Below are 71,199 nucleotides of genomic sequence, written 5' to 3' on the forward strand. Positions count from 1 at the left end.
ATAGACTGTAGCCTACCATAGACTGCAGCCTACAGGCTTCTCCATCCATGGGATTTTCCAGGCAAGAGTACCGGAGTGGGTTGCCATTTCCTTCTCCAGGGGATCTTCCCAACCCAGGGATTGAACCCGGGTCTCCCGCATTGTAGGCAGATGCTTTACCCTCAATATCCTGTGACAAACCATAATGGAAAAGAATATGAAAAAAAGAATGTCTAAATGTGTATAACTGAGTCACTTTGCTGTACTACAGAGACCGGCACAACATTGCAAATCAACTATGTGTTAGTTGCTCATTCGTGTCCATCTCTTTGTGACCCCATAGACTGTAGCCTACTAGGCTCCTCTGTCCATAGAATTCTGCAGGCAAGAATACTGGAGTAGGTAGCCATTCCCTTCTCAGGGGGTCCTCCTGACCCAGGGATCAAAATGGGGTCTTCCACATTGCAGGCAGATTCTTTACTGTCTGAGCCACCAGAGAAGCCCCACAACTATACTTTAATGAAAAAAAAAGCCAAACAGTGTTCAAAGTATCACAAACAAGGCCATGATCCCAACACCACCATCCCTCACAAACCCATCCATAGGTAACTGCTGCTAATAGGCAACTCAACTCTCCTGGAGCTTGTTTATTCTGGAATTTACCTCCAGATTTCCAGAGAATTATCGGAATTCCACTCTCTCTCAAATCATCCATTTTGATCATTTCCTACTGATTTCCTATGATGATAAAAAGATTTCAGCTCTTTTTACACCCCTCTCTTCATCTCCATTCTCCCACTATAGTTATCACACTAGTTTTGGTTAAATCCATATTTGGGTTTTTTATTATGATGATCACGTAAATATTGTTCACTGCTGAGTTGATAACAATTGTTTCATTTCTTATTTGAATTTATAGCTAAATCTTCCCTCCCCCACAAACCACTATAAAACAATTCTCAATACAATTTTCCACACAGTCAACTCTGTCAGAATGATCAGTCCTTTTCTTCTTCTCCAGCTCCTCACAGCCACCCACCCCTATCACCACCACCAACACACCTCTTATCTGAGGCCTCCCGTTTCCTGCTCTAATCTGGGCTGGCAACAGTGTGGCTCTCCAGCTTTTGCTTCCTGGTTCTTGAGCTGAGATCTTCTTTTTTCACCATCCCAGGAATTTCTTCAGCCTCCCTCCCACTGAGGATACCTGATTTCTCTATTCCACGTCTTCTGTCCTGGTTTACCCACTTGTCTTAGTGGGGCACACAGCTTCCTGACAAAGGTTCAAGGAGGCAAAGTTTTTGAGGCTCTGCATATCTGAAGACACCTTCATTCTACCTTCACGGGTGAGAGTCTATAGTTTTCGAATTTCCATTAAAAGTCATTTCCACGTGAGAATGGGCATGTGGACACGGGGGAGAAGGGGAGGGTGGGATGCATTGAGAGAGCACATTGACATAAATACGCCGTATGTGTAAAATAGCTAGTTGGAAGCTGCTGTATAACACAGGGAGCTCAGCTTGGTGCCCTGTGATGACCCAGAGGGCTGGGGTTTGGTGGGGTGAGTAGGAGGGAGGCTTAAGGGGAGGGGATAAACGTACACACATAGCTGATTGATTCACTTTGTTATACAACAGAAACTACACAACATGGTGAAGAAATTCTACTCCAATGTTTTCAAAAGTGTAAAATTCAGTGACCAAAAAAAAAGAAAATCAAAGTGGTGACAGCTTTGTCCCAGGCTCTTCTAGGTTCCAGTGTTACTGCTGAGAAATATGAGGCCATTCTCATTTATGAACATTTGTATGTGAGTGGGATTTTCTGAAAAGCTTAGGATCTTGTCTTTATCCTTGATACGCTGAAATTTCACAATGATGTGGCTTAATGTAGATCTTTTTCATTCATTTCGCTGAGCACAAGTCTGGACCATTCAATCTGGGGAATTTTCTTTTGAATTTCTATTGGTACTTCCCTCCCCTCTCTTCACATTCGTCTGCTTAGAACTCCTGTTAGCCAGGTACTTGGTTTCCTGGACTGGGCTTCTCATTTTCTTACCTTTTATCTCCTATAATCCATCACTGTATGTTTTAAAAATTCTCCTTTCCGGAAGATCTCTTTGATGCTAGCTTCCAACCCTTTTCACTGAAAAAATTAAATCAGCTATCACTGTTTTAATTTCAGCAGCACTTTCTTGTTCCGATTTTTAAAAATAATCATACGGCATATTGTCTTATTTTTAAAATATACTGTCTTCTCTTATCTCCCTGCAAATGCTATGCTTTTTCTTTTTAGTTCTTTTTACATTTTTTGGTGAGTGTTGGCTTGTCCTGACCAGGGACTGAACCTGGGCCATGGCAGTGAAATCTCAGAATTCTAGCCACTAGGCAACCAGGGAACTCCCTTACCTTTGTCTTTCTTGGTGGAGATTATTCGTTTCTATTAAACATTAAGACTTTAAAGGTGATTGGAAGCTCTTTGTGAAAGAGCATAATCACGGGGTAATTTTCATTGGTACCTCCAAGTGCCTGTGCGGCATTTAAGTTTCTTCAGAGAACTCTCCAAATCCCTGCCTCTTGGGCAAAGTCCAGCTGCTGGCTTTGGTTGTGGCTATGTATTTCATCTAATGCCCATTTTCTATCTGCACCCTCATCTCCACAATCCTTATGTATGCTCTGTATGTTTCTCCAGAAAAGTGCCTCCTGTCTCCTATAGAACTGTCTGTGGCCCCTCGCTTTGTGGGACCAGGGCAGGAGATACCTCTTATTATATATCAACCCCTTGCTTTCATCTCTATTCAGGCTCAACAGGGGGAAATGGTTTGCTTCTTGTTGATTGGCAGGCATTTCAACTTGATCTTTCGCTCCTCTGCTAAGGAATTCACCATTACTCTACCCTACTTCTGTCTTTGTACATAGCACATAAAATTGCTGGCTTCTCTTAGTTTCATTGACAATGGAGTTGGTATAAATGTTCTTAGTCTCCTTGTTATTACTGTTATTTAGTAGCTAAGTGGTGTCTGGAAAAGAAATTGACTTCCAGGGACCCAGGAAGAAAGGTCAGCTGTGTCACACTGTGAAGGCAAGAGAAATGCTCTTGTGAATCCTGGACTTAAGCCCATCCTGAGACACGTTGACTTGAATATCCCTAGCCTCTCACTGCAATTGGCACCGGGCTCCTAACGTGCCCCAGACCTGGCCCTCACTGACCTCAGCCAAGGTGAGGCCAAGCTCTCAGGTGAGTATTAGGACTGGTAATAGGGCAACTTAGAACTGACAGTGTTGGTCCATCTGCATGTACATGGATCAATTTTTGAACCCAAGAGGTGGAGGTCCTTACATTAACCCTCTGTTTAATTTCATCTTATGATGGTTTGCCAAAAGATAGTTCATTTCATAGACCATCCCTGATTAGTGATGGCTGCCTGGACCACCACAGGGAGAATGGTCCTGTGGCTTTGTCCAGGCTCAGAGGAACAGCCTAATGGTACCTGCCAAGGGTATTGTATAGGAGAGTTAAAATATATGCATGTCACTGACTCGGGCCCCCTCCTCTTCTCAGATTTGTGCCTTCTATCCATGTGATAAAGACGCTCTCAGTGTCCCTATCCAAGTCGCTGATAACAGCTGATTGAGAATGATCCAGGGACATTGCCATGAGGGGCAATTCTGAGACTGACCTCTAGTTCGGCACTGATCTACAATCATCAGATATCATCTTGTCTATCACGATATTCAGGATTCCTCTTAGAACTGATTTTTAGGACACACTTTCCCATCTCGTGTCTAAGACAGCCTTTTCTGTAAGTGGTCACCTGGATGGGACACAGCAGGATGCCCTTCTTCTTCATCCATTCCTGAGATGCTTAAACTGGGCTGCTGAGAAGTGAGTGGATCACACACGAAAGAAGAGGTAAGCCCTCAAGTGTACGATCCCTGGGGTCCCTCATTTACAGAGAAGCACTTGGAGGATGGTAGCCCATGGCCTCTCTTCACGTCCTCAGTAAACTTTGACTCTCCTGGGGTGGGCAGCGGGGGAAGGAGCAGTGATGATTACACAGAGCATTACAGAAAATAAACAGGCACACTCCATTTCAAGCAGCTCATACTTTTATCGGAAAATACAAACTTCCTAAAATTAAGTGTCTTACTTCTATTTTACCAACAACAACAAAAACAAAAATCACTCATGTTAGCTAAATACAGATGCATATGTGGATGAGCAAGTGCGTATGAATCCAAGGGGGGAGTGTGTGGTCTGCACTTTGCGAGAGGGCGGACTGTGTGCGTGTATGAGCGTTGGTCCATAGATGCGTCTGGCCTTGCTGTTTTCTGTCTGTGACCTGGTCGGAACCTTGGCTTTCCAAACTTCATACCAAGCTGCTACAGAATCCAGAATTCCAGAGCCCTTAGCCCTGCTCCAGGGGCTAAGGTGGGAGGAGGAAGGTAAGAAGGAGATCTAAAAATTTATGCCATTCCCACTGGAGGAAAAGTAGGGGCTGTTCATCAGGGGCCCACCGGATGTTGAGCCAAACCTGGAGGAGGAAGAAAAGGACATGGTGATGGGACTCCCCTGGTGGTCCAGTGGTTAAGACACCACCCTCCCAGTGAAGGGTCCCGGGTTCAATCCCTGGCCAAGGAACTAGATCCCACGTGCTACAACTCAGAGGTCGCATGCTGCAACAAAAGAGCCTACATGTGGCAATGAAGATTCTGCCTGCGTGTCACAACTAAGACCCGGTGCAGCCAAATACATTTTTAAAAAATTAAAAGAGAAAAAAGGCATTGTGATGGAATTCCTGATGTTGGTGGTGATATTAGGGAAAGTAATATGTTAATTTGGGGGCTGTCAAAGACTGGGAAGATCATGACAGGCTTAGAAACTGAAAGCTTTAGCAATAATACAAAAAGCTTTGGCTCTGAGAAAATAACATTAAAATGATATTATTGGAAGACAATAAAGAGTTTCTTCTGCCACTCCTTTAGGTCACAAAGGCCCTGGCAGCCTGTAGGGACTTTGTCCAGCCTATGCTCTCTCCATATCCAGGACCACAGACGAGGAAGCCTCTCTGGATTGGAGCACCTTACCTGTGGGCCTATAGCCCCTGTACCTGCCTTAGAGGATCATGTGTGTCCCTCAAGAGATTTCACAACATCAGAGAGCTCAGAGTCACATCCCAGAGTGAGATTTCAGAGTCCGGACCACCCCAGGGCTCCTGATCCCCTTCTCAGCACCAGGCTCAATCAGGCCCTGAATTTCAACCCCAATCTGGCAAGAAAGCACAGAGGCACCCCTGACTGCCCGCAGCTTTGCTAGACCCCCAGGGAAGGAAGAGCCGAGAAGTCCTGAGCCTCGACCTCCAAGAACAGAAATACATATTCTTCTGCCTTTTCTCCCCAGCACACTGTTAGCCATACTTCGAAAGAGTTCAAAAACCGTCTTCTCTGTGAAGACTTTGCTGACCTCTCCAGATGGAATCATTTACTCACACTTCTGGTATCCTATTGCAATTTCTTTCCCCATCTGCTAGGATACTTTGAATGAATGGAACAGAACTCAAGACAAATCACAGCAGAGCAAATGGCTAGATTTAGTCTAATCCAGGGATTCTCAGTCGCTTTTCAGCTGGGCAGATGCATATTACAGAGGATGCTCACGTTCATGGTGTCCTCCCATGAATTGATGAAACAAAAAAGGAGCAGGGGGCAGAGGAGGGGAGAAGCAATGGGGACAAACCAGCGCATTAATTTGTAATGCCTCAGCTGGTATCAGTATCCATCGCTCACATGAGCAGCCGCGGACAACCGAGGATTTGGGTTGTCTGCATCCCTACTCACTAAAATAAATTTTCTGAGAAGAGGGACAATGTCTGGACTGTTCACCATTCTACACTCAGCACCCAGTCCAGGACCTGGCACAAGGTAGGGTGCTGGATAAGCAATTAATGTCAGTGGTAACATTTCTTTTTCTCTTTTTCAAAAATCACATTGGAAAAGAAATTATTGGAAGTGATGCTACTTTAACAATACTCTGAATTCCACTCTGGTTTATAAAATAAAGGCCATAACCCATACTTGAGTATTTAATAATTACCAGCAATAAGTTGGGTGTAACACACCTCGTATCTGTTGTCACACCCCACACATCTGAGCCCTTTCGGTTGAAAAGTTCTGATGGGGTCAGCTGCCAAGGGCATGGTCTGGACAGGACCTACCCTAGAGATCCAGGAAGAGGGCTAATCCACGCAGACTACAGTTCCCCAGGAGTGCTTCCTGGAGGAAGAGGAGGAGCTTGAACTGCCTCTCGAGCACCGTTGAAAGGTCTTGGTTTGCCTGAGACAGTTTCCCCACTGGCATTCCCACTGCAATTATTATTTGCAGTCTTTTGACTCTTAAGCTTATTGCTGCTTGAAAGATACATTGTATGGTGATCCTGGACTTAGCAGAGGTCAGGGAGGGCTCCCCTCCTCCTTCCCTGAGAACACCGAGGCCACCTGCTCCTTCCTCTCCCACCGCATATAGTTTGGTCTCTTGGTTCTCTTCTTTGCTCCTGACCCAGAGGAAACACTGACCCTCCTTGCCTCCCAAACTAAACTCTCTTCGCCTAGGCCCTGGTAACCCTCCCTGCCCAGGACAGCATCTTCCAGACCTTATTCCATCTAGCACTAGTAACCCCCAGCACCACCCCTGAGCCCAGGGCTCCCTCCGCCCCACCCTGCGGTGCCCAGGTTTTCTTGCCACACTGTCATCCCACCCTCTCTTCCTTTGGCTCCCTGCACTCCACACTCTCCTGTTCTTCTCCCATCTCCTTAGATCCTTTGCTTGTGCCTCTCCATCTCCACAACCCCTCTACGTGTTGTGAACCCTGGGCCTCTCTTCCTCTCTCTGGACATGTGCTCCCAGGCGACCTTGTCCCACCCCATGCTTCTAAACATCATCTATATGATTTCAGTTCAGTTCAGTCACTCTGTCGTGTCTGGCTCTTTGCGACCCCATGAATCGCAGCACACCAGGCCTCCCTGTCCATCACCAACTCCTGGAGTTTACTCAAACTCATGTCCATCGAGTCGGTGATGCCATCCAACCATCTCATCCTCTGTTGTCCCCTTCTCCTCCTGCCCCCAATCCCTCCCAGCATCAGGGTCTTTTCCAGTGAGTCAGCTCTTCACATGAGGTGGCCAAAGTACTGGAGTTTCAGCTTCAGCATCAGTCCTTCCAATGAACACCCAGGACTGATCTCCTTTAGGATGGACTGGTTGGATCTCCTTGCAGTCCAAGGGACTCTCAAGAGTCTTCTCCAACACCACAGTTCAAAAGCATCAATTCTTTGGCACTCAGCTTTCTTTATAGTCCAACTCTCACATCCATACATGACCACTGGAAAAACCATAGCTAATGATCTCCAAATTTATATTATCAGCCACCACTTCTCCCCTGAGCCTCAGACTCAGACACCCACCTGCCCATCGACAGCTCCACTCCTGTATCTAACGGGCATCTCAAATTTGGCATGAGCAGAGCTTGCCTGGTGGCTGAGTGGAGCCACTGGCTGTGAACTACTGAAGCCCATGCACCTATAGCCTGTTCTGTGCAACAAAAGAAGCCACCACAATGAGAAACTTGTGCGCCACAACTAGAGAAAAAGCCCATGCAGCAATGAAGCCCCAGCACAGCCAAAGGTAAATACATACAGAAATAAAATTATTTTTAAAAATTTCCTGATCAAGGGACCTGTGCTCTCCTCATCCGGACTTTGGTACTGCCACTTACCCAGACACTCAAGTCAAAAACGTACAAATCAATGCTATTTGCTCACTATCCTGTGTAAAAGAAATAGTGGGAAGTTGCTAAATAACAAAGGGAGCCCAGCCTGGAGCTCCGTGATGACCTAGAGGGGTGGGATGAGGGGAGGAGAGGAAAGAGAGGGAGGGGAAGGATGTAGATATATATATGTATATATAAAATATGACTGATTCGTGTTGTACAGCAGAAACCAACACAAAATTGTAAAGAAATTTTCCACCAATTAAAAATAAATAAAATAGCTCAGTTAAAAAAACAAACAAACTAGGAATCACATTTGACTCCTCTCTTTTCCTTCTTCCACATCCAACCATCAAGTCCCATCAATTCTACCAAGAAAATAAACGTTCCAGATTTTTCTCTCCTCCTTTCCAGGGTTGCTCCTAGTCTACACCACCAGCACATTTTTCTTGGGCAGCTGTAAAGGCGCCCAGCCTGGTCCCCTCCATCAGCTCTTTCTCCACAGCCCTCTCTTTGTACACTGGCCCATGTCATCTTCTTACACAGAGAATTAGAGCATGCGTGGCCTCCCACATCTCCTTCCTACCTCTCCTCGCAGACCCTCCCTAGTCCGGGCCTGCCACTACTCTAATTTGAAATCCGCCCCCTCTCTTCCCCACCAACTGTGCTCCGGCTACATTTCCCATCTCACGGCCACTGCACTTTCTATCCTTCCTGCCCAGAGGGCTCATCAATTATATATACACATGGTTCATCCTCTCATTTCATTCAGATCCCCCCCTTTTCCCTGCACCTGACATGTATGATGCTTGTTCATTTCTGCATTGTCTATTGATCCTCCTGGAATGACTGAAGGAAACACGCTTGTCTTGTTCACTCCAGTAACCCGTGCCTAGAGCCAGCCAGGCACACAGAGGAGGCCACAAATATTTTTTGAATAAATGAACCATCCCTTTGAGGGACGCAGGCCTGCACTCCTCGCCTCACCTTTCTGACCCCACTTTCCTGGTGTTTCCAGATAACCTCTCAGGCACCCCTCCAGCCTGCTGACCGCCGCGCCTCCCTTCGCTCTCCTTTGCCCACAATGTCCCCAGCTGGCCCCCGGCTCCTGCCCACTTCTAAGGCTGCTCCTTCCTCAGTCTCCTCCCTTTCCCGTCTCTCTGAAGACAGCTAGAGACCAGGGCTCTCCCTCTTTCTGCTCCCCACCAGTGCTTCCCAACAGCTGACCAACGAGAACGTGGGACCACGCTGCTTCTCAGCATGGCCGGTTCTGCAGTGAGTCTCCCTTCCCCCAAGCCCAGAGTTACAGCGTGGAAGGGGCGTCTGCCGGCCTACAGGTGGGCTGTCCGCCCTCTGCAATCTCATCCACTCTCACCTCTCTTACAGACCCTGCAGTCACCTCTCTTCCCCCGTCTCTCTCCCCTCTGGCCCATCAATTCATTCCAGCATTCACAGCTCTGCATCGGACCCCCAGGCCTACCAGCCAGAGCTTTTAATAACCCAAGTCCGGCCTCCCCTTTCCTTTCTCCATCTCATTCAAGGGGTAAATCTCATACCTCAACCAGGTGCCTTTATTCCCCAGGTCTCAAGTCTGCCATGCAACCTCCCACCGGAGGGCCTGATTCCCCAGGATGCTGACCCCTCCCCATCTTGTAGGCCTCACTGCCCACCCAGCAGGGACCTTCCCTCTGTCCCTGGGCCGCTGTGATGGCACTCTGTCATGGCACTAACATCATCGCGCCCCCTTCTGGTCCACTCCCATCTCTGAAGGAACGAACCACGCCCTATTCATCGACGGGGCCCCACAGGCTAAGTTTACCGTCACTACGTGCGTCAACTGACGCAGCGCTTTCCCGGGTGTGTGGGTGGAACACACTGAGATATGAGAAAAGGGGAGGAGAAAAAGGATGGGGAGAATGAAGGGAGGGGGAGAAGGGAGGAAGGAAGAGGGGAGGGAAGGGTGGACGGGAAAGAATAAGAGAAAAGAAATGAGAGGTCACGGTCACGGGTTTTATGTTCAATGGACACTACTGACCATCACCTTGTTGAATGTTCTCCATGCACCCTGGTAAATTAAGTGATCTGTGAATTCCAACAGTTGAGAAATCTTTTTATCTTTGTTTCTACCTTTCTCATCCCAAACAGATCTGACTATGGAAACCTCTTTCCTAGAGTTGAGGGGGAACACTGAAACACCCATTGACAGGACAGTGAGGGGCAGTGAGGGGGAGGAAGGGAATCCTTGTCAGGCTGGGGAGTCTGGCCCTAACCCTATAAAGGGAGGTTCTCACAGTGGGGCACACATTCTCCAGGGGGCACCCAGGACACTTGGATTCTCAGGACTGACCCGGCCCCACCTGCCTCACGGAAGTGAAGGTTCGGGTGGGCGGAAATGAGCAGCTGCGTGCTATTAAAGCAACAAACACACATTTCTTACTGACTGGTATGTAAAGTTTGTGTGGAATTGTCAGTGAAAAAGGTTGAGTTTGTGTTGGCTCTTAGCTGCTAAGCCCCTCTCCTCTGGTGTTTGGGGTAGGTTGGGGGGAAAGTGTGAGCAGTCCGATAAGCTGTGGGAGAAGCTTCAGCAGGGCCAGCTGCGAACTCACGGGGCTGTTGCAGAGATTGGCCTGGCAAGGAGCTCAGGACGCGGTGAGTGGGGGAGAGAGCTGTAAGGAGACCACCTAGCCGTAGCCCGCTGGACGCCAGGCAAACGGGGAAAGGCATATGCGTCCAGTTCCACCACCTGCTGCTGGCAGGTGTCCCTCCGCTGCTGACACACAGCGGCCTCTCCGCACCAGACTGAGGACTCCGGCCCCGCACCGGGCCCTGACCAGGCTCACCGCCACACCTGGTCCGTCCCGCACCCACAGCCTCTGCACACAGGCCCGGGGCTCCTCCCGGCCAGGGAACATACGTAACAAGGAAGCGCCGGAGGGGCCCAGAGCGCCCACCTGCCCTCACCAGCAGCTTCCGGGAGGACACGCGGGCTTCCGGCACGGGCCGGAGACTCACCCATATGCCGGGGGGAACAGGTACTGCGGCCCGTCTCCTGCCATGGGGGAAGGGTCTCGGGCATTGCTGGCCGGCTTCTGAGGTGTCCTCTGAGGATACGGGTAGTTGGGCTGGACGAAGGGGATGTAGCTCATCAGGGGGGTGTAGGAAGAGCGGAAAATCTGTTGTCCCATCTGCTGGGGGTTGTATGGCGTCACCTGCAGGGCAGAGAGGAGAGAGGCGCTGAGTCCAGCAGAGCCTGCTGCCTCTAAACATCACAGTCCCCCAGCCCTGACCCGAACCCTGGGTCCCACTCCTCAGCCCCTGTGGCCCCTCAGTCACAGGGTGGTACCCCACAGAAGACAATGTGTTGAACTGGAAAAAGCACAGGGCTCAGCTTCTTTATGGGAGACGGGCAAGGTATTTAATTTATCCGAGCCTCAGTTTCTTGATCCATAAAATGGGCAAACACTATGTCCATTAGTATGGGGATTGAGTCAGCTGATATAAGTAGAGAGACTGGCACATAACATATAACAAATGAATATTATTTCCATGATTGTTTCTCTTCCCTGTCCCCTAACTTTCCCTTGGTCAATAATATCTCAAAAGCCCATGGTTCACTGTCGTTTACAATCGCAGTCAAGGCTGTGGAGATGTGTCCATCCCTGGCTTCTAGCTCACGATCTCAACAGATGCCCAAGTCTGAGACAGCCCTGCCCAGTGGAAATTCTTATGATAGATGATGGAAATATTCTGGGTCTCCACCCAATGTGGTACCCACCAGACATAAATGTAGCTACTGAGCACTTGAAATGGGGCTTGTGTGACTGAATTTTAAATTTTACTTAGTTTTAGTTGGTTTCAACATAAATAGCCACACATGGCTGCTGGTTACATTACTGGAGAGTGTGAGTGCAGGAGAAAGGCCAAAGAGGGGAAATGGGATTCAGCTCAAACCCTAGAGAAAAGTAGGAACTCACTGGGTTTCTGAGACCACCCAAATCAGACTCATCAAGAAGCAGGGCTCCCACTGTCTTCTTGGCAAGGCAGGGGCCCCATCTGTCTTATTTACTGATTTGTCCTCAGCCCTAAGCAGGGCCTGTCACATAGCAGTTGCTCAATAAACATGTGTTAAGTGAATAAGTGAAAAAAGTAAAGAAAGAAAGAGGAGGTGGATGGAGGGAAGAAAAGACCAATGTCCACTTGAATACCTAAAATGATAGGGAGCTCTTTACATTGCGAGCACTGTATTCTACCACTGACAGCTCCAAATGTCTGACGTGGAGCTGATATCCATCTTTCTGTGTGTTTTGGTCAAAACTAGGGAAATTCTTGGATTTCCACTTTCACAGCAAGAGTGGGGTCCACGCTGTTTAGCTGCTCAGTATACTGACTGCCCGCTCTCACCCTGCACACCCTTATCTAATTTAAAAAGATGACAAAGGCTAGTGCTCATTAAGTGATAATAAGGGTGTGCCAGGCCCTTCATGTGGATTCTCTCATTTAAATTCTGAACAGCCCCCGTGAGGTAGGACCATTAGGATTCCCATTTTAGGTACAAGGAAACGGAAGCTCAGAGAAGTTAAGTAACTTGCTTAGTAAGTGTTTCAAGTGTCCGAGTTTTGTCAGAGTCCCCGATTCCCTGGACTGCACCACTGTGCTCGGTCCTTCTAGAAGTCTGGGCCCATCCCTCCTGGCCCTCCCCATCCTTCCCCCAGTGGACAGATGGGCTCCGATGATGCTGGATGTGGGTGCCAAACCCCCAAGAGGATGAGCTGAAGGTCATAAAGTGCCAAGAGCTCACAGAGAGAACCCAGGAAGGAACCTCCCAGGACAGACACCCAAGGGTCAGCATGGCAGAAAAAAAAAAAAAAACCTGGTTTTTCTAGTGTAGGGGGTGGGAGTCCCAGAGCTGAACCTGAGAGGAAACGGACATGAAAAAGAAGATGTAGGTCTTAGAGCTGACACAAGCTTCACTCAAAATTGTACCCTACTGGTGCACTGGGAAGACCCAGAGGGATGGGATGGGGAGGGAGGTGGGAGGGGGGGATCAGGATGGGGAACACATGTGAATCCATGGCTGATTCGTGTCAATGTATGGCAAAAACCACTACAATATTGTAAAGTAATTAGCCTCCAACTAATAAAAATAAATGGAAAAAAAAAAAACACAAACAAAAAAACTGTACCCTAGCTACATGTCACTGATAAAAACCATAAACCAGAGCTGTGTAGAGGGCTCTGGAATCATCTACAAGATACACTCTGCTGACAAAAGCAATGACCGAGCAGTGTGCCCAGAATGCCACATTCATATAAAAATGCTTGTATAAACAGGTATCACTGGAAGGGCACCTAAGAAACCAGTCACAGTGATTGCTTCTAAGGTGTTTAAAATCTTATACCAGGTTTTTAACGTTACTGTTTCAAATATATGCACATACATAACTTCGTCTAAAAGCATTTGCTGAGGAGCTAGGTGGATGGAATCACTGCTCATGAGGTGGACGGGTCGAGATTGGGATTCTGTGAGCTTGACTGCCTCCCCTCGCGACCTCATCTCAGGATGCAAATCTCCTACTGCTGAAAGAGCAGCCTTGGCCCAGGTGATAAAGTGACCTATACTTATAGTCCCTTCTCTATCTTCTAGAACATTCTAACATCCTTCAGGGCAGAGGTGCAGTTTGAAGAGAAAGGGTAGGGCTACCTGGAGGGAGAGGAGAGGCCAAGGAGTCTGTGACCTGGGTGTGTGCATTGCGGGGGGCAGTGTGCAAGGCCGGACTGAGAATGTAGCCTGTTCTCAGCTCTTCTCCTCACACCCTACCCCTGATCCAAGATACTCAGACTCTCTGAGTATCAAAAAGTGCTGTTTGTGTTGCCTGTGTGTGCTCAGGTCCATGCACATCCAGTCTGGTGGCATGTATATAAACACATCTTTATTTATGTCTGGGTACATGTTTGTATTTTCATCTCTGGTGCTTGATTTTTTTAAAAGATCTTTTTGATGTGGGCCATTTTTAAAGTCTTTATTGATTTTGCTACAATATTGTGTCTGTTTTGTGTTTTGTTTTGTTTTGTTGTGTTTTTTGGCTACAAGGCATGTGAAATCTTAGCTCCCGGACCAGGAATTGAACCCATATCCCCTGCATTGGAAGGTGAAGTCTTAACCACCGGACTGCCAGGGAAGTCCCTCTGCTGCTTTACTTTGATACTGCATATTTATGAATCTTGTTTATAAGAGGCAGTAAGCCAGAGTTACTGGGAACATGGGCCCTGAAGCCAGCCAGCTCAAGATCAAACCTGATCTGCCATTGTGTTACTGTCGAGCAGCTGTTGACCCCGGACCTACCCATGGGAACAGGGGGTGCAGATTTAGCTGACAAAAATAGGTAACACCCAGTTAAATTTGAATTTAAGATAACAGTAAAATTTTTTTAATAGAAGTATGGTCCATGCAGTATTTGGGATATAGCTCTACTAAAATTTTATTCACCATTTACCTGGATTTAAATTTAACTAGGTGTCTTGTATTTTAACTGAGGAAACTATGGGAGGGCTATGACTCCCAGCACAAGTGATGCTGGGCCAGGCCATGTGCTCTGCTCTGGCAGATCGTGGGCAAACATGACCACATCCCAGCTCTGAGCCCTCCCACACTCCCACCATCCAGCATGGCAGGTGCAAAAGCGATCTTCAGCCTGGGCCCAGAAGGGGGACACTTAAAAAAGACTTGACCCCAACCCCAGCGCAGCTCAGTCAACCTGTAGACCTTTGGGTAAAAATTAAACATTGCATTGCTTAAAGTCTCTGAGACAGTGAGGCTGTTGGTTGCCACAGCAAAAGCTAACTTAGGTGTTAACTTCATAACCTCAGGCAAATTATTGCATCTCTCTGCGTCTCCGTTTCCTCATCTTGACTCTACCTCATAGGGTGGTTCTGAAAATTAAACGAATGCAGGTAAGGCCCTTAGAGAGGGGCCTGGCATACAGTAAGGGCTCTGTAAGTGCCGGCCAGCGTTATCCCCTGGGGTCACTGCTTTGTGGCCGCATGCATTTTGGTGCTTGTGTCTGTACTCTGGGGTCAAAGCTGGGCCGGAAAGCGTGGCTGGTGACCAGCTGGACAAAGACAAGGCGACAGACATCCTTCTGACCTGAAGGCCTCCATGGGCTGGGACAGAGGTGAGGAGGTCATCGACTCACCTGTCTGGAGTAACACCCCAGCTGGGGGTGCAGGGTCTGCTGGTAGGGCATCCTGGCTGCCCGCTGGGGGTACAGGCCCTGGGGAGAGAACGGAGGGACTCAGTGCCATGGGGTGAGAGGCTCCCCGCCAAAGAATGGCAGCCACTCAGCTCAGCTTCCAGCTCCCTTGCCTGCATCTCCAGACACAGCAGAGTCCATCCCATCACACTGCTGGCCAGACGCCCCCTCCCCACCCCGCTCCCCAGCTGCTTAGTCCAGCTGGAATCAGGTTGAGCTGGCATGCCTCACACCACACAGGGAGCCCCTGGTTAGCAGGATTCACAGCCTTTTGATTGAATGTTTAAGACATGAGCTTCAGGGACCTGCTTGTCTTTTGAAATCCAGATCTGCTCCTTAGGCTATGTGACCTTGGGCAAATCACTTCACCTCTCTGAGCCTCTTTTCCCTTGTCTCTAAAATTATGTGTGTTTAAGCCTGCAATAAACTGTGGAGAATTCTGAAAAGAGATGGGAATACCAGACCACCTGACCTGCCTCTTGAGAAACCTATATGCAGGTCAGGAAGGAACAATTAGAACTGGATATGGAACAACAGACCGGTTCTAAATAGGAAAAGGAGTAGTCAAGGCTGTATATTGTCACCCTGCTTATTTAACTTATATGCAGAGTACATCATGAGAAACGCTGGACTGGAAGAAGCACAAGCTGGAATCAAGATTTCCAGGAGAAATATCAATAACCTCAGATATGCAGATGACACCACCCTTATGGCAGAAAGTGAAGAGCAACTAAAAAGCTTCTTGATGTAAGTGAAAGAGGAGAGTGAAAAAGTTGGCTTAAAGCTCAACATTCAGAAAACTAAGATCATGGCATCCATTCCCATCACTTCATGGGAAATAGATGGGGAAACAGTGGAAACAGTGTCAGACTTTATATTTTGGGGCTTCAAAATCACTGCAGATGGTGATTGCAGCCATGAAATTAAAAGACACTTACTCCTTGGAAGGAAAGTTATGACCAACCTAGATCGCATATTAAAAAGCAGAGACATTACTTTGCCAACAAAGATCCGTCTAGTCAAGGCTATGGTTTTTCCAGTGGTCATGTATGGATGTGAGAGTTGGATGGTAAAGAAAGCTGAGTGCCGAAAAATTGATGCTTTTGAACTGTGGTGTTGGAGAAGACTCTTGAGAGTCCCTTGGACTGCAAGGAGATCCAACCAGTCCATCCTAAAGGAGATCAGTCCTGGTTGTTCACTGGAAGGACTGACGCTGAAGCTGTAACTCCAATACTTTGGCCAGTTCATGCGAAGAGTTGACTCATTGGAAAAGACCCTGGATGCTGGGAGGGATTGGGGGCAGGAGGAGAAGGGGACGACAGAGGATGAGATGGTTGGATGGCATCACTGACTCGATGGACATGAGTTTGAGTAAACTCCAGGAGTTGGTGATGGACAGGGAGGCCTGGCGTGCTGCGATTCATGGGGTCGCAAAGAGTTGGACACGACTGAGCGACTGAACTGAACTGAACTGAAGCCTGCAAAGCCTGAGAAGGAAGCCAGATTATCTCTGTTGGTGTCTATGCCCCTTTTCTAAGTACCCTTCGCCAAACCCCATTCCTGCCCGAAGGCATGAGGTGCCTGAGGCTGTCTGTATCATGTGTGCTAGTTTGCCTCATGTTTATTTAAACACACTGGCCCTTGTGCTTCCATCTGTGTCTGCAGCCATGTGTTTCTGTGTACAAATGTGCGACTGTGAACCCAGGTGTGTTAGTCTGGGCCTCTGTTGCTGGGTGTCTACCTGCCCACGTGTATACCTGTGTCTGTACCTGATGATAAAGACGGTCATGAAGATAAATGAGCTAAGCCATCTAAAGGGCCCAGAATAGCACCCAGCATGTAGTAAGGATTCTGCTAGTGCTAGGTACTTTTACCGTCTCTCACTGTCTCCCCCCTATCCCCACTGCTCCTGCCACTTGAAGAGGCTGCCTGGCATCTCAGCCCAATGCTAAGTAGAAATTTTATTCACAACTCTGCCCAGAGTGGCCTTAGGTGTGCCTGTGCATACACACACACACACACAGAGCAGAACTGCTGCTGTGGGTGGGGTCGGCTCATGACTCATCCAGTCCCAGGCTGCCCCCATCCTCCAATCCAGAGTTAATCCATAAGATGCAGCTCAAAACCCAAAGCACCCCTCAGACCAGAATATGTCTTTCCAGAAGATTCCACACCAGAGATGCTGCCTCCATCACTCACTCAGCTGAGCCAGTCATCAAAGCGCTGATGGCTGAACTGCCCTTGATGACTTCCTCGGAGCCCCTGGACTGCTCATAAAAGGCTCCGAATCCCTGATGTGGGGTTCTGGGGAAGGCCCCCAGCTCTCCTAGGGTGCACATCCTCTCAGAGCCTTCCTTGCTGTCTGCTCCCAGGCACCCGCACTTGACCGTGGCCAGGCCTCCCCCACATCCACCAGCCCCTTCATCGCTTGAATCCAGTGCACAGGCTTGGCTTTTCTTCAAGCTCTAAGGCCCCAGGGCAGCCCCACCTACCTCCCCAACCAGCCTGTGACCCCAGGGCATGGTCTGAACTGGGGCAGGGAAGTCAGCCGATGGGGCTGCCCTGCCTGTGCCCAGGCCTCAGTGGGCTCCAAGGCCACGTTCTAAGTGCCCCTCTTCTGTTTCACCACCTCCCCACCGGCACTCAGCCCTGCTTTCCACTGCCAACTCCCCTGGGCCGCCGTCCTCCCCACGCCTGCCTGGGCGAGGCCACCTCTAGGATGTGTGAGCTGCCTGTCCCTGCTCTGTCGTGGGGTGGGTTTTCAGGAGATGATGCCGTCTTCATCAGTATGAGCCACCCTCAGTGACTTGAAGGGGATTTCTAGTTGTTCAGATTGCAATTCTGTGAAATCACAAGCAAGGGGAAATACACATCCATTCCTTTTTGCTTGAGGCCGTGATCTCTTCGCATGTGCCCGCCCTCCTTAATTGGGAGCAGAGTTCCTTTGTGCCAAGCAGCCCCGGATTCTCTGTGGAGCTTCTGGGTGCTGGGGACTTAGTCTTCCAGGGCTCTGCATCCGTCCACTGCAAAGCTCTGAGTAGACTGGATTTGGGACCTTATCTTTATTCCTAACGTCAAGCGGGAAAAAGAGACTGGGATAGACTGTTCCTTGTTTCTCCTCTGTGCCTCCTCAAGGTCTGCAGACCTCCCTGACCCCGTGTCCCAGGAAGATCAGGGCTGAATAACAATAAGAACCAACACCTGTATCAGGCTTGAGATTTTACAAAGCCCTTTCCCATCCATGGACTCAATTAACCTTACAACTGACTCAAGTATTTGCTGCCGCTGTAATGATTATGAGGCCATTTCACAGGTGAGGAGACCAGGGCTCAGAACATTTGGCTAACTTGCCCAAGGCCACACAGCTCGAAAGTAGCACTATTCCCTTAAATCCAGTTCTGATGATTCTAAAACCTGTGTTCTTTTTATCACATCAGACCCCTTGATCAGCTGTCTTGAAGCTGGTTGGTATCATGAAATCATGAGAAGCTGGGAAAAGGTAAGTCACACTGTCTGATGTTACCCCTTGGGAGGGTCGGCGGGCACAGGTGACTTCAGCTGGGCTCAGTGAGTGTCTAAACTGCTGCATAGGAACAAGGGGCCCTACCAGCTGGGGCCTTTCTGCCCAGAGGCCCGGGAAGCTCAGAGTCAGCCCTGTGATAAAACACCGGCATCTCTGAAGACAAAGGACCTTCATGCTAGAAGAATACTTCCAAATCTCACCCATGCCAAAAGTCAAGTCAGAAGAAGTTAGCATAGCAGAGAGAGACTGTCCCCTCTTTACAAAACAAACCATTGCAAATTAGCTTTACATGTTGAGCCCCTTGAGTGAGTGCATTTGAGCGTGAATCAATTTACACTAAATAAAATTATGCAGTTGTTTCTCTCTCAGAGCTGGGGGGCACACCGTGCTGCCCTTGGATTTGTCCCTGACTCGTCCTGGACTCCTAGCTTCCTAGTCACCTTGGAATCCCCTCACTTAAGTCAAGGCTCAGCCTGCAGTCAGTGTGAAGCAAGGAGGTTTGTTGTTTTTTTTTTTAATTATTTAAATGAGAAAATAAATAAATACAAATGAGTGCATCAGGGAGTAGGTGATAAATGACTCAATAATGAGTGTGCAAGGGTGGAGGAACTTCAGTGAAGGAGCTGGTGAACCGGTGAGGATGTGAACAGGGTATTTCTCCAGGAGAGCATATGGTAGATTCAGGATGGATGCACCTGGGGTCTTCCCATGGATCACGCTTCCTTACACTGTCCCACCTCAAAGGTCGGGCTTGAGAAAGAGGGTGGCCACTGGCTCTCTTTAGCAAACCAAAAGAAGACTTGCAGACAAAACTTTGGAGAGAAAGAGAGAGACCATGCTAACCCCCTTTACTTCAGTTCCTGTTTTAAGAATCAGGGGCTGAGTCCAGCGGACCAGCTCAGAGGGGCTTCACGTGGAGTGGAGAAGACCCACCTCTCGAGCAGGATGTTAAGCCATGAGACTGGCAGCTCTGCTGTCGAGGAGGAGGAAATACCACTGGGAGCCCAGGGGCAGTGGAAGGGGGAGGGGCACGGGGCAGGACAAGAGGATGTTCAGGTTGGATTTCCTTCTCTCTTTGCCCTCCCCGGGCGTGGCCAGGCCAGGCTGGGGCAGCAGGCTCCCGGGGGCCTGGCCCTTCTGTATACCTGCACGCCATTCTGGCCAGCAGCCAAGGAGGGGAGAGAAGGCTGAGAAATCTTAGGCACTGAGCACCTGTCCTGGAGGAACTGAGCACTACCTAAAGGGACTATTTAAGCTCTTGGTTCAGACTACGGTTTAAATCAGAATGGACATTTATTTGATTTTTTTTTCATCTCTCTACCCAGTGGGTGGCAGCTCTTACAGGAGATTAAGTTAAATAGACGAACTAAAGGAACCACATTTTCCCGGAATAAATAAGTTGTGTGAGTAAAACTGCCAACGTTGCAAGTGTTTCCCCCACCCCTTTGTGTCTGACGCCTCTTAGCTCTGGGTCCAAGACCAAGACTGTGTGCCAAGCCACCTGAGCTGGTAGAAGCTAAGATTGCTAGGCTGTAGTTGAAATAAAACGGCCACATAATTTGTCATCTGCAGTGGGACACTTGAGAGTGAAAGGGAGTACAGTGAATAATTATGCGGGGACCAAAGACCTAAACAGGGACTGTCCCAAGTAATCTAGGACACATGTCATCCGACTACAAAGGAAGTCACAGGAGGTGGTGGGAAGCAAGGACTGTGCCATCGGTCAGTCTTTCCTGGGAGCCCAAGCACTTCACAGACCAGGATTAGCCAAGTGGCTCTGAAAGACATGGCACAGAGTGAACTGGAATCCAGACAAAGGAGAATGAGAAATATACACACGTGTGTGTGTGTGTGTGTGTGTGTGTGTGTGTGTGTGTGTGCACACGCACGTGTACCTGGCCGTTGGTCTGATGGGGCCCCTATGGAGAAATGAACTAACGAGTCCACGGCTCTTTGTGGATGAGGCTGCCTGTAAGCCACAGGCTCCTCCCTGAATGGCCACCACCGGATAGACCGGCCGGGACCCGCTCACTCACCTGGTACTGAGGGAAGGTGGAGGGGTTTGTGAACACGGGCGGAGGTGCACAGTTCAGGTTGAGCCAGAGGGGCTGGTTCAGAGTTGCTGAGGTCAAAGCGGTGGCAAAGCGTGGGGTGAACACGTTCCCTGTGTACTTGAGGTTGTTCTTGTCGGCCCCTGTCACAGGTGGGTTAACTGTAAGTCACAGGAGAGGTAGAGTGTTTCGTGATTGAGGAAGGGAGAGGTCAGCCTGCCCCAGCTCCATGACTGCCCCCAGGGTTAATGTCCTCACAGGTAAGGTATTTTAAAAGCTCCCAGAGGGTTCTTCAAAGCTATAGGAAAACACTGTTAGTTCACACCTTGCCAACGTGGAAGGGGTGAGAGTCCCAGCATGGTCTGGCATGGAGCATCTCCTTCATGACTCACAAGTAAGGAGGCAGTTTAGCAAGAGATACAATCAACCAGCTTGTCTCACCTACGTGCAAAACTATATTCCTTCAAGTGCTTCGGAAAAACCCAGTTTGATACAAACAATTGCTACGCTGTGGGAAGTCACTCTTATCAAATTACTCAAGCACCCCGCTGAGGGCATGTGCTCGGCAACAGCAAGGACCTTGTGTAGGTGTTGCATCTATGTCAGAGTCATTTTTTTAAAATATTTTAAAATATTATATAATTCCCTTTGGTAAGACCTCAAATTAGTCTGAATGAATGAAATTTGATGGAGTTGTTTCAGGATATGAATCCTGGATTCTTTCCTTCTATAACATGACCTGTGGGCTTAAGAGTTAGAGATGGGGTGTCAGTGTCCCCTTATTAGCACCTTTTGTTGGGGGGAGAATGTTGTACTAAAACAGTTGTAGATGTACAAGGGAGAGAGAGCAGAGACGTGAATAACTGCAATGTAGAAATAATCTTAAAGCATGGGATTTTCGTCGGCTCAGGCAACTTGAGGGGACATAAGACATGCTGAGTCAGGACTATATTCAAATTGACCACCAATAATGCCCATGTGACCCCTGAAAGTCAACTAGATTTCTTGAGCTCTTCCCTGTAGGGGATGACACAGGAAGAAAGCCATTTCCCCCTTTTTACAGGACTAGGGAAAGACAGTGTCTTGCCCATGGATGAGACAGCCTTTTGATGGCAGAGTTACTCCAGGGGTCTATGAGGGTTTCTGAAATCCCTTCCTGCATAGACTCTCTCTGGGCAGGGTCAGCTTACGTTTCAGCTCCAGCCTGTCCACCTCCACTTTGCCACGGAGTTTCAGCTGCCCGCCTGGGTTCTTGGAGGCCCCAAGGAACTCATAGAGCAGGTTCTTCTCGGCCTGCCAGGCAGGCTTCTTGGCCGGCAGAGCCATGGACATGGAACCCATGGAGTCACTGCCACCATCCTCACCACAGGTGTCCTTCTGGCTTGGGGACCACTGGCTGAGAAAGAGGCTCTCTCGGCCCCTGGTCAGCTCCTTGGCACCTGGGTTCCGTTCTAGAGCAGGAGAGAAGTTGAGTCAGTGACTCTGGAAGACCACATGCTGGATGGGAGGAGCATGGTCTTGCGGACAAAGTTGTGGATCCTCCACAGCATACCTGAGACTCCCACCACTCTGGGCTCTGTCTCAACCAAGTTCGATCCAAGTCCAGTCCCTGAAGCCTTCACTGACCAGCGCCCATGATGGTCTCACACTCCCCTGCATGCATGCATGCATTCATCCCTTCTTGTCTTCTTCCGTCTATCCACCCATCCATCCATCCTTTTATCCACCCATGCATCTTTCCTTCCTTCCATCCACTCATCCATCCTCCCTTCCATAATCCCATTCTCTCCTCCTTCCAAACTTCCTCCCTTCTAGTCCCCTCCCTTCCTTCCCACTAATCGTCTACAGGTTGGATCACAAAGCCTCCGGATAGTTCCTGTCTTCAGTGAGCACACCTGGCTTAGAGGGGGGGACACACATTCCCACAGAACACGCAGCTCGTCCCTCATCATAGGCTCTCCTCTTGCTAAGTTGTCATGGCGATTCAGCACTCTCATCAGCGCCAGGCTCTGACCTGAGTCCTGGGGACACTTGGATGAGTCAGAGCCAGACTTGGCCCGGCAGGAACTCACAACAAGGAGGAAGAGAGAGACAGACCCAGAAATAGCTCTGGGACAAGGCAGATGGGGACCGTGAGGTGACAGAGGGACACAGTGGGAGAAGAGGGTGGCTGAGACAGCTTCTGTCTGAGAGGCCCAGAGGGATTCCAGAAGGAAGAGGGCCCTCAGCAAGGCCTTACGCCCAGGGCTGTGGGTGGCTGTGGGCAAAGGAAGAGGCACCAGTGAGTCACTGGGTGCTGTCGGTGCCAGGCTCAGCTCTCGCTCCAAATGGACCAAGTCTCCCTAGTGCAAGGACACTTCCTGGACCATCAGGGATCCCCCTACAATGGTGGTTTTTCACCCATATTTCCTTTTGAGCAATGGAACTCTTTCTTCCAACAAAATTAAGTATGGCAGGGGAATGCACCACACTGCACACATATAATATATGGTTCGTGCATGCTCAGTTATGTCCGCCTCTTGTGACCCTATGGACTGTAGCCCACCAGGCTCCTCTGTCCATGGGATTTTCCCAGCAAGAATATTGGAGTGGGTTGCCATGCCCTCCTTCAGGGGATCTTCCCAATCCAGGGACTGAACCCAAATCAACTGGGTCTCTGGTATTGCAGGCCAATTCTTTACCTCTGAGCCACCAGGGAAGCATATAATATATAGACATATGTAAATTTTTTAAGGCACTGCATGGCTGAAGCAGAGAAGAGGGCCTTGCTCTCAGCATCTTCACGTTTTTCCCAGCTTGGAGGTCCTGGTCTCCGTGCAGCTTGGCTGGGAAATGGCAATGGACACATGGCGGGCACAGTGGATCATGCTGGCAGCAACAGGATCAGAGGACTTGTGCCCAGCATTACCTGTTGGCAGTGGACATGATCCCACCAACTCTTAGTCCCACTAGCCCGTGGCCTTGGGGCTGAGTCTGGACAGGATGGGGCCTGCCCTCTTACTGCCATCCTAGCAAAGGAGAAAGCTGCTCTAGCCTGAGCCAGAAGAAAATGGCATTTTTAGCAAAACATGTCCCTGGTGTCTTTTCCTAGAGCTTCTCTGGTTGCAGAGTGCAGCCCCCAGCCAGCGCTAAGGTAACAGTACCCACTAATAATAGCCCTCTCCCCAGAGGCCCACACACCTGCCATCACACCCCACCCCAGTCATCTGAAACACACTTGCTACTCACTCATCTCCAAAGCTCCCTCTTCCAAAGGCTGTGTACACAGACACACACACACATCCCTTCCTGCCATTCCCTTGGCTCGCTCACACACATACACAACTACACACACAGAAGGGTTACACTCAGATGTGCCCACACTGCATTTCCTTACATGCTCACATCTGCAAAGTTCTTCTCAGCACAACTTTGCTCACACACCTGTACACACACACACACAAATGGTGGGAAGGTGTGTGGGACAGAACTGTCTCCAAACCAGCAGCCCCATCCGACAGAGAGACATCCACACCTCCCTCATGGAGAAGGAGGTGGGAGGCATGTCCCCTCCCCTGGGGATGCTCCATCATCTCACACACACAGCTCATCATCCCCAGAGTCCCCAGACCCCTGGAGGCCTGCCCAGGACCCAGAGTCCAGCATGTTGTCCACAGTTTGGAGTCCTTGGCTTCCTAAAATGCTCCTACGAAATGTTCTCTAGGGTGACTGCGTCTCTGTTTTCTTAGGAAGATGGATCTGGGCCCTCCCAATATAGGCATCTCTCCTTTACCCATCTCTCACAACCTGGGGGGAGTTTTTCTTCCAGTTTTCTCCCAGTGACCGCCGATGGCAGGCAAGTGTCACTGCCACCTGTCTTCCTTTTTGGAACCATCCAGTCTGAGTAGCCGGATCAGAACAGACACAAAATGCAGAATCCTGGAATTGGGGGAGGCTTGGGAAGTGGCTGGCAATCCCAGGGAGGATGTGGACTCATCGATTTAGGAGTGGGAATGCACTTTTCTAAAGCCCTGAAGTCCCTCGGAACAAACCCCAGGGCCAGCTGTCTGCCTGCACCTGGGGAGTTTACACATTCAGCCCTATCCCTGAGAGAGGGGACCAGGCCTCGTGGTCAGGACAGGTGCCTCCATCAGAAGCCAGTCAAATTTCCCTCCTATTCAGCTCAGAGCCCCCTGGCTGCACTTTCATCCTGGGCCCAGCAAGGATAAATGCTTCCTTCAATGTCCTCTGGGTGCCTATGGATTTAAAAACCCAATCAGTTACTAAACGGGCCTCTCCCTCTTCCTAAAGCGTGTTGGATTCAGGGCTACCATGTTTGGTTACCTGCGATGTGCCCTGTATATGAGCATCCAGCAGGGGAGGCCTGTGGGGGCTGAAAACGGCCTGCACCCTGGGACCACGCTCATCAGCAAGGCCACTTCGCCCTACTTTGCACAGCGATGCTGCGTGTGCCTGCTGCCGCCCACGTGGCTTTCCGCTAAGTTTCTCCGCCCAGCAAGCGCGCTTCCTAGCCCTGCTCCCAGCCCCACTCACCCATCAGTTGGTGCCCCTCCACGACGGGGTCAGCCTCGGGCTTGGAGCAGATCTTGGCAAACACTGGGAGCTGCTTCTTCGGAGCAGGGAGCTCAGGGAGTTTGTTGGGAGGCGTGGGCGGAGGCGGCGGAGGCAGCGGCAGGAACGGGCCCAGCCCCGCGGGCTCTCTGGGTCCGGGGCCATTGAACATGCTGCTCTGCAGGAAGTCCTTGATGACCCTGGTCTCCTCCAACACCATCTTGCTGTCGGGGGCCTTGAACATTTCTGCGGACGTCAGAGGGAACTGCGCCAGGAGCTTGCTGATCTCCGAGCTGGAGGCCCCCAGGCTGCGGCTCCTGTCCTCTGTCCCCTTGGCACTCTTGACCTTGGCAGCACACAGGATGCCCGTGACCGTAGATGTGGCAGAATCACAGTCTGGCCGGCTGCCGACGACCGACACAGCCACCTTCGGCTCCAGGAGCTTGTCACGGGCCATGACAGAGGCTCCTGGGTGCTCACTCCTGCTGGCCACCAGCGAAGGCATGAGAAGGCGGGGGGCTGACTGTCTGGACACCTCGTGGTTGCTTCTGGGTGCCTCCAGCTCCCCCGAGCTCTCGGTGACCAGGATGAGGTGCTCTTTGGTGAGGCTCAAGAACTCCTGCTCCACCAACAAGGAGATCTCGTCTTTGCCACTGGTGAGCTCCAGAGCCCTGCAAACAGGTCAGAAAGAGAGAGGGCTTTAGGGCCCCCTCCCTGAGGGTGGCTCTGCAGTGGGGCACAGGCCCCAGGAAAAGGGGCTAGAGAAAACATGTTTCCCGAGGTGAGAAACCTATTGCTCTTCACTAGAGAAAATGGGCCACACGTGCACCCCCAAGGGGTTTTTACACCATACCAACGGGCAGTGGTCCTAAGAGCTTGGTTCTGGGAATCGGGACCCCTGGGTCCTCTCCCAGTGCTCCGTCTGGCTGAGTGGGCCGAGTCTTAATTTCCGTCCATCACTCCCTCTTTGGTGGTGCTCAGGACCCAAAGCAATAAAAGACCTGCAGCAAAGGGGACAGGACTGAACCAACAGCTCTGGACGTGGCGTCCAGGGTGCCGGGGCCCCCATGCACTGCAGGATGGTCTGAGTGAGAGCAGGGACAGCAGGGTGACAGCTGGAGCTCACAGCCTGGCTTGGTCACTTCCCAGCTATGTGGTCCTGGGCCCCTTGCTCAGCATCATGGGACCGCTGTCCTCCTTCCTGGTGAAGCGGAGTATCACAGAGACACTTCAGACCGTGTCTGGCACAGTAAGGGCAGTACCAGGGACAGCCAGTCTGTATACACCTCTGGCAGCTGGGCTGAGCCTCTGGATCCTGAAATCTGCACAGTGGCTCCGTAGATACCCATGTCCACCTTGGCTGGTGTGGCCTTCTGACCAGATCACAGATTGGGCTGCCTGGGAGCACCAGCAATCGCTTGATCCCTGCACTGATTCACAAGAATCTTCCTTTATCTAAACACTGGCCTCTACCTGCACCTGAGACCTGGGGCCTCCAGCTGCACCCTTGGTGGCCACCACCATCCTAGTGTGGCCTAACGGTCCCATGGACTCTTAGCTCCTAGATGCTGGCTGCCTCCAAGTGTGGGAGAGGGTGGCAATCCTGCTGGCCTGGTTTGGGCCCACACTGGCCCACCAGCATCCTTGGTAAGGGGGACCTTCCTCCCTGGTACCCCCAGGAGGACTGTGGCAGCCCACCCTGCTCTCCCTCCTGGGTGGGTTCCCAGGAAGGGTGGATAAGCTGGCCTACATAGAGCATTCTAGAAACTGCTCAGAGTTCCACCACTGGTGAAAATGGTGAAAAAAGAGGCAGAGGGAAAAATTAAAGCATCCAGTGAATGGAGTTTTGGGAAGGCTCAGGGTATATTCCTGCGCTGACAGCCCATTCTGTGGATGCAGTGAGCCCCGAAAATAACGACTAGCAAATGCTCCCAGCAAGGATGTTCCTTCCTGGTAATGCTCTGTATATGAACACATGCACACGGACACACACACACACACAGGTGCAGTGCAGGCACAAAATGACTCACAGTTATCACACATAAAACCAGGGGATGGTCTCTGTATCTGACAACCAGTCAGAATGGGCACGGGCTACAGTCCCAGACGCTCCTACTGTGCCGGCATTAATCCCATAGTTGATGGTTACTGATGAGTCCCAAGGGGTCCTGGGGAAAGGTCATGGCTGGTCAGGGCACTTGGGAGGCCTAGGGAAGAGTTTAAAATGTGGGAGCTTGTCACTATTCTGAGGACGGAGACAGCGAACGCCTCCAGAACGCCAGCCCCGCATGTGGTCTCCCCAGGCCTGGAGGCTGGGAGCCATGCCAGGAGAAAGCAGACTCCAGTCAAACAGACTGAGATCAGAATCGGGCACTGCTGCCCACTTCCCGTCAGACCCCGGAACCTTGGGGACTCCCCTGTGACGAGGCACACACCTGTGGCACTACCAGCCCAGCCCCTGGGGGGAGGAGAACTTGGTGCGGGAACCCCTCTGCCGGCTTGGCACAGACACACACACACAGGAGCCCTGGGCACGCGGTGGCTGTGGATGGCAGCGAGAGCGGGCTGGTGCCGGACGCTGCCATTGACGCCATGCAAGGGGCAAGGCCATTCACTTGGTTCTCCCCCTCTTCCCGACTCTCCCTCCCACTCCCCTTTTTCCTCCTCCCCACATCTAGACTCGGTCTATCAATTGGACCCCTCTCCTGCTGTGTCCCTGGGAACATGCCTGCAATGCAGGAGACCCAAGCTCAATCCCTGGGTTGGGAAGATCCCCTGGAGAAAGGAATGGCTACCTACTCCAGTATTCTTGCCTGGAGAATTCCATGGACGGAGGAGCCTCATGGGCTACAGTCCATGGGGTTGCAAAGAGTCCAACACAACTGAGTGACTAACACTTTCATTTCATCTCACTTTCCTGCTATGTCCCTGGGAACACTTGGAATAAAGAGGCTGCCAATCCATGGTCCCAAATTATTGATCCCCCGTCTTCTTCATCATGACCCTCAAAGGGAACAGGGGAATCTCTAGTCACAGAAACCAGACATTAGAAGGACCTGTTTTTGCCTCTCTGCCCCCCTCGAATACTTGAAAAGCAAGCTGTATACAGACAGATCTTCTCAATCAGAAAGACATCACAATTATGTTAATTTTTAAGTCAGAATAATGGTATTATGATTATACTTAAACAATAAAAGCATCCTTATCTCTTAGAGATACATGCTAAAGTCTTTACAGATAACATTACATCTGGAGTTAGCTTTAAACTTAATCTAGCAGGGGGAGGGGAAAGACGGGGGTTTGGGAGTAGATAAAACAAGATTGGCCTTATGTTGACCAGGTCTAAGGCTTAGTGAGAGGTAAATGGGTTCACCAAGTACTATTAGCTCTATTTTTGTCTGTTTGGTTTCTCTTTTTTTTTTCCTAAAATAAAAATGTTCTACAATAGACGCACACACAAGTCTCGCCACGGTATCCTTCAAAGCACCAGCTCCAAGGAGAAGTCAAAGCAGCTTCTAAAAGACCCACGAGGCCTGAGGTCTCTGTACCAAATCCACCCTGCAGGCGGTCCATTCTCAGCACCTGAGAGGACACTGCTATCCCTCCTACAGCCCGGAGCCAGGTTGATGGAGAGAACCCAGCAGGAGCTGAGTGTAAACTCCTTCTCATATTCCTCGGCCATTCTTTTCTGGAACATCATGGGGGGTCCATGGGCCTCTTAAGAAGCTGGCATTCCCAGAAGAGTCTGTGCCAAGAACAGAGGGGCTCACCTGGGCTGCAGGTCCCCTGCATCCCTCTGAAAGACTGGCCCAGGGCACCCAACCCTATTGGGCACAAACTCCTATTTCCTTTGCATCTGCCATGAATCTGGAAGGCCAGACTGGAAGCCAGGAATCCACATATATGCTTCTGTTTAATCCTCTCCATGCCTCTGGGCAATTGACAAAATCATTCTCCCTTTGCAGATGAGAAAAGTGAATTTCTAAGAGGCTAAGGACTCTGTCACCAAGGAAGTGAAGAGGCTGTTGTGGGGATGCTCCTGGGTCCAGCTGACTTTCTGACCTCTTCCCGCCCCTCCCCAGCTTCCTTTCCAGGGAAAGTTCTCCAGTGAGGTCTCCCTGCTTCACGGCTGGGCTTCATTCCCCAGTCTGAATGCAATCAAGGATATTGCTGGGCTCATCCCATCACTCCAGCCTGTGGAGGATCATCGCGGTGAGTCCTGAGCCTGTCATCCGTTGCCTTAGCTGTCCCTGACAGCTCTGTGTCAGCTGCATGTCTGATGAGTCTGCCTTCTGGGTCCCCCACCAATTTATGGATAGAAACGTTGAAGGTGAGAGTCCAGAGTCCAGAGCCTTAGGGACATTGCTGGAAACCCTCCCCCCACCACCCCCAGCCTGACAGTAATCCTGGATCAACACTTTGGGGGAATAAATCAATCCAGTCACTATCATTCCATCTCCACTTCTCCTAGACTGCCTCTATGAAACACCTTGCTGCAGTCAAGATTCAGCACACAGGTACAAGTCCCTAAGCAAGGGTCTCCCCTTCCTGCCCTTCCCACCCCCAAGAAAACATGATTCATTTGTTCCTTAGAAAACTGCATGCCGGCCGAGGAAAGACATTCTCAGAACTTAGATCAAACCATCCCCCCACTTAAACTCTTATGTGGGTTCTTAGTACACACAGAATAAAAATGCAGACCCCTTTCTGACCCCCAGGGCACCCCGCTAAGTGGCCCAGTTATGCCCTCCTGGTTTGAGATTCCTCTTCTTCTAGCCGCTCTGGTCTTAGAAATATTCCTTTGCATATCGAGTTCACTCTAATCCCGGGGCTTTTGCACCTCCTGTGGATGCTAGCTCATCCCCGGACTGACTCTTACGAAGCACTCTCTGCTCCGTCAATCTGTTTATTTTCTTTCTAGTATTCATCACCGTCGCAAAGTATTATTTTTATGTCTTTATTTCCGACAACAACACATCTTCCCTGAGGGCAGGAATTGTATCTTGTTCACCACGGAGGCCTCAAGACCTTGAGCTGTGCTGGGCACCACCTCCAAGCTAAATAGGTATTTATTGAATAAATAAATGAACTGGCTGGTGAATTTGTCTTTATCCTTGTCCATTTCTTGGAACTCTGGAAATCAAAAGCTGTGTTGCCAAAGACCACCCAGCTCCTTTTACTGGTTGCAGACTCCCGGGTTTTGATTCCGTCTTCTGGCCTTCCATCTCATGTCCTTACCGTGGGCCTGGCACCCCTGTGAGCTGGCGGGATGACAGTGAACCAGTCTGTTCAACTTTGCCCTAAGAACTCCCAACCCTGCTAAGGCAGTCCCACCGCAGACCCCGCAAAGATCCTGCCCAACTCCCAGAAAAAAATTTTTCCCCTCCCCATGACTGTGCTAGTTCCCATATCAAGCCTGCCTGCCTGCATCTATTTTTCTTCCTCTCTCCTTAAGAAGTTTTGCCGAGGCTGGCATCTCTCCGGTGCTATTTGCTTTCCCCGTTGAGTGGGTAAAAACCATAAAATCTGCCACAGACTCTATCACAGTGAATCATTCAGGGCGGTTAACCCAGCTCCCGGGTGCTGACAGAGGAAGCCAGTCAGAATTGGTGCCCGGCCGCATCGGCCGCCACCACCTCCGCTCCGCCCGCCTCCAGAAATGATAGGTGTCTGATGGCGACTCTGTACGCGGGCGCCGCGTGACATTTCGGCATTTGCAGTGTACAGAGTCGTATAAAAATAAAGGCTATTGACTGGCTGGCACCCCTTCCCAGAATAATGACTAAGCAAGCATGCTGTTAGCTCCCCGACAGCAGTTCTGTGTGCATGATAACAGAGCAAAGATGAAAACTGCTATTCATCTGAGCCAAACAACAGAAAAATGCAAGCAGAAAATTGTTGGTGCTGGAAGGGGACACCAAAACAAATATTTTCTTCCCACCATGGCATTTCAGATCGACGACAAAACACGGTACCCAGGCCTGGTGCCTGGGGAACACGGCTGACTGAAGATGGAAGCCCGTGAAGGGCTCAGGCTCCATCCAGAGACTGACCGACCTCGTGGCGGCAGGTGAGACTGACTTCTCCACGTGTCTGCGTGGGCAGAGCAGCAGACAGAGTGGCTAAGAGCTCGCTGCCCGGAAGGAGGCAGGAGTTCAAATTCCCCGGCTGCATGGAGGCCAGACTTCCAGCAAGCTGTCAAATACGTCTAAGCCTCCGGTTCCAGTTCACAAAATCAGAAGAGTGAGTATTTATGGAGAATGAACTAACCAGTGAGGCACAGCGCTAAACATGTTCCATGAAAAACTCTTATTTGAATCCTCACAACAGCTACAATGGTGTGGTGTGAAGACCGGTTATAGTTTTGACCCTACGGTAGCTCCTGCTCCACACCCAGCTGTGTGCACACATACAATCATGTACACACACATATGCTACAACCATGCACACATACGTACCACAGACATACACACACCTACACAGGTAAACAAAACACAGTCATGTACACATGCCTCACAACCGTGTACATACACCCATGTACACACGTAGACACACCCATGTACACATGCACACAACACTGCCATAGCTTATAGAAACCCAGAAGGAAGAAAGGGGGAAGAAGGGCAGACTCCCCTCTCTTGCAAGCCGAGGGGACTGGGCCCACTTTTTTTCAGTTTGGGGGGTGAAGAGGGGAGTGGAGAGAAGCTACAGTCTTCATTGCCACCCCAGGGCCCATGCAGCTGCATCTCAAAGGTGCCTGGAAATCCAGAGCTGCATCTCCCGGGCCCTCCATGTGAGGGGGGCAGAGTGGGCACAGGCTTTCAGAAAACTCTGACTCCTGCCCCTCCTCCTCTTTCCAGGCTGCCTGAGGATTAAGTGAGGTGATGAATGTGAAAGCACTCGGTAAACTGTAACAGGCGCTATGCAAATGTTAGCAGCTCCACCTCTAGACCTGCAGTGCAGGGAGCGGCCTGCTGACCCTTCACAGCCCAGGGCCCAGGCTGGCTGGGGGCAGGAAGTCACAGAGATCTTGGTCATCTGTCCCGTGGGGATGGTGACACCACCCGGGGTTAACGGAAGCGGCACTGTGGAATCCCTCAGCTGCCCAAGCCCAGACTCCATGTTTATCTCATTTCTCAACAAAGGTCTTCACACAGGGTAGAGTCCCTTTTTTACAGTATCCCTGGCATCCACTTAGAAGGCAAAAAAAGTCAATCTCCTTCCATCATGCTTTTCATTGGAATACCTCTTTCTCAAAGCTATGTCCCTTTGAAGCCTGAGGGTCCCTCATCTTTGACCCCGAAAGTATCAGAGAACTTTCTACAGATATGCACAGGAGTCCCCTGAGGAGCATATTTCAAATACAGATTCCTGGGCACCCCTGTGGAAACAGCAGTTCAGTTGGTCCAACATGGGGCCCAGGCATCTGCATTCTGAGCCAGGATTCCCTCCTCCACCCTCTGCCTCCAGACCTCGGTTTGGATGCAGATGGATCATAAAAAAAACAAGATAACTACATCTAGTTCTGCTTCACTGACTATGCTAAAGCCTTTGACTGTGTGGATCACAACAAACTGGAAATTTCTTCAAGAGATGAGAATACCAGACCACCTTACCTGCCTCCTGCAAAACCTGTATGCAAGTCAAGAAGCAACAGTTAGAACCAGACATGGAACAACAGACTGGTTCAAATTAGGAAAGGAGTACCTCAAGGCTGTATACTGCCACTCTGCTTGTTTAACTTCCATGCAGAGTACATCATGAGAAATGCCAAACTGGATGAAGCACAAGCTAGAATCAAGATTGCTGGGAGAAATATCAATAACCTCAGATATGTATATGACACCACGCTTATGGCAGAAAGCGAAGAGGAACTAAAGAGCCTCTGGATAAAGGTGAAAGAGGAGAGTGGAAAAGTTGGCTTAAAACTCAGCATTAAAAAAACTAAGATCATGGCACCTGGTCCCATCACTTCATGGCAAATAAATGGGGAAATAATGGAAACAGTGACAGACTTTATTTTCTTGGGCTCCAAAATCACTGTAAATGGTGACTGCAGCCACAGAATTAAAAGACGCTTGCTCCTTGGAAGAAAAGCTATGACCGACGTAGACAGCACATTAAAAAGCTGAGAAATTACTTTGCCAACAAAGGTCCATCTAAGTTATGGCTTTTCTACTAGTCATGTATGAATGGGAGAGTTGGACCATAAAGAAGGCTGAGTGCCAAAGAACTGATGCTTTTGAACTGTGGTGTTGGAGAAGATTCTTGCGAGTCTGTTGAACTGCAAGGAGATCCAACCAGTCCATCCTAAAGGAAATCATCCCTGAATATTCATTGGAAGGACTGATGCCGAAGCTGAAACTCCAATACTTTGGCCACGTGATGCGAAGAGCTGATTCATTTGAAAAGACCCTGATGCTGGGAAAGATTGAAGGCAGGAGGAAAAGGGGATGACAAGGATGAGATGGTTGGATGGCATCACCGACTTGAGTTTGAGCAAGCTCCGGGAGTTTCTGATGGACATGGAAGCCTGGCGTGCTGCAGTCCATGGGTTGCAAAGAGTCGGACAGGACTGAGGGACTGCACAACAGCAACAATCCAACAGGACACGCGGACAGATGTGAATTTCCCTGCAGACACTTTAGCTCCCCTGTCTCCACCCTCCCCCTATCCCTCAGGGCAAGTGTGATAGTCTTAGAAAGCAGATTGACTGGTGGAAGTGAGACCTCCCACTCTGCCCTCCACCTGACCCTCCATGCCCTGGAGGTGAAAGAAGGGAGAAGAGAGGAAGAGACTAGCAGGCAGAAGTTGGGCCTTGGACTGGAAGGGTTAGGGAGTGTGGGGGAGTGGGGAATGAAGGATTCAGTGAGCTGGGGAATGAGACAAGAAATACTGGGGAATAAATACAGCAATAAAGGAGCTTCGGCTGGGAGCTACAGAGTGATTCTTATTGTTCAAATTATCTTTAAAACTTTTCATTTGAATCTGTTTAATAAGAGGAGGCTTACCCTAAGGAAGAGGTATTTTTTTAATGTGACTTGGGAGCTGAATTGGAAAGAACGTTGCAACAAAGATATTAAAAAGGGGATTAAACCAAACCACTGGTGGCCCATCTCTGCAGGCTCCCAGAACCTGCGACACGGCTCCTGAAACCATAAAATTAAATTAAAAAGGGGGACACGGGACGTGGGATGTTAATCATGATTCGTCTTGGCCTTCATCGCTCATGGCTCCCAGTACTAAGCAGACGTGCACGGGCTATTCTGAAGGGCCCCTGGTGCCAGGAAACAGCTCTGGCCTTGAAGCTTCACCAGATTCCTAGCTCTGTCTGCTCCCTTGGAGCTGGATGACTCTGGGCAAGTTGCCTAACTTCTCTGAGCCCTGGCTTCCTCACCTGTAAAACTGGAATAATATTAACCATCGATGGAGAAGGGTTGCTAAGACAATGAGATAAACAGAAAATGGAAACAACAGAGCTAGGCACATATCAGGTGCTCATGAAAACATCAGTTCCCTGCTTAGGCTTAAAGGCAGAAAGAAGAAAAGAGCTTGCAATGTCTTGGCTTCCTGACAGCCTGTCCCCACATCACTCAAAGCTTCCTCTGATGATTGTGACCTCTCAGTTGGACCCTGGCCACCTCTGGGCCTCATTCTCCTTGCAGTGGCATTTTTATGGCTCATCCGTCATTCACTTACTCATTCATTCATACACACTGCATCACCTCCGAGTGCCAGGAACTCGGCTGGGCACTGGGGAGACAATGATGAGTAAGACACAGCCCTTGCCCTTAAGGAGCCATGGTCAAGTTGGGGAAGGGAGACTGTTGGCACCAGCAGAGTACAGTACTTGCCAGAGGACCACCTCATCAGAGACCCTACTCCCGAGTGAGGCTGACACATCTCACTGGGTTCTGTGTCCTCCTCTCTGGCCAACAGTCAACCCAAGAGCTGGTTCTAAACTGACTCTTCCATCCCATCACCCTCATCCAAAGACCTCTACCATTCGGTCCTCAGAGCTAAGGAAGCTTTCTCCTATTAGATGACATGAGTTATAGAAACCAACTGTCATATTCCCACTTTTGGCTCCACCTGCCTAGAGCAACATGCTGGCCTCCACTGAGCACTTTCCCCTGGTTTCGGTTTTCTGGTATATAAGTCTCCTCTTCCCACACTATTGTTGATTACTCAACCCCTGTCATTTTATCCTTGATACTCATGATAACAGAGTGACAACGAAGATGGTGAATTTGGAATCATTATTTTCTGCCAGGTGCTGTGTGAATTTTGCATACATTCTTTCATTAACCTCCACAACAATCCTGTAGGGTGGCCTCTATGACTTTTTCCATCTTTCAGATGGGGAAAATGGGGCACAGAAATTTTGAGCAACTTGGAAACAGCTGGGAAGTATACTGGGATTCTAAATCCATCTCTCTCCTTATTTTATTATTATCTGAGCCACCTTTACACTCTTAGGAAAGAGAGGGGGATATAATTGCTCATTTAAATTTTTTAAAAAAGGAACATGGAAGAGGGAGAGAGGAAAAATGTTAAATGGGGTCAGCAGTGAGAATTTTAGAGGATGAGACACTAATTCCGGGTCTTTAAGGATGGGTAAGATTTCAGTAGACAGAGATAGGGAAGAAAGGCATTCCTGGTAGTGGAACAACTTGAGTGATGGCAAGGGAGTTGTGCACCTGCTCATGGCGCATCTTGGTTTACAGGGAGAAGAGCATTCATGGGTACACCTAGAGAAGTAGGCAAGGCCAACTACAGAGACTCTTCAAGACCAGGTCAGGCAGTTCAGAAGACGAGGAGGAATGCATGGGGGATGCCTGAGGAGTGCTGTTGATGTGTTTCAGGAAGATGAAGTTGGCAAAGGGTGAAGGACATCCAAGAGGGAAAGGAACCAGGAGCAGTAAGACAAGATGGTCTGAAAATGGGAGGAGAGCAGCCTGCAGGGAGGCAAGGAATCAAAAACCATCATGAAGGCGACTGACAGATGCGTAAGGAGACTGGAGGAGGGAAGGGCTGAGGCCCTTGATCCTCTGTCTGCAGCATCAGATGTGCAATAATTCACTTGACAACCAGGCTGGAGGATGCATTGATGTCAGTGTGATGGGGATCATAGCAGTGGCTGAGACTCAGTCCTGGGAAGCTTAAGGGAGGGGATCCTCAAGTGTCCATGAGAAAAGGATTCCAACTTGGGGAGCGGGAGGGTCTCTCTCGCCTTCCAAAATGTCAAGGGATATGAGGATGTGTTTCAAGCCAAATGGTCTATGGCAGCTTCTCTCAGATTTTCAAAGAGGGGTTTGACCCCTTCAAGGGAAGAGAATGCCACACAGGAGCAGAACTGGCTCTAGGGCCACAGTCTGAGTTCTTGGGTGTAAGTCTTGTCCTCATCACTCCCACCACTAGTTTTCAAGATTTTTTTTTAAAAGAAAATTAATAAATAAAAGTGGGGATATATTCCAAGCAACTGTTCCAGAAAAGTATGATTCATCCCATTTTTGCTGAGCTGGGTCTTGAGAAGAAAGTGTCCAAAAAGAGTCCTGTAAGCACAGGGAAAGATGGGGAGTTCCATGGGGTGATGGGAAATTGTGTGGGAGTGAGAGTGGAAAGGTGTCTGTCTTACTGTTTAAATAACAGTAGCAACAAAGGATGGGGCTTCCCCGATGGTTCAGCAGTAAAGAATCTGCCTGCAACGCAGGAGACGCAGGAGACGTGGGTTCCATCTCTGAGTTGAGAAGATCCCCAGGAGGAGGAAATGGCAATCCATTCCAGTATTCTTTCGGGGAAAATCCCATGAACAGATGAGCATGGCAGGCTACAGTCCATAGGAAGGCAGAGAGTAGGACACGACTGGGTGACTGAGCATGCATGCATGCAGTGAGAAAAGACTGGTTTGTTGACAGCGCAGTTCAAAAGAGGCAGTGCCTTGGGTTCCAGGTCCCAGTGGCTCTCCCACCTGGAGGTCTGGCTGATGGGTGCAAACAGTGAAGATTTACTAGAGCAAGTGCAAAACAGCCCTATTTCTTCTTGCAACAGATACCTCTGAAGTCTGCCAACCAGGAAATCATTTGTTTTTTAAATGCTTAAATGAATTTCCTTTCTTTCTGTAGACTTATCCTTCTATTTGGGACTGGCTCAGGATGACCTTCCAGCTCATCTCCCCCAGCCTCCTCCAGGAAGCCTTCCCTGAACCTCAAGCCCGAGTTACCCATGGAATTGGCACTTCACCAGGACCTTTATCCTATTGTGTTGTGATCTGCTTTTCTCAAGACACTGAAGATCCCTGGAGGAGTTCCTAGATTGTCCCCATCTTTTTGGCCATTGCATTCCTTTCACACTTTGTCAGGCAAGCAGTAAGTGAAGTGAAAGTCGCTCAGTCACCTGCTACTCTTTGTGACCCCAGGGACTATACAGTCCATGGAATTCTCCAGGCCAGAATACTGGACTGGGTAGCCTTTCCCTTCTCCAGGGGATCTTCCCAACCCAGGAATCGAACACAGGTCTCCCGCATTGCAGGTAGATTCTTTACCAGCTGAGCCACAAGGGAAGCCCCAGGCAAGCAGTAGACCCACAATAAATATCTGTTGAATGTCCTTGCTGCCACAGGGATCTGTGTCCATCCCACCCCCTAGACTGGTAGCTCTCAGAGAGATGGGCTTCTGTCCTAGTCATCTGTGTATCCCAGGGACCCAGCACAGGGCCTGGCACCCAGAAGGTGACTATGAGTGTTTGTTGGATGACTCCGTAAACGAAGGCGTGAGCAAATGCCATTTCACAGGCCAGCCAATGGAGTCAACAGCAAACCCCAGACCACCATCCTGAGGCTGTGAAGTGTGAGTAACAGGGAAACTGAATGAATAGGGAATCCTAGAATATGAGTCAGTAAGTGACTTTCCACAATTCTTTCAGCCCAAATTTAAGACTAATTAAAAGATAACTGAATGAGATTCTGGAGTTAAACTGACATTAGATAGAACTACAGATTCCTCCCTCACAGCCCATTTCTCTTCATTTCTTCCTCAATAAACTGTCCAACTAGTGCTCAAGCCAAAAACCTCAATTCAGCTTTGATGTCTCTGTTTGTGTGCCCCAAACCATCAGCAGGCCCCTTTGGCTCCCCTCAAAATACATGCCAAATCCCCCACTTTGTCCATTCTCACTGCCCTCACTCTGGTCCAGTCATCATCACCATTGTGCTCCCCTGGACTACTGTAGCATCTTTCCAGAGGTCTCCCAGCTTGCTCTCTCGCATGCCTCATTTCCACACAGCATCTAGAGGCATCCTTAAAAACTAGTCCATGCAATCATGTTACACCTGCTTCCTAAAAACCTCCAAAGGTGTCCTGTGACATGGAGAATCAAATCTAAACTCCACACTGAGGTTCTTCAGGCCTCCTGAGACCTTGCCTGCCTGCCTCTGATATCGCCTTGTACCACATCGCATCACTTACCAAACCCCAGCCCTGTTGTCCTTCTCCAAGCCCACTCACACCTCAGAGTCTGTGGTTTCTTTCCTTTCTACCTGAACATCCTGCCTTAGATTTTCACCTGACTGGCTCCTTCGTGGCATCCAGGTCTTGGCTCAAAGAACTACCTTTCCTCAGAGAGGTTTTCCCTGACCACTCCATCTAAAGGAGGTCCCCTTAGTACTTTAGTCAGCTTTATTTCCATAAGCTCACTCCTCCCTAGCTGAAATTATCTGGTTTAATTTTAACGTGCTTACGATTGGTTTCTTCCAACTAGAATACTGGTCCTTTGTCCATCCTAAAGTTATATTCTTTTATTTACTTACTTTCTGTTTCTCTCCCCTACTTGAATTCCAGCTCTAGGGAGGGAGGACCTTGTCTGGTTTAGAGGTCTATTTCACTAGCTCTCAGCACAGTGCCAGGCACACAGTAGATGGCTTAATAAATATGTGTTGAATGAATAATTGAGTGAATGAACTCGAAGTGTGTTCATAGGCTGAAGTCAGCATGGGGAGAAAAGTGAATGCTAATTGCCATGAACAGGAATATAGAATATGGAGGAGGAGAGCAGAATCTGCTCAGATTGGATCATACCTGGATTATTGTACTTGATTCTGGTTGCTGCACTGCCCTATGAACCAGCAGTGTGGGCAGGAAACTGACAAAACTGAACAAATTGGCACATGAAGGGAAGCTCAGAAAAACAAAGATACTCAGCTTATACAGACAAGAAATCCTAGGAAAGATGTTGTTACCATCTTTCAATAACTAAAAGGGCTACTGAGAGGAAGGGGGGATAGGTTTGGTTTGGAGCCCTAAGGGCAGAATCCAGGTCAATAGGTTTGATAGAGACAGATTTCAGCACTAAAAGAAAATGATCTTTTGACAGTCAGGATTCATAGCAAGGGAAGGAGCTACCTTAGAAAGTAGTGAGCTTCTCATTTAAGAAAGTGTATGAGTGGATAACTATTTAGCAAGGATGTCAAGGAAGGGATTCAAGCAACAGAAAGCAGACTCCAAGTTCTCTTTCAAACTTGAGATGTCTGGGTTTCCATGATAAATGGGGACAAAATTTAAAAAAATTCAGGCCAATAAGAGTTCTAGAACTTACTTGTCTAGCTGCCTTGATAGCAATTAACATTACCAAAACCCAAACTGGGTTTACAAATGAAACACTAGACAGATTAGCTGAGAGGCTGAGAGGTTATCTTGTGGGCCTGAAGCCATCTGAAAAATATGCTGGACAGCTCCCTGTATATGAACTCTGGTAGCTATGTTTGCTCACCCAGAACATGAGACTGCCAAATATTTTGACTTTCCAAAAAGATGTCTCAGTTCCTAGGGGGAGGGAGCCAATATCACTACATAGTGGCTTAAGATGGTCCTAGGTTTGTTTTCTGAAACTCCACCACTTCCTAACTGTAGGACCTCAGGCCAAGAAATGAAGCCTTCCAAACCAGTTATTTCATCTGTAAAGAGGATTTGATTGAAAAATAGGGGAGGAAGAACTGAATCGAGAATGGACCAAAGTTAATAATTAATGAAGATGATTGACAGAAATTCACTACACCATTCTCTTTTACATGTTTGAACATTTGCATAACAAAAAATAAAAAGAAGGGGAATTTAAAATAGTCCCAGTTCATGTAATAATTGTAGGGCTTAAAGAAATCACCATCATCATTATAAGGAATTTTTACAAATCCTGGTTATTACCGGGAATGTTTAAATATCCCATTTAATCATCCCAACAACCCCATGAAATGCATCATAATCATCTCCACTTGGCAGATGAGGAAACTGAAACTCACATAAATTAAACAAATCCCACAGCTGGCACAGGGCTGAAATGAGATCTGAAACCAGAGCTATCTGACTCCACCATCGCAGCTGCCTTTATTTCAAGAATAGCTCATTGTGTTCTACTTGGTTGATATCTGCACAATTATGATATCGTTTATTCCTCTAAGGCAATGGTTTGCTAGCTCTTTTCTCATAGCACAACTTTTTTTCCAGTGCAGCCTTTACTTTACTTTTGAATTCCAGTAAGCAAAAGCCATAAAAGCTGAACGGTTCTGGCTGAGGTGGGGATTGGGACCCAGAAATCAGGCCACTCAACCCGAAGGTGGTCTCCGAAGTACTCTAGCATCTATCAGCAGCATGTGAAAACCCCAGATCGAAGGCAACAAAAACAACCCAAATCCTCAAGCCCTGAGAACTGCATTTAGGGGCAGCCTCACTGGGATAATGCAGCTGATCATTTCCTGTCCCCATCACATTTGATCCTCATTATCAACTTGGTGTGGACAGGGCAGGGCACATAACCCTCAATTTGCAGATGAGAAAATCAAGGCCAAACGGACCGGCCAAAGGTTTGCCAGGTTCACTTTCCAGCCAAGTGCAGACTGGAAGTAGAGTCTGTCTCCACTAACTCCATGAGTCCTGGCAGAGAGGGTGCCAGCTTCTGGAAACTGCCACTGACCCTTGGTTCACAAAGTGGACAATCAGCTCTTTGGCCATTGAGAGCTGAGCACAGCCCCACAGGCTCTCTGCCCAGTCCTTGTCCCAGAGCAGATGGCAGTGGGTAGGAGAGAGGGCCTCAGTGCCGCCGGAGGGCCAAATAGCAGGAATCTGACTGTAGACAAGGCCATTCCCATCCCAGCCATGTCCTGCTGAGCAGGGGCAGAGGAGGCAAGAACAGGCAAAGTGCCTTCTACCCTTATGTGTAGCAAGTGAATGAGCCCCCAAAGGGCCGGACTTCAGGGAGCGTGAACTGGGAAGCAGTTACACTTTGCCTTTCCTAGCTCTTGCGTAGAAATCCCTGAAACCAGACACAGTTGGTAATTGCCTGAAGGTTTCCCCCACTTCAGAGCATCTCTGAGCTGAGATGGAGCATGTGTTGGAACAGGCAACACTTAATTATCACTTAGTCTTTAATGACCACTTAATTCTTAACACTTAATCCATCTGTAAAATGGGGACACGAATACCTGCCTCACAGGGACTCTGGGAGGCATTAATTAATGTTTGCAGCCCACTTTGAAGATGCAAAGCAGGGAACAAGTGCTCAACAGTGACATGAATAACTTGGTGGATTTACTTGCTTTTCCTAACGAGGTCCTTTCTTTCTCTCTGCTCCTCCCTCTCCTTTCTAATATATCCATCCCCAACAATATCTGCCCAACTTTGCCCTGGTGGAGAAACATTTAGCTCTGTGTTTCCCAGATACAGGATTTCCCATCCAGGAAACGGGCTATTTACAGCCATCTTCCCGCACTTTAATTTTCTATTATGTCCTCTGAATATGTCAATGCCTTCCCAGTAAATATTTTGATGTGCGCTCTTGCAGCGGCTTCTGTGGAGGCTGAATGGGACAGCTGCTCCCTGTATTAGGGAATTCCAGATGTGGTTTAAAACCACCAAATTCATCTGTGCCAATGCCTAGCTTCACAGGGGAGAAGCACATTCTAGTTGCCCCTGGAGAAAGCCAGACATCTAACCTTCACCCTGGCTAGGGTGGTTTTTCAAGGTCTTCAGATCGACCTTGGTGTTGCCTATGCCTTTGCACAAGAAAGGTCCCCTTAGTGGGCTGGTACAGCAGCAGAAATACGGTCCTGTTCTGGCCCTTCACCCAGGTAACTTCAGGACCCCAATCATTTTGTTCCTGTAAAGACTGTCAAAGGGCCATGGTGGGTGGTGGAAAACACACAGCCTTTAGAGTTTAGCCAGGCAGAACAACAGGTCAAAACACACGCCCGGGATCCGAAAGTCAGACCTCATCTCCTCCCTCCTCCCTTGCGTGAAGTAAGGGCACACTCACTCTTCTTGAAAGCTGAGCCCGTTGTCTCTTGGAGTGCCAGCCGTGGGGGCAGAGAGCTGCTCCTTGGAGGTCCTGGGCTGCAGGGCCTCTGACAGGCCCTGAACTCTCTTCCAGATTTCATGGCAAGTCTTGTCTAAGCTGTCCTGGGGTGTGTCCTGGTGGATCCAGATGTATCTGGGGAATGGGCCCAAAGCGGAGGGGCGCTTGGCCCCCAGGGCCGAGGACGAAGCCAGCCCATTGCCACTGGCCATCCTCTTCCTCTCTTTCCGGAAGCCTTTTTGTCCACCCAGGGCTCGAAGACAGGGTGACCATCCACCACCACCCCTCATTCACCAGAAAGGGGAGTGAGGATGGGGAGGAAGGAGGTCAGTTCTGTCCCGCCGCTGGTCCAGAAAGGTGACTGTGTTCAGAGGCCCTGGGATTGTGTTTGAAAGGTGAATGGAGGACAGCTTTCTTGCGGGGAGGGGGAGCTTATTTTGATCCGTTTTTAGTTGCTCTTTCCTGACTTTTGCCCCCCTCCCCCTCTCCCGTAGAAGAAAATATTTAAAAGTCAACAAAAACCAGTAGCTTAGTAACCGTGGAATCCCCCTGAGCTCAGGAACCAGGCGCCTGGGCGGGCAGAATGACATCTGGGAACAGCTGGAGGGGGAGGGCTGGCTCTCCCCGCAGTCCCTGGGCCTCACCAGTCGCCACACGACCCTAGGCTCAGTCCATCAGCGCACGCTAAGCCTGGGGGGTGCGGGGCTGAGGGCCTGGCAGCCCGCCATCGGGATCTCCCGGGGTCTTCCCAGGGCCCCCGCCCTGCTGAGCCCCGCTTTGCTCGCCCCACCGGCCCCTCTGGTCTCCTTCTCCGGGCCGCTTAGCCGCCCGCCCGCAGAAACAGTCCCCGATTGCCCAGCGCCCGCCCGCTGTCCCCAGCGGACACCAGCCACGACCCCCCCTCCCCGCCTCGCCGGGCTTTGAGATCCTCGGGGAAGGGTCCCTGAAGCCTTCAACGGGCGCTGTCTCCGCGGGGCGGCTGTGCCAAATCGCCTGCCTGCCTGTAGACCCTTCCCGTCCAGCGCTGGAATTCCTTGGTGGGTTTCAAACGCAACGGCTCGGTGCGCGGGAGCCCAGAGTTCGGTCGGGGCCCCAGGTCCTCCGGTGGGGCGGGGGCGGGGCCCGGAGGACCCCAGGGCGCTCGCCCCCGTTAGAAGTCCAGGGCATCGCGCCCCTCGCCTGGCCCGCCGCCCCTCCACACCCACCTGGGCGCCGCCTGCTCGCTGCCCCTGAGTCGCTGACTTCACCCTCACTGCCGTTTGATGGGGGCCTACCATGCGCCCGGCGCTGGGCTTTTTCTATGTCCCATTCACTCCCAACAATCTCATGAAGTTAGTACCATCATGTCCTCTCCTTCTACATTTGAGGAAACCGAGTCTCAAAGGAGTGTATCCAAGGCCCACCCGGAAGTGGGGAACTGTGGATCAAACCAGGCATCCCAGGCTACTGAGAAAGACTGGTTTCCCTGGTGCTGGGCTCAGTGGTCCCCGGGGTGGGCGGAGGTGCAGAGAGGAGCTAAGCTGTCTGCGGCTCAATGGGCTCCTCCCCTCACTGGAGGAGCTTCCTTAAGCAACAGGGCTCTCTGGCCCCAGGAGCCTATAGTTGTTCCTCTAGTGTTTCCCCAGTAAAGGATGATCTGCTCCTGCTAAGTCGCCTAAGTCGTGTCCAACTCTGTGCGACCCCATAGACAGCAGTCCACCAGGCTCCTCTGTCCCTGGGATTTTCCAGTCAAGAGCCCTCAAAAGAAGAAAGAGGCATGGGCTTGAATTGAGATGGCAGCCAAAAACGTATATACAGTTGAATCCTGAAACTGCTCCTTCCTAGCTGTGTGACCTTAACAACTTTCTTCACTTCTCCCCTCCATTCATTCCCCAGATGTAACTGGAGCCCTTCTCTCTGCTGGTGAGTTGCTGGACACTGGGGAAGGATGAAGGTGAAAAACCCCGCATGTTCCTTGCTTTCATAAAGCCTGTATTCTAGTGGAAGGAGACAGATCACCAACAAGCAGAGCAAGTAAATAAGTAATAATTATAGATGAAATAAGGGCTCTGATGGAAACTAGCCAACAAAGTGAGGCACTGGGGAGAAGAGGCGAGGCAGCATCAGATGACAGTCCAGGCAGGCCTCTTCGAATAGGTAAGGTAACATTGGAGATGAAAACAGGAGGATGGAGAAAGGGCCCTTTTTTTGTAAAATGGTGTTAAAAAATTATTAGGAAGATCACATTTCTGCTACATAGTGGGTACTTCATAAATATGTGTTGGATGAAGTTATGGCATACTATATGAAGTGCCTGGCATACAGTAGGTGCCCAATACACAGTCTTGCTCTTTACAGAGGGTCTGAGTTCCTGGAAATATTGACTCTAAATTTTGAAATCCAAGCTTGATTCCCCTTTGATTTTCATTATAAAATTGAAGATGTGTTCCTTTGGGGAAAATTCCGAGGACCTAGACTGAATAAAATTATAGTTAAGAATGTAGAAAACCTTTTAAGACAGTGTATTTAAAGGAAAAGTGATCATTTCTGATGAAATATTAATAGTTCTGAAAATGTCATTCAGTGTTTGTGCTGCTTGGCATTTGGTTGGCTAACACCTATGCTTAGAGCAGAACACTGTCAACCCTGCACCGCCCAGGCTGCAGGATTCTGGAAAGTTAGCCAGCTCACTCGTTCCTTCTGTTCTCTCTCCCTTTCAGCAGGAGACCAGGCAACAGGGGCCAAGGATTGCAAAAAAAAATTGAAAAAAAAAAATGCAATACAACAGGGATAGGGAACAAAGATAGGGGTTTGTTTCTTGAAATACACAGCTGAGGTGCCTAGAAGAGTGCAAAAAACTTAAGTAGCAAACAGTATGGAGGTTTCTCAAAAAACTAAAAATGGAACTACCATATGACTGAACAATTCCATTCCTGGGTATACATCCAAAAAAATACCCAAAACACTAATTCAAAAAGATACGTGTACCCTCAATGTTCATAGCAGCATTATTTATAATTGCCAAGGTATGAAGGCACCTAAATGTCCATCAACGGATGAATGGATAAAGATTTGAGACACATACACCACATACACATATCTACAATGGAGTACTCAGCCATAAAAAAAGAATGAAATCTTGCCACTTGCAGCAGGCATTATGCTAAGTGAAATAAGTCAGAAAGAGAAAGAAAAATACTGTATGATAGCACTTACATTTGGAATCTAAAAAATACAATACAACAAACTAGTAAGAAAAAAGAAGCAGACTCAGAGGTACAGAGAACAAACTAGTTGTTTCTAGTGAGGAGAGGCAAGCCAGGAAGTGCCATAAAGGAGTAGGTGTTAAGAGATACAAACTGGTAGGTATAAAATGAGCTACCAGTATATATTATACAACATAGGGAATAGAACAAACATTTTATAGTAACTACAAATGGAGTATTTAAAGAGATGGGAATACCAGACCATCTTACCTGTCTCCTGAGAAACTTGTATGAGGCTCAAGAAGCAACAGTCAGAACCCTGTACAGAATAGGATTGAGAAAGGAGTACAGCAAGGCTGTTTGTTATGACCCTGTTTATTTAACTTATATGCTGAGCACATCATGAGAAATAAATGCCGGGCTGGATGAGTTACAAGCTGGAATCAAGATTAGTGGGAGAAACATCAACAACCTCAGATATGTGGATGATACCACTCTAAGGCAGAAAGTGAAGAGGAACTAAAGAACCTCTTGATGAGGGTGAAGGAGGAGAGTGAAAAAGCCAGCTTAAAACTAAATACTAAAAAACTAAGATCACAGCATCCGGCCCCATCACTTCATGGCAAACATAAGGGGGAAATGTGGAAGCAGTGACAGATTTCCTCTTCTTGGGCTCTAAAATCACTGTAGATGGTGACTGCAGCCTCTTGGCAGGAAAGCTATGACAAACCTAGACAGTGTGTTGAAAAGCAAAGACATCACTTCGCCAACATAGGTCCGTATAGTCAAGGTTATGGTCTTCCCAGTGGTCACGTACGGTTGTGAGAGCTGGACCGTAAAGAAGGCAGAGTGCTAAAGAATTGATGCCCTTGAACTGTGGTGCTGTGAAGACTCTTGAGAGTCCCTTGGACAGTAAGGAGATCAAACCAGTCGATCTTAAAGGAAATCAACCCTGAATACTCACTGGAAGAACTGATGTTGAAGCTGAAGCTCCAATATTTTGGTCACCTGATGCAGAGACCTGACTCACTGGAAAAGATCCTGATGCTGGGAAAGACTGAGGGCAGAAGGAGAAGAGGGCATCAGAGGATAAGATGGTTGGGTGGCATCACTGATGCAATGGACATGTACTTGGGCAAACTTCGGGAGATGGTGAGGGACAGGGAGGCCTGGCGTGCTGCTGTCCATGGGGTTGTGAAGAGTCAGACTAAGTGACTGAACAACAATGAATAACAACAACAACAACAATAAATGGAGTATAAGCTGTAAAAATTATGAATCACTATATTGTACCCATGTAACTTATACAATATTGTACATCAATTGTACTTCAATTAAAAAAAAAACTTAAGTGGAATACTTAGAACCAGTGAAAAGAAAGCTATGTCCAGTTTGGTAGTCACTAGCCACTTTTGGCTATTTTAATTTTGTTGTTGTTGCTCAGTCACTTAAGTTGTGTCTGGCTCTTTGTGACCCCATGGACTGCAGTGCTCTAGGCTTCCCTGTCCTCCACTTTCTCTTAGAGTTTGCTCAAACTCATGTCCATTGAGTCAGTGATGCCATCCAACCACCTCATCCTCTGTCGTTTCCTTCTCCTCCTGCCCTCAGTTTTTCCCAGCATCAGGGCCTTTCCCAGTGAGTTGGCTCTTCACACCAGATGGTCAAAGTATTGGAGTTTCAGATTCAGCATCAGTCTTTCCAGTGAATATTCAAGGTTGATTTCTCTTAGGATTGATTGGTTTGATCTCTCTGCAGTCCAAGAGACTCTCAAGAATCTTCTCCAAATTTCAGTTCCTTAGTTACATTAGCCACATTTCAAGTACCACACGTGGCTTGTGGCTGCCATTTTGGACAGCACAGAGAACACTTTCATTACTGAAAAACACATGAGCTCTAGAATCAGGCTCAGTTCAGTCAGTTTAGTCACTCAGTCATGTCTGGCTCTTTGCAACCCCATGAACCGCAGCATGCCAGGCCTCCGTAACCATCACCAACTCCTGGAGTCCACCCAAACCCATGCCCATCGAGTTGGTGATGCCATCCAACCATCTCATCCTCTGTCGTCCCCTTCTCCTCCTGCCCTCAATCTTTCCCAACATCAGGGTCTTTTCAAATGAGTCAGCTCTTCGCATCAGGTGACCAAAATATTGGAGTTTCAGCTTCAGCATCAGTCCTTCCAACGAACATCCAGGACTGATCTCCTTTAGGATGAACTGGTTGGATCTCCTTGCAGTCCAAGGGACTCTCAAGAGTCTTCTCTAACACCACAGTTCAAAAGCATCAATTCTTCTGCACTCAGCTTTCTTTATAGTCTACATGGATTCAAATTATGAGTTCATGTTTCGGGCAATGTATCTGTAGGTAGGGACTCTATGCCTTGGTGTACTTACTTGCTAGGGCTGCCACAACAAAGCATCACACACTGGGTGGCTTAGAAAACAGAAATTTATTTCCTCATAGTTCTGGAGGCCAGAAGTCCAAGATCAAGGTGTGGACAGAGTTGGTTCCTCCTGATGCTCTCTCGTCACCTTACATACAGCTATCCTCTTCCTGTGTCTTCATATGGCCTTCCCTCTGTGTCTATGTCCTAATCTCCTCCTCTTATAGGAACACCAGTCATACTGGGTTAGGACTCACCCTAAAGACTTGATTTTACCTTATCGACTCTTTAAACTTCCTATATCCAAATAATACCTCACATTCTGAGGCTCTAGGGGTTAAGACTTCAACGCTTGAATTTGGAGGGGCACCATTCAGCTCATAACACTTGATCTCTTCATCTGTAAAATGGAATGACAATAAAGAACACCTATTTTGTAGAACTACTGTACACGTTCTATTACTAAGTAATTCCTTAACACACAGAAGTCCCTAAAACAATGCCTGGCACATAAGAGACACATAAAAGTGCTGAATATCACTTTCCTTGTAGATTACATTGAAGTGCATGCCACTGGAGTTTCTCAATAACAGCTTCTGTGCTACGTGTAAAGAGGGAGAGCTTTAGCTGTACTGGGGAAATTGCTTTGTGATGGAGGAATGGACTCGAATCATCAACTAAGCTTTTCTTGACTCTGCAAGGTACAGGGCTGGGCTAGGAGATGAATACAACCTCTGGTCTACACATTGACACAGGCTGATGAAGGGAGCAAAGTCTTCCAGAAGTGCCTGCTACCCAGCAGGTGTGGGGGAAACTTGATAAATATCTATGTGCCCAGCACACGAAATGGTGTCCAAGACCACTGACTGCTTCACTTCAAGCTCTAGAAAAGGCAGGCACTAGGCTTCACTAGGCTTACCAGGTGGCACTACTGGTATAGGAGATGTAAGAGATGTGAGTTCGATCCCTGGGTTGGAAAGATGCCTTGGAGGAGGTCATGGTGACTAACTCCCATATTCTTGCCTGGAGAATGCCATGGACATAGGAGCCTGGCAGGTTGCAGTCCATAGAGTCGCAAAGAGTTGGACACGACTAACGTGACTTAGCATGCACACACACAGGCTTCACTATTGTATCTTCAGTACTTTGAAGAGTGGGTTCAGTTTGTGAGTAAAGGGGTACCCATTACTACCCTATTACCCTGAGCAGGTTGTTTCACCTTTTGATGCCTCCGTTTGCTCATCTGTGAAATAGGGATAAGAAGATACTGACCTCCTAGACTTGCTTTGTGGCAACTGAGATAATACACGAGCTGTGCTTATAACGGTGAGTCTGGCACATGCTATGTACCCAAGGAATGTTAGCGATCATTATTTATGATTCTGGGATGTTTGTTTTTCTATTTGAAACCAGGAAATCCTCAGCAGGAGGCAACTCCCCTTACCTATTCTCCAGCCAAATCCTGCCCTCACCTCGCTTCCATCACAGACACAAACATGGCCAGGATGGAGAACTTGGAAAGGTGGGCCCAGCCTATGTTCTTTCTCGATTCATAGCTTCCTCATGGAGGCCCTATTCCTCCTCTAACATATTTTCAACACACCCACCTCTCACCATAAATAGAACTTTTTGGCTGTACAAGGAAATTGAAAAGTTTTTTTTTTTTTTTTTGTCATTTTACTTTTGCAAATTTTTGGCCATGAGTAATTTATTTAATTTACGGTTGGCTATGATTTCTCACCAATCTTGGTGCCTACTTGGGAGATCTTGTGCAGTGAGAAAACTCCAACCTACAGACTGTTGTCAGATGTAATGAAATTTTTAATGACTACTAAATTCAACAGTTAATGAAGTTGACATAATGGTGCATTTTACATTTAATTTAATATTTACTGATTTCAGTGTTGTGGTTTTCCCTTTGTATCATGGAGCTAATAACATTTCCAGGCCTGAAACTTTTTGCAGGACCCTGAAAACTGCAGAGGCATGATGCCTACAGCAGATTATGCCTAAAGGGTCAAACTGCCCAGAGGGGGGACCCCATGCTTAGCGAGACTGCAGGCAGGCTTCTTAAGCGACAAACTGACAAACCGTCAGAACAGAATTGAGAGGAGGGTGCAGCTATTAGTCGGGTGAATGGCCCTCCCCTGGATGTTTTTCTCCAACTGAACCTGACTTCGGAGGATCCAACCCTGAGAAATTCCCTGGTGGACCAGTGCTTAGGATCCTGGGCTTTCACTACCAGAGCCCAGGTTCAATCTCTGGTCGGGAAACTAACATCCCCACAAGTTGCATGGCCAAAAAAGAAAAACAAACAAAGAACAGAGCAGCTAGCCCTTTCCACGACTTTGTAAAGGACACTGGAGGGTTCTAGAAGCAAAGCTGTGACTCAGGGGCTCCTCTCTCCTGGCAGCACCATCAGCAATCCCTGCCTACCACTTCCCTGGGTGTTTCATTCCTTATTATTGCCTCCAACTCTTGCCCATTTGTGAGGAGATTGGTAACAGCTTGGACGGTGGCAGCAGACACAACTTGAATTTGAATTCTTGCTCTGCTACTTACTGAAGGGTGGCTTTGCACACGCTCAACTTCTCTGGCATTTCATCATCTGCAAATGGATGGAAACACTTTGAAGGGGGAGAGATTCAAAGAGGGACATCCATGAATGTTCTCAGCATAGTGCCTGGCACATGGTTGCAACCTTCATAAAAGATACTTTGCTAAGTTGTGTCTGACTCTTTGTGACCCCATCGGTTGCAGCACGCCAGACTCCCCTATCCTCCACTGTCTCCCAGAGTTTGCTCAAATTCATGTCCATTGAATTTGATGCTATCTAACCATCTCATCCTCTGTCATCCTCTTCTCCTGCCTTCAATCTTTCCCAGCATCAGGGTCTTTTCCAGTGAGCTGGCTCTTCACACCAGGTGGACAAAGGATTGGGGCTTCAACTTCAGCAACAGTCCTTCCAATGAATATTCAAGGTTGATTTCCTTTAGGATTGACTGCTTTGATCTCCTTGCAGTCCAAGGGACTCTCAAGAGTCTTCTCAGCACCACAATTCAAAGCATCAATTCTTCAACGCTCAACCTTCTTTATGGACCAACTCACCTCATTAAGAGGCTTTTTTAGTTCCTCTTCATTTTCTGCCATTAGAGTGGTATCGTCTATTATTGTTGTTATTAGCTATTAATGTAAAAATGGCAGCGAATGAGATCTCTATTTAAAGCGAGGGGAGGAAGGCCATAGTTGGTGGAGCAAAAGTATATATCTTGTCAGCAGCGGCCCATAAGGTGACAAGAGGGTCAGCATACAATTGGTCTCCCACTTCTGCTTTGGCCTTCCTGCTAGACTCCTGTCCTGACAGGAGCCCTAAGAATCCCTGGGGAGGCTCTGTATGGGCTCCTTCCCAACTAGAAGCTCGGGGCTCTGCCCTACCTCCCCTAACTTCCAGGCCTGAACACTGACCAGTATGCATTCATTTAAGATTTATATTAGCTCACTGCTGAGATGATCTGAGGCAGTGTTCAGATTAAAAAGTAAAAATCACAGCATTGAGGAATAAAATGAGGGCTGACTCCATCTAAAGAAAGCAGAAAAGTGTTGCTACTTTCAGGTCCCTGAATTGGTCAGAATGCATGGAGGTAATAAGGTAATAAAACTGGGTATCCCTATTTGTCAGCTAAAGCAAAAATGGAAACACGTCGGAAGCCAGAGTTTTTATTTTCTGACAGCAGAAAATACACATCTTCATCTGCAGAGACAAAGTGTTTCCTGGAAATAACCCCAAGCATGAATTTATCATGAGTCCTTGTATAAAGGACACTGAGTGACATAGTGGGCAATATATTCAATTCTGTTTTCATAAAGACAGAAATGCCATTAAGTTGGTCAGTTTCTCACATCAGGGTTCTCTGAAGACAGAGAGCATAACATTAAATCATAAGGCAGAGAAGGCATTGCTTTAAGGAATTCAGATAATGGAGTCTAGGAGAGACACCTTTGGGTCCATTCCATAAACATTACTGAGCACCTACTCATCCATCCATCCATCCATCCATCCATCCATCCATCCATTCAAGGTCTACTGAATGCCCACCATGTACCAAGCACTCTGAAGGGCATTGGTAAAGACTGCTTGTGAGAGCTGACGCCTGGACTGAGTTTTGAAGGACAAATAGGAGAAATGCCAGACATAGAAGGCAGAGGGAGCAGGGTGCATAAAGGCCTAGAGGGAAGGAAGAGAGAAAGCGTCGCTCATTTCAGGAGTGCAAGGGCCTCAGAATGGCTGGAGCGAGTGTGGTGGGTGCAGAGTAGGGAGACAGGAGGCACAGGATGAGGCAGGCAGGGGCAGGTAGGGAAGGTCTAGCAGAGAGTTTAGGTTTCACTCTGCAGGCCATAGAGGAACATCCGGGGGAGGCAGGAAAGCTGTGAAATCAGGTTGGTGTTTTAAAAGATAACCAATGGAAAAGAGGAAGGTATGTTGAATGGGACAAGAGAGGAGTTGGCGGCACCTGTTAGGAGGCTGCTGTAAGAAATCTGGAACAGAGAAGGTGGGGCCTGGCTAGGACCTGAGAGACATTAAGGAGGCAGAATTTAGAGGGCATTGGAGCTGTCTGGACGTGGGGGCTGAGTGAGAGGGGAGTTCAGAGTGATCCCCAGGGTTTCTGGCTCAGGAACTGGGTGGATGTCGAAGCCAGTTCCTGAGATGCCGGAACGAGCAGAGGGGCAGGGTGTGGGGTGGGCTTAGAAGTGGGTGAGCTCAGTCGTGAGCAGGCTGGGGCAGAGCCTCCTGCAGAGACCAGACCCTCCATGGGCACTAAGACTCGGGAGACCTCCAGGAGAAGATTTCTGCCATGCGGAACTCCCAGTCCACTAGGGGGTGGCAAATGAGAAGGCCATCAAGCCATCAAGTACAGAGAGACTGGGAGTTGCAGAGCAGGGGTCCCCTCCCGCCCTCCCCCCAACACCTTGGACGGCTGTGAGCACGCAGATTCTTCACACGACATGTCTTCCTCCCCGCAATTGCCCACACTGCTTTCATTCTGGAAGGTGCCACTTCTCACCCTCTCCCCAGGCTGGGCTAGAAGCCCTTCTCTTTTCCATAACATCCTGCAGCTCTCCCAGAGTCTTTATACTTTACTGTTTAACTCTTTTCTCAATAAACTACCCATCCCTTGAGGGTGAGGACCACTGGCGATGTCTCATCCTTCTTTATTTGTGTTTCATCCGCACCTGGCACTGGGGCCTGGCATGCAGATTAACGTCTGTGGCTGGCACAAATGAAGGGATGAGTGAGGAGTAAGCAAATGATTGCACATGATACTACAGCAAAAACATGGTGGGGTGTATGAGGTTGTTGCTAGCTGCTGTAACACACTGCAATATTTTGGTGGCTTTTTGCTGTTAAAGGTCATTTCCCACCTAACAGTCCAATTCAGATGTCCCAAACTGGTGGGTGACTTTCCTCTACATGGTGGTTTGGGATCCAGGCTTCTCCCATCCCATGGTTCTGCCATCCACTAGGTACCTCCAGATGCTCTTTGTCCAGCCAGCAAATGGAGGAATAAGGGTTGGAGGATTTTATGGGATAAGCCTTGCAGTGACACACACACACAGCTTCTGCTTACATTTCTTGGACTAGAACCTCATCTTATGACTGCACTCAACTGCAAAGGGGACGGGAACATGTAGTCCTGGCTGGGCAGCCACTTCTCAGTGATAATCCAGCACGATCGACATTTTTGGCCAGATCATCCTTTGGGGTGGAGGGAAGCATTCCTGGGTGGTGGATGTTTAGCATCATCTCTACCCCCTAGAGGCCATCATCTCTACCCCCTAGCATCCTCCAGTGGTAACAAACACAAATGTCTGCAGACACTGTCCAGTGACCCCTGGGGGCCAAATCACCCTCCTGAGTGGAGAACCTTTGCTCTATATCATGGAACAAGAGGCATTCAGTTTTGATGTTCTGCTAGCTGACCATCCAACAAGGGTCTTCTAAGTAAGCAGAGAGAGTGCGTGTTGGTGGGGGCGGGTGCTGGTTAGGAGAAGCTACCAGAAGGCGGTGACACTTGAGCTCAGCGATTGGGAATTGTCTACTCTGCACAGTGAGACAAGGGACGGTATCGCAGTCAGAGGAAGCAGCTTGAGTAAAGGTCTGGGGGCTGTGATAAGGTAGCTGATGGGAGGGACTTCAGGTAGGGATGAGAGCCTAGCATAGCCCCTCTCCTGTGGATTGTGGCCTCTGACAAGCAGAGGGAACTTGGACTTCTTTTGCCACTAACTCAAGTTCTGTCCCTTTCTTTGTTTCACTGTGGATTTTCTGCAAGAAATGCCAAAATTCGGTGGCCCCAGCATTTACTAGAACTGGAGAAATGGCCCAAACTACGGCCCCTTTTCACATTTCGCTCCTAGTTGCAAGGGGCCCACAGCCTCCCCCAAGTTTGTTCTGGGCTCTTTCTTCCTGAACCCTGTCACCTCTCCTTGGGAAGCTGTCATCTCTACGGTGACAGCCTTACTCTTGGGAAATACTAGCTCCTGGGTGAGTGTGCTACTCTTTGAAAAATTCCCACCCTCCACTCAGGCTGGAGGCTTTTCCTCTGAGCTGCTCTTGGCTCTGCAGCCCGTCTCTGCCATGCTAATTGCCCCTCGGCCTTCGTTTCTGCCTTCATTATTACGGCATCCACTTACCTGCTCCTTTTTTTGTCTCTTGGCTTCAGAAGGGTCTTTTATCCTCTTCTTAGGTCAGAATGAAACTTGAAGGGCATCAAGGGTGCAGCCCCTATAGTTGAGTCAGGCTGAGTTCTCCATAGCACCGGGCCTTGTTTTCTTTCTGAAACAAACTCTGATCTTATCCGGGAAGGAGACTTATCTTGACGAGTCACCATACACATTTGGCTTTTTTTGTGCAACCTGATGTTGTGGAGAGACCCTGACCCATGGCTGCCTCTGGCTCCTGGAGAGACTGGGAGGTGTGGGCAGGGAGCCAGCCCTGGAGACTGGGCTGAGAGTCATATTCTCTTAGGCTAGAAGGAGTTATCTCTTGGACCCCATCTCTTATCATCTCTTGGACCCCTGCCTCTCCCTTGGACTGCAAATGTCTCCAGGGTCCCCATCTTTGGTCTACAGAGCCATCCACCTTTGCAGACTCCTTCTTCATAAAGCAGTCCATGCAACCTAATGGACCTCTCTTTAAATATATTTTCTGACTGTTTTGCATTCCTTTTCTCTCTTCCCTCCACCTGAAAAGTCCTCCCCTCCTGTGATGTGCTGAACTGTGTCCCTTCCTATGTCGAAACTGTAACCCCCAGGACCTCAGAGTGTGACTCTATTTGGAGACAGGGCTTTAAAGAGGTAATTAAGCTAAAACTAAATCTATAAGGTGGGGCCTAACCCAGTATGACTGGTGTCCTTGTAAGAAGAAGAAATTTGGACATAGACATGTACAGAGGGCTTCCCAGGTGGTTTCCTTGGGGCTTCCCAGGTGGTGCTAGTGGTAAAGAATCTGCCTGCCAATACAGGAGACATAAGAGATGTGGGTACGACCCCTGGGTCGGGAAGATCCCTTGGAGGAGGGCATGGCAACCCACTTCAGTATTCTTGCCTGGAGAATCCCATGGAGGAGCCTCGCGGGCACCAGTTCATGGAGTTGCACAGAGTCAGACACGACTGAAATGACTTAGCATGCACACACATGTACAGTGGGAAGACAATATAAAGATGTAGGGGAAAGACAGCCATCTACAAGTGGAGGAGAGAGGACTCAAAAGGAGCCAACCTTGTCAACACCTTGATCTCTAACTTCTAGCCTCCAGAACTTTGAGACAATACATTTCTGTTGTTTCAGCCACACCGTGCGTAGTACTTTATTATGGCAGCATCCCCAGCAAATGAATTCACCTGTGCTTCCCCCTGCTTAAAACTGAACTCCAGTCTCCTCACCATCCCCTGCAACACTGCAGGATCTGGTTCTGGCTTCATCCCCCCCTCATCTATGAACAACAGGTGTCCCTGTTCTTCACCTTGACCCAGACCCAGCCCTCTTCCCTGGTTCCCCTTCCTTTACAGGGCCTTGCCCTTCCATTTCCCAACTCTTTGCATGGCTATTTTGCCTAATTTTCAATCCCATCTTGAAGGTCACCACCTCAGAGAGGCCTTCCCAGACCATCTATCTATTAAGGTATACCCTGTGTATTCTTTTTCACAGCAACTATGACCTTTTTAAAAATAGCATCTTTAATTAGTAACTTTGTATATAATTGTTTATTCATCACCTGCCTTCATCAGGCCCGGGACAGTTCACGCGGGTGTATACAGCACAGTGTCTGGCATGGAATGACACGCAATTAATATCTGTTGAGGAAATCAATCTTTACCTTGCCCAAGTCTCTATCCAGGCCTCAGGGTTCAGCCCAAATCCTACTTCCCTCCTTAAATTAGACTTATGATCCCTTAAGGCCAGGAAAAGCTTATTGTCTTGATGTGCCTTTGTTACCATCTGTAACCTGGAATGTGACTTTTCGGTCCTGGCAATCGGCACTGCCCCCACTGTATGGGCTGGTGGGGCTTTCCATCTCTGCCCCACATCTTCCCAGGCAGGACCACACACCGCATCTCTGCATTGCCCACAGTACAGGCTGGCACAGGGCCCAGCGCTCAGGAGGCCTCAGGAAATGTGTGTGGACGCAGATAGATCAGAGAGAGGGAGGAATAGTAGAGGAAGTCGGTAGCTGGGCAGGTGTCAGGGATTAAAAGGGTGCTCCTGCCCCCAGCGAGAAGGATGACAAATGTCCCCTTGCCAAGGAGGCTTCTGGGGTAAACATCAGCTGTGGGTTGCAGCAGAGTTCTGGGGCTGAAAAGGGGGTGGGGGAAGCCTACTGGCCTGGAGCCCCAGAATTGTAGAACAGCCCAGACTCTCTCCTGACCAGCTGCGGGATGCGGGTGGATTCTGCCAGCTCCCCCTCCTTTTTTTTTTTTTAGAAGCGGACTCCTCCCCCACGAGAAAAGGCCCAAGTTTAGGAGCCAGGGCTTCCCCTGGCCCCACCCCAGGGAAGAGCCCACCAACAGCACCCCCAGTTATGGCCCAGCCAGTCCCTCCCTTCTCCCCAGCGCTGGCGCAGGCTGGAAGGCCAAGACTTGGCTGGTTGAGTTGAGCCCTCTCTTTTGGGGGCTGGGCCTGGACAATGGGAAGCGACAAGCCCCCGCCTCGCTGCTCCTGGGACATAAAGCAGGCCTTTCACTGGGGAGTTCGTCGGTTCTTGGCACCCAGCGAGGCGGCGTCGGGAGGGGCGAGAAAGCCAGCGCGTTTGGGGGTGGGGAAGGGGCCCGGCGACTCTGAGGACGCTCACCGGACCGGGGCCCCTGGGGCTGGCTCCCCAGCTGCGGGATGAGCTCATACTGGAAGCCGGAACGACGTGTGCTGGAGGAGGGAGCCGGGCATCGAGCGAGCTGGGAGGTCGCGGCTCTGGGGAGCAAGTTTTGCGTGGAGGACAAGGGCCAGCATCCACTCCTCCGGCCCTGCCGGCCGCTTTCCCCACTCGGCTCGTCAGCCCCAAAGCCCTTTCCACGTTCTTTCCCGGAAAATTCCCACCGACCGCGGGCGACGGACTCCCGGGCTCACAGATGCTAGAGCTCAGGCTAGCCACCCCCTAGAGCTCCTAGCGCAGCCTCTCCCGGGGGCCTCGGGCAAAGGAGGTGGGTGCTCACCGGCTACTGGCTTTGCACCTGGCGCGCCGGCGAGGACCTCCCCGGGCTCTGCCCTTCCTGGTCCCGCACCCCAGCCCCCCACTCCCCAGCCAGCAGCGTCTGTTCCCTTTCGCTGAGAGTTTGGCGTAGACAGCAAAGGAGCCATCGTGACTGACGGAGGCGCCTCGGAGAGACGAGACGGAGGCGGCAACCGAGTGGGGGTGGGGGATGGGGTGGGGACCGGCGCGGAGCCCTTGGGGCCTGGCGGCCGCGGCGGCGAAGACGAGATGGGGAGGGGCTCACGCCATTGGGAGAAACTCATCTGGTCTGGGGCCAAGGCTGGGAGGGGGAGGGTAAGAACGAGAAGAAGCCGGGTCCTGTTATTTAATTTGAGGATAAATTGTACAAGTAACTTGCACCGTCTTTCTACCAAGCTCACCTGCACCCCCTCCCCCACCCCCACCCCAGCGGACAAACCCAGTCTTCCCTCCAGCCCAAGATTTTTGCCTTAGGGTAGGGGAAAGACCGTAGGGAGCCGAACCCACGGGTTCCCCCACCCGCCCCCAATTCTTAATTCTGGGTCTATGCACACACATCCTCCTGGGATGGGATAGCAGGCTGCTGCCAATGGGGCTGCTAAGCATCGCCCCCCGCCCCAGATTTCAAGTTCAAAGCCGCCACCCAAGATCAGCTCGTAACAGCTGTGACTTGGGGAACTGCGTCCTTCTTTGGTTACCTTTTCTCAGACAGTATTCTAATTTCCAAACGTGGAAGAGGCGTGTATGTGTGTGTGTGTGTGTGTGTGTGTGTGTGTGTGCGCGCGCGCGCTCGCGCCAGTGTGTGAGTGCCTGTGTCAGTATCACCGTGTGTGCGCGCGTGTGTGTATGGGGGGGTGTATTAATGGGTGATCTTATAAATGGAGACGAGAGAACTGAACTTAAAAGAAACTGGTCAATTGTAAAACAAACAGGAATAAACAACCCTTTAGATGTAATTTGTGGTTTGTCTGGAGGTGGAGGTGGCGCTGAAGAGGAACACCCACCCCCCAATATTTTCTCCTTTGCTGCGCCTCCACCCCCAGCATTTGGAGCGGCGGAGAAGCGGCTCCGGAGTGATTAATCCGGGGATAATTCACCCCCCCGCCCCCCGGCGCGAACCCCGCGAAGCGGGATTGGAGCGAGTCATTTCCGAGAGCGCAGCGCGCCTCTCCCCGGCCGGGCGGACACTTGGTTCATTCCAGCCGCAGAAGCTCAGGGCTCCCTCGTACCGGGCTTTTTTCCGAGCAGAAAAAAAAAGCTCCAGAGCTCTCCTGACCTCCTTTCTCCTCGGCGGCGAGCGGAGCCTCTCCCTCGGCGCTGCCGGCCGCGCCATGCCGCGCTCGCGGGGACGAGAGCTGGGGCGCTGCGGCTGCCCCGCGGGGAGGGCTCGCGCCGAAGCCGGGATTTCGGCGCTCGTGCCTGGCGCCGGGAGCCGCTGGGGCCGCCAGCCGCCGCCGCCGCTGACGCCGCCGCCTCTGCTGCTGCTGCTGGGCTGGGGGCTGCTCAGCGCCTCGGCCGCCGCGGGTAAGTCTGGCCACGCGCCCCACCCGAGCCCTCAGCCCACCCATCCCCGACCCGGTCCCTGTCCCTTCCTCCGCCCTCCCTCTTAACCTCCCGCCCCCCTCAACGCCCACCCTCCTGCTCAGCCTCGCCTCGGTCGCCCCCCGTTCACCCCCATCCTCAGCCGTCCTCCGCGCTACCCTCACCCTCACTGCTACCCCCAAGCCCAGCCGCAACTTGACCGGATCCGGCCGGTGTGGGGGGCCTTAGGAGACAGACATCCCCGCCCGGCGTTGCGGGGCACCCGGACCGTGGCTTCAGTTTCTTCAGCCTCCCAGCCCCCAAGGCGCCAGGCTTTTCCCCGATAAACTTTCCTGGAGCCCTCCCCGCCTCCCGATCCTGGTTGGCACACCCGTCCTGGGGGGCTGGAGAGGAACGGCGCGCCCCCTCCCCATTCGCGCGTCTGCAGGGTCTGCCCTTCCCTGCCCCCGCCCATTTTCTCGCCACAGAAGCCCGCGCCCCCGCCGAAGCCGCCCGGAGACTGCGGCCGCCTCCCCCCTTCCCCAAGTGTCCCCCTTCCTCGGCGCTCTGCGCTGGGAGCGGGGGTCAGGTGGGCGGGGGTCCCGAGCTCGCCTAGCCGGAGGACTCTGGTGGGGGCTAGAGGGTTCTGATAGACGGACCGGCGGGGGCGGGGGCTGTGCCCGGGGGCGGGGGAGGGAGTGTCGTCGCCAGGCTCCGCGCCGCCACCTTCCCCGCGGTTCCCACTCCGCGCCAAAGTGCCCTTTCCCGCGCCCTGCTGCAGCCCAGTGCCGGGGCTGCGGCAGCGGCGGCGCGGGCGGCGGGACCTGCTCCTGGCGACCGAGTCGGGGAGGGGGACCGACCTGGCGGGCGCGGCGAGTCCCGGAACTTCGCCGATGTCTGGCTGAGGCTTGCGGACCGGGAAGGCAAGCGGACCTTCGAGAGAACCCAGTCCCCAGTGGGGATCACTGGCCTCGACTAGTGCCATCCCACTTTCCCCCCCTGCTCCCCTCTGAGGCTCAGCTATAGCCAAAGCCTAGAAAGTTCTGTGTCCCCGGGTGGGGACGGGTCCAACCGGTGATGCCTGGGGCCGCATTTTCATTTAGCCCGGAGGCTGACACCCACGGTGGGGAGGGAAAAAAAAAATCCCGTAACACCTGCTGCCCAGGCTTTGACTGAGGGCGCCTTCGGCCTGGAGCCGTGTTGGTTTTCTATTTATTTATTTTTTTAACCACCGACTGAACCTTTGAAAGCTTGGCTTCGGCCATCCTAACCTCCAGATTCTTCTCCCTTTTTGTAAAGTACGACCCTTCCCGGGGGAGCTCTCTGGTCCACGCTGGGCTCCAGCATCTGGTGAGCCGGTCCCCGCAGACCGTGTCGCCAGCTCCTTAGCACGGAATGATAGGGTTGCTGGTGAGGAAGGGCGCCCCGAGCCAGCCCCAGCTCTCCCATCCCTACTTGACCGGACTTTGTCAGTTTCTCCGAAGAGTCATAGCCGCCGACACCCAGAGAGGGGCGCCCGCGGCGCGCGCGCCTAGGAGCTCAGCCCTCGTGCACACCCACACCCACTGGCTGCGCGGTTCACAACGACGCCGCTGGTCACCCAGACTTGCCACATGAGTGGTGGGGCTATGGCTGGGCTGCTGCCTGGCTGTCAGGCCTCTCAGACGTGTGTCCAGGTGCAGCCCCGGATCTGGCTTGGCAGACCTGAGATGACCCTTCATACGATCCAGCTGTTTTTCCTGCTAGATTTGCCCCTGCCCTTTGGGCATGCCATGCCCCCAGGGAAAGAAAAAGGCCAACTCACCGGAGCTTGCACTCTTGGCCTGTGCTGGAGAACTGTTGGCGTGCGGCTCTTGGGTCGCCAGAGAAGTTGGGGGTGGGGGTGTTGAATGGCGTGGGGGAGGGGATGCTCGCTCTCTGGCCTGCCTGCTCTGGCTTCCCCTGCTTCCAAATGCATTTCTTTTTAAACCCTTCCCGCATTTAGATGTGCTGTTGGCCTTGTGAGCAGCAGAGATTTGGAAACGGACTCGGTGACAAATGATGGCAGGATTTGGCACATTAGAGGGAAGCACATTTATTTTGTGTTCTCTTCACACTGTTGACTTTAAAAGACGCTCAGGACTGGGCTCTCTCCCTTCCTTGGCCCGGTGATGACTGGATGAAATGAGTTTGGGATTTGAAAGGGGGAACCTCCTTATCTGCCTTTAACTTTGACCCTGACCCTTTCCAGCCGTGCCCCCACACTTTCCCCACCCCCCGGCCTCTCTAGAAACCCTGCAACCCTCCCCGTCTCTCTGCTTATAATACATCAGTCACTCTCCTGCCTTTTGTTTCCCCTGAATAATTTAACATAAAACAGGCCAACCAGGCTTCTTGGTCCTGTTGACCTTTCGGCTCCCGTCCCATCTTTCTTTCTGATTTACAAGTCAGCTCTCTTAGAATCGGTCTTGAGCTCACTTTCTGTGCCACTGTTCACTCCCTGCTGTCTGGCTTCTGTCCCCAGGACTGGATCTCTCTGGGAAAGATCACCGATGACCACCCTAACTGCCAAACCCATCAACTTTTCCTTTCTCTTCCTTTACCTCTCTGTGAACACTTTGGATTACTCCTTTTAAAATTTCTCTTCCTTGGGCTTCTGGGACACCGTGCTTGGCCGATTTTTCTCCTACCTCTTGGCTGTTCCTTCCCAGTTTCTAATAGTAGCACTTATGCCCCTCCTGAAAATCTGGCTTCCTGCGGTGTTCCATTTCTTATGCTTTTCCTCATTTCCTCTCACTCCTCCCTGGGTGAGCTCATCCAGCCCATTTCTTCCTCTGCCACACTCTGAAGCTTCCAGACAGATTTCCCCTGCCAAGATGCTTCTCCCGATATATGTCTGTTGGCTTCCGAGCCCACGGAAGCTCTGGATCTAGACAGCCTGTATATCCGGCTGACTCTTGGACATCTTCACCTGGATGTTTCTGTTCCAAAGGAAACTCATTAGCTCCACACCCAACCTCCAGTATCCCCCATGGAGGCTGCTGGTACCTGTAGCCTCCCAATTACCCAGCCAGGAACGTTAGGATTATTCTCAAATCCATCCTTATCAGGTGACCATCACATTCTGTCAGTTTCATTCTCTCCATTGTTCTCAAACCTAGCTACTTTTCTCTGGATTAAGCAGCTCTGGGCGCTGAAAAGACTGTTATGCTTCACATTTCCTTAATAAGTAATTTAAAATAAAGGCAATGTTAAACCGTAAATATGAGACATGCCTACAAAGTTCTGATTTTTCCCATGCTAGCCACTTTATTGCTTTGAAAGAAATCAAACATCAAGTTATTTAAAAAAAAAATTCTCCCTGCTTTGCCTCTTAAAAACTGGAGCACTGGCCATACCTATGGAATCGTATTCAAAGTAGTTATTTATCTGCCTCTTGTGTGGAACTGTGAGCTCCCTGAGGACAAGGCCAGTGCTTTATTTCTCCTGGCATCCCCAGCGCCCAGCTCAGGACCTGGCATAGAACCGGTGCTTGATAGATGGTTGTTAAATTGGCTGATGATTTTTAAAAATATTTCTGTTGTGGACAGGTTTCTAGGGACTGATAAGGCCAAATCAAGATTTTTAGATATCAAAGAAGCCAGCTGGTTTGCAGAAGTGATGAGATGACAAAGACCTGTTCTCCAGCTGCTTTCCGCCCAGAACCAATATCACAGATTGATAAGATAGCTCCTTAGGTTCTAGAACCAAAGCAAGGACATGCCCTGAGCATACACCCAGTCCACCCCGCCCAGGAAAGGCAATGATGTATGGGTTTGAAATTTCCATTTGTGATTAAGCTGTGGGTTTATGGTTTTAAAAAATAAGCTGACCACAGCAGAGAGAGTTGACCATATCTTGGGCTGGTGACAGTGTAGCTTTGCTCAAGGTGGGCATTGTTTAGGGTGATGTGGAAAGGCATTAGAGAACTGGATTGCCAGAGCTTGGACACTGCAAGGTTTGGGTGTGTCTAGAAGAGTCCAGCAGGTGGCTTCAGTGACACCACCTTGCCTCCGGTGTCTCACCTGCCTCTGTTTTATTGTCATTGTCATGCCAGCAGGATTAAGGGACTCTGAGGGCTCAGCAGAGCCACATGTTCTTGCTAGAGAACTAGCTGATCTTCAGACCTCCCCAAGGTTCAGGCTGCCCACCTGCAAAAGGGCCAAGTCATCACTGCGCTTCGGAAAGGATTAGAAACCAGAGATGAAACAGACTCAGCACATACATACCGATTATGCCCATGGAGTGGAAGATGGGCCTGGAACAAGAACACCGAGGACAAAAGACTCTGCTAGGAAGTCTGTGTATTCTCCTCCGCTCACCCTGCTCAGAAAACTGTCTGGGTACCCAGGGGAGTGACACTGACAGCCAGTGTCCTCTGAGTCCTGATGGCAACCCAAGCACTTGCGTGTATTAACTCAACCCTCACTGCAACCCAGTGAGGCTGGCAATATCATTCTCCCCCTTTATCCATGAAGAAGTAGGTTCAGAGAGGACATATAACTTCTGCACATAACCAGTCAACCAGGGATTGAACACAGGGCTGCCTGATCCGGAATCCTTCACTGGCAGCCACGCTGTTGTCTGATGTCTAAGGAGAGGTGCTACAGCCCGGGAAGCCTTCCACACAGGTGGCCTGTCTCTGTCCTGCCTTTCCCTCTGGGCTTGTGCATCAGTGATGCTGTGCTGCTTTGGCACTTGAGGCCTGGATCCCAAACTTCCAGCCTCTCAAGCAGCTAGTCCATCTCTACCGCAGCTCCTTGGGGAGCTTGATTTGCTTCTAGTCCCAGAGTTGAGTTCCTCTCGACTGAACTCTGCTGTGAGCTCTCACAACTCCCCAGGTTGTAAAACCCTTTATATCATAAAACTCATCAGGACATATTGGAATTTCCTGTTTAATGAGACAGTGTCCGCCTTCATTCCCCAAGGCTCTGTGAACACGCACAGAGCAGACACTCAGTCACCACTTGTTGAAAGGATCAGAGGCAGGCTCTCTGGAGCCCAAGTTTCTCTCTCTCTCTCTGACTGCCCTCTTGGACTTTTCCAAGGCAAGGGGCTTGGAGGAGTGGGAAGCATTGAAGGTGTATCCCTGTGTGGGAGACAGCGCTAGGTCCTTCTGCATATTACTAATAATAACTCTCTTTTACTGAGTGCTGGCTAACTGCTTTACAGATGTTACTATTCAATTCTCACAACAATTCAGGTGCTATAATATCATGTTTGAAGAGACTGAGACTCAGAAATTAAGCAACTTGGCCAAGGTTATAGAGCAGATAGGAGAGGAAAGAAGATTGAACCTCAGAGCTACCTGACTCTAAGACTCATCCTTTTAATTCATGGAAAGCACCTGTCACAGTGCGGGACCTGTGGTTAGCGTTCGGTGTTTTATATGTTAGATGCTGCCACTACCTCTGCTGCTCCTCCTACTGTCTTTTTGCTTTCTGCACCAGCCTCTTAGAATTGTGAGAAACGGGTCTGATCCTGTACCACTCTAAGACGCCATTAGACGCATCAGCAAGAGTCTTTCTTCTTGCCTCTCCCAATAAAGCACGCTCGTTAGAACCTGGCCTTCTCATCCACCCATCAGCCCAGGCCATCATCCCTCTTCCTGTGCTGTATTGTGCCTAGTCCATCAGTGGAGTCTGACTCTGCCGCCCCAGAGGGCTGGAAAGGCAAGGCTCTCTAGCTCCTCCTAGAGGTTGGAGAGCATCACTGACACTGTCTTCCTTTGGGCTCACTCATTGGTATGTGTCCTGTCGCTTCAGTCCTATCCCACTCCTTGTGACCCCATGGACTGTAGCCCACCAGGCTCCCCTGTCCATGGGGATTCTCCAGTCAACAGTACTGAAGTGGGTTGCCATGCTCTCCTCCAGGGCATCTTCCCACCCAGGAATGAACCTGCATCTCTTGATATCTCTAGCATTGGCAGGCGATTTCTTTACCAATAGTGCCCCCTGGGATATGCCTTCCCAACCTCCCTTCTCTGCCTGCTACAGAGATTTTCCATGACAGCAGGGGAACATCTGGGTGAACCTGCAAATTCAGGGCTGTCTCAGAGTTTTCCGCCTTACGGAGACACTGTCTCAGGATTCAGTGACTTGGAATAGAATTTGGCTTCCCCTTGGGCCCACAGAAAGCAAACGGTAGGCTATGCAGTGTGGGGAATTCTCAACTAGAAAATGATGGTGTGTTTCTTAAAGTTCTTCCCTGGTTCTTGTAAGTTAAAGAAACATGAAGCTCATACTTATTTCCTTTCTGGGCTCCGGAGCTCAACTGCCTTTTCATACCTCACCTTTAAATATGAGATGCTTTTTTTTTTTTTTTTTTTTTTAAGCCTGTACAGATTCAAGACATACTGAGAATGACATGCTCTTTTTAGAGCATGCTTTTGATTCCCTATCAATAGGTTAGGCATTTTGGAAGTTGTTTGAAAAAAATAAGGATAAGATTCTGTATCTTTTCCCCCTCCTCTCCTATCCCAGTATACACCTAACTTTTAGATCTTCGGGTCCTTTGGCTTTTCTCATGTCATTTCACATGACGTGAAGAATGGTCATGCCCTGTGTCTGTTAAAAAATGAGAACTTTGGCCAAGCGGGAGATGGGAGGGGAGCAGATGGAATGGAATATGATGGGGTGGGACTGAAGAAACAGGATGATTTGATATGGACTGAGGTGAAGTAGCAAGGAGTGAGTTGTGGTAGGATCAGGAGTAAACTGGGATGTGTTGGGATGGGATAGAGCGAAAGAATTGGGATGGACTGGGATGGGTGGTGGAATGAAGTGGAATATGATTGAGTAAAATAAGATGGTTTGAAGTGGGATTGAGTGGGTGAGATATAGAGTGTTCAGGAAATTGACTAGTGTAGGATAGAGTGGAGTGGGAAAGATTGAATCAGAAGGGACTAGGATGGGATGGTGGAGTTGGATTGGGGTGTAGTGGGACAATCAAAATGTGGTAGAGTGGAGTGAATGTGTTGTGGTGGGATGGAGTGAGATGGGGGAGCTAGGATGTATTGGAGTGGCTTGGGTTGGGTGAATTGGAAGGAAGTACTGAGAGATATAACGGGATTATATAGCCAACTGGGTGGGCATTGTGAGGAAATGGGAAATTAAGGAGGGGGCCAGAAACAACCTAACCTGCTTCCCATTATTGTAGCATCTTCATCTTCCTTCCCAGAACTCCTCAGTTCCTCATGTGCCTGAACTCTGACATTTCTAGCAGATAGAAAGTCCCCATTAGCCCTTGGTTCCACCTTGGTGTAGATCCTAAAAGGGTGCTGACCCCACTGTCTACTATTAGGGGGTCATTCTTCAGGGAGAAATTGGGGGTCCTGTGTAGCCACCACTGTGAACCCTATCAGAGAAACGTGCTGCACATGGCAGGAGCCCCAGCGCAGCTCAGGTCAAACCCAGCATCAGAGACGGGTACTGTGCTCCCCACAGAGCTAGTGGGGCGTCTGTACCCACAGAAAGCAAAATGCTGGGTGCTGTAGGGGGTCACCTCTCTGATGTCCTCTTTTGAGAGGTCTCCCCCCACTGGAAACTGCCTTTCACTTTCTCCCTATTTGTTTCTTATTGTTGGAAAATTTTAAAACCGAATTGATCTCTTAGGGGATGTCAATTTTATCCTTGAAAATCATTGTTATAAGGCACTTCTATGATGCTAAAAATAATGTATGTATAGTTAAATTGCTGACAGCACCAGAAACTTATTTGAGAATCTCCCGTGTGGTCTGGAGCAGAAAATAAGGGTTCATATTACGGCACAAATAGCCTTGCTCCCTGCCCATGTCTCATTTATACTCAATTAAGTGCAATTATAATCTAGAAACCTCAAAAAATTATGTGTCCATCTTCTTGGCTTTCAAATAGGAAATAGGATAAGGTCCATTATTAAGTGGCTACATCTATTTATTGATTGAAAGAAAGCAAGTGTGACAGTTGTAACTTGAAAGAGAGAAAGCAGAGACTTTGAAAGTTAGACCATTTGAGATACAAGTGAATTATCAGAGGATGCGCAGGCATTTTGTGTGGAATGATTGATGGTCCTTTCTGAGATGAGCTAGTGGGGTAGAGCCGACTCAGGGCCCAGGAGGTTTGTATGTGGGTTGCTACCTGGCTCTCCATTCCAGCCTGAATCTTCCCACCTCCTGGCCCTCACTGCTTCCCCACCACCATGCCAGGGTGGGGGTCAGGGTGGAGAGAGGCTCAGAGACTGGGTGAGGCTTGGCGGTGCTGTGTGGGCTTCTGGTGTGTTGTGCGCGTGCATGCTCAGTCGTGTCCGACTCCTTGTGACTGGTGGGCTGCAGCCCGCCAGGCTCCTCTGTCCAGGAAATTTTCCAGGCAAGAATGCTGGAGTGGGTTGCCATCTCCTACACCAGGGGATCTTCCTGACCCAGAGATCGAACCCGCGTCCTCTGCATCTCCTGCATTGGCAGGCAGGGTTTTTTTCTTGGTTGGTTTTTTTTTGTTGTTGTTGTTTTTTACCATTGAGCCAGCTGGGAATCATTACTCGGCAACAAAAAGGAGGTGAAAGTTTAATGATTTGTTTTCAATCCATGACCAACAAGGACCTACTGTATATAGCACAGGGAACTGTGCTCAGTATTCTATAATAACCTAAATGGGAAAAGAATTTGGAAAAGAATAGATACATGTCTGTGGATAACTGAATCCCTTTGCTGTACATCTGTAACTAGCACAACACCGTTAATCAACTATACTCCAATATAAAATAAAAATTAAGAAATAAAATAGAGAGTTCCTAGCATGAAAACTGCCACCTCAAGGATGGCCTCCCTCCTCCCGGGGACCCGTGTGGCCCCGTTCTCCTGGCCTGGTCATTTGTGAAGCCCTGGAAGTGCTGACCTATGGGAGGTTCACAGCTGGAAGGAAGATGTTCTGGTATATTAATATTCGATACGCTTCTTGAAATTTGGCCTAAGAGTCAGGAAACTAGTTTTTCAACTTTGGGTGTGCCTCTACATCTCACTTCTCCTTCTTAGGCCTAACTTCCTTGCCTGTAAAAGGAGAATATTAATACCCACCGTGTCTATGCAATGCTGGACTTGGAAGCTATTTAATCAACAAAACAGGAAAGATCCAGAGGTTTTTGAAGAGGTCAGTAGTGTAACCCTCACCCAGTGGGAGATCCTCCCAAGGGGCCAGGTTGGCTGGGCATCCCAGGGCTGTGCGTCTCTCTGTCTCTGAAGGTGGCCTGCCTGGCTGTGCGTCGGGGGGTGGGGGCAGTGGGTGCAGAAGGCTAGACTTGCTCAGCTTCCTGGCCCTGATCCTGAGAAACTGAAAGAGAAGACACAGGAATTCCCATCCACTGCTCATCAGATAATCTACTGCAGTCTCCTCCCAACCTACCCACCCACCCTGGGGCAGCTTTCCTGAGCTCAGTCTGGGAGAGGTGACTGCTAGAGCTTCATTTCCACTAACACATCCATCCAAGGGACAAGATTTACCCTGAGGCCTTTTAATTCTAGCAAGAAAAATTCCCTGTGTTCGACAGCCCCTGGGACTCACATCTCCTGTGACACTTTGTGCCTAGAAACATGGAAAGAGGAAAAATACTTACAAGGATAGTTTTCCTGGTCATGTGGAAGGAACAGTTGGGGGTTTTTTGCTTCCTGCTTTTTTCTTTTTTTTTTTTTTTGAGCATAACATGGAATTGACCTACCCTCAGATCATGACACTTTGTGATCATCTGTCTATGAAAGGCTCCTGTCTGGTTTTAGTTTTTAAAAAATTTTCCTTCCTTTATTCCTGATCCCAAGGCTATTGTTGCCTTCCTCTGTCAGTACCAACTCTAATATATTTTGTGAAAGTGAAAGTCGCTCAGTCATGTCTGACTCTTTGTGACCCCATGGACTTCTCCAGGAATTCTCCAGGCCAGAATACTGGGGTGGATAGCCTTTCCTTTCTACCCAGGGATTGAATGCAGGTCTCCTGCATTGCAGACAGATTCTTTACCAGCTGAGCCACAAGGAAAGCCCAATATATTTTATATATATCTTGAAATATGCATGGATCCTTATAAAATATGTAGGGTTGTTTTGTGTGCATATGTAAATTTATATAAATATAGTGAACTGTAAATTTCATCCAGTTTCTTGATTTATTTACTTAGTACTATAATTTTACAGATCTAACCCTGCTCCTTGTAGGTGTCTAGTCCTGACTGCATTATGAATTGTACATCCATCACATTTCCTATGTCAACTCCCCTGGGAGTAGACCCTTGGCTTGGCTGTAGCTCCTCCTGGCTACACTTGCAGTTCTGAAGAACATCCTTGTACATGCTATCTTGGGACCCTGCGTGAGAATAACTGGGCTATACAAAGTGGAGAATTGGGATCCCTGAGTTAGCATGTTAATTTTCTCTGTTCAGTCATAATGTTTTACAGAATGGCTGAGCTAGGGCTCACTTCCACCAAGAGTGCACAAGAGTTTCTATCTTCCCATATCATCACCAATACTTAATACTGTCCACCTTTCTAATTTTTGCCATTCTGATGAGTTCAAAGTGCCATCTCACTGTTTTATTTTGCATTTCTCTAATGACAAATTTGAATATCTCTTATATGCTTGTTAGTTGTTTGAGCTTCTCTTTTTGTGAATTGCCTAGTCATATTCTTTGCCTATTCCTTTAATTAGACTTCCTGTCTTAATTTTAAAAAACCTCGGTTTGATTTGCAGGAGTTTCTTTTATATTCCAGATATTGCCTTTTGTCAATTTTATAGATTCCAAATAACTTCTCCCAATCTTCCATCTGTCTGATTTTTGTTCATGATGTTTTTCTTTGGACAGAGATGCTTCATTTTGAGGTAGTCAGATCCAGCAGTGTTTTGTGGAAGGCAGAAGTTGGGACATATGGGGGCACTGATGAGCCAAGTGTCTGGGTGGGCTTGCAGACCCACCTGGGTCCATCCTCCTACAGGGCTGGTGCTCTGTATGGAGGGCTTGAGGAATCCTAGAGTCTTCCTGTCCACACTGGGCTCTCAAATCCCACAGGAGGTCTTTCTCTTGGCTCAAGGCCCTGTGTTTTGGAAGGTGCCAGTTAAAGTACAAATTAATTACTTGATGTGTACCACACTTAGAGAATGTGAAGCTTCACTCAGTCCTTCAGGGGGTGTTTATGAAGCATGTGTGCTGGGCCTCAGCTTTTGAATGCATTGGAGGCTACAGACAAGTTTCCAAGATAAGGGAACATAAGAGAGACAACTATCCAATGTTCGTAGCAGCATTGATCATGATATCCAAAAGGTGGAGATAACCCACATCTATTAATGGATGAATGGATAAACAAAATCTGGCATCTACATACAGTGGAATGTTATTCAGCCTTAAGAGAAGAGACTCTATATTCTACAATGTGGATGAGCCTTGAAGATATTATGTTAAATGAAATTGCGCTTAGTCCCTCAGTCATATCTGACTCTTTGCAACTGCATGGACTGTGGCCCTCCAGGCTCCTCTGTCCATAGAGATTCTCTAGGCAAGAATACTGGAGTGGGTTGCCATGCGCTCCTCCAGGGAATCTTCCCGACCCAGGGATCGAACCCAGGTCTCCCGCATTGCAGGTGGATTCTTTACCAGCTGAGCCACCAGGAAATTATCCAGTCACAAAAGAACAAATCCTTTATGATTGCAGTTAATATGAAATATCCAGAGTAGTCACATCCATAGGACAGAAAGTAGAATAGTGGTCACTGGGGCTGGGGTTTCAGGGGTTGAGAGGAATGGGGGAGGTTATTGTTTAATGAAAAGAGCTTCAGTTTTGTAAGGTGAGAATTCTGGAGATGGATGGTGGTGATGGTTACACACGATGTGAATGCGCTTAACACTCCTGAACTGTACACTTGAAACATAGTAACTTTTACATTATATATGTTTTGCCACACACACAAA

General features: G+C 49.4%; 2 protein-coding genes across 3 annotated transcripts in view; one reads left to right on the forward strand and one right to left on the reverse strand.

The window, feature by feature from the left end:
* Positions 1–4,097: 4,097 nt before the first annotated feature.
* On the reverse strand, positions 4,098–42,825 carry C2H1orf94 (chromosome 2 C1orf94 homolog). Its single transcript, XM_043461988.1, has 7 exons — positions 42,416–42,825; positions 25,097–25,785; positions 21,754–22,014; positions 20,549–20,724; positions 14,933–15,010; positions 10,752–10,948; positions 4,098–4,510 (listed from the first exon to the last, which is right to left on the reverse strand). The coding sequence occupies exons 1-7, from the start codon at positions 42,742–42,744 to the stop codon at positions 4,435–4,437; spliced, it is 1,806 nt and encodes a 601-aa protein (XP_043317923.1). The 5' UTR covers positions 42,745–42,825; the 3' UTR covers positions 4,098–4,434.
* A 16,216-nt stretch (positions 42,826–59,041) lies between these two features.
* Positions 59,042–71,199, forward strand: part of CSMD2 (CUB and Sushi multiple domains 2) — a 679,919-nt gene continuing 667,761 nt past the window's right edge. For both annotated transcript variants that reach the window (XM_043461986.1, XM_043461987.1), the window contains exon 1: positions 59,042–59,265. In XM_043461986.1, the coding sequence (XP_043317921.1) occupies positions 59,073–59,265 (193 nt within the window). In that variant the 5' untranslated portion in view covers positions 59,042–59,072. The remainder of the gene's footprint in view (positions 59,266–71,199) is intronic.

Source organism: Cervus canadensis, chromosome 2 (genome assembly GCF_019320065.1).
Source record: "Cervus canadensis isolate Bull #8, Minnesota chromosome 2, ASM1932006v1, whole genome shotgun sequence".
NCBI classification, from domain to species: Eukaryota; Metazoa; Chordata; class Mammalia; order Artiodactyla; family Cervidae; genus Cervus; species Cervus canadensis.

Bases quoted from the DNA above. Each gene is read 5' to 3' on its own strand.
- C2H1orf94 (XM_043461988.1), bottom strand. From the start codon at position 42,744: ATGAGGGGTGGTGGTGGATGGTCACCCTGTCTTCGAGCCCTGGGTGGA. The intron at 25,786-42,415 runs GTGAGTGTGCCC...ACCTGTTTGCAG, and splicing joins GGGCTCAGCTTTCAAGAAGA to GGCTCTGGAGCTCACCAGTG. The intron at 20,725-21,753 runs GTAAGCTGACCC...TGTGACTTACAG, and splicing joins GGACAGGCTGGAGCTGAAAC to TTAACCCACCTGTGACAGGG.